Source organism: Rutidosis leptorrhynchoides, unplaced genomic scaffold, assembly GCF_046630445.1.
Source record: "Rutidosis leptorrhynchoides isolate AG116_Rl617_1_P2 unplaced genomic scaffold, CSIRO_AGI_Rlap_v1 contig46, whole genome shotgun sequence".
In the NCBI taxonomy this organism is placed as follows: domain Eukaryota; kingdom Viridiplantae; phylum Streptophyta; class Magnoliopsida; order Asterales; family Asteraceae; genus Rutidosis; species Rutidosis leptorrhynchoides.
The window spans coordinates 5,444-77,532 of NW_027266693.1; the positions used below are offsets into that span (position 1 = coordinate 5,444).

Genomic DNA, 72,089 nt, shown 5'->3' on the forward strand with positions numbered 1-72,089 from the left:
TTAATTTAATCCATAATTCAACGGTTTGAATTCTAATTTTTTTTTATTATTATTAATTCAACCAAATTATACATGTAATGGATGAATATTTGATTGAGAGATACATTTGGTTTCTAAAAACAAACATATGCATTGGATTTTTTTAGAGAATATCTATTGAATTGTTTCTAAATTTTACTCAAAAGTAATTGAACTACTTAAATCTATCCTTTTGATAAGGAGTCACATGTGAACAACCAAAAGATAAATGACTGATTAATTTTTTTCTCAAATCTTATGGAGTCAATTGAGACCCCAGAATCCACTATTAATCATGTTGGACATAATTGCATACATATTTTTTTATTCCAAAAGTCTTGAAATGAAGCCTGGAAATCCATTCACAACTCACGACCATCTACGGCTACAAATCGGAAAGCATTCAACAAGCCTACAACTCTATATTAAATCAGCTCCATTGCTGAAATCCAATTAACGTTGAGCTTCTTTTGGAGGGTTTCATTTGAAAGTTAACGAAATCTACTTGTTCAGGGAAGAAAACATCTCGAGCACTTTGAATGATTGATTGATTTTATCTATGAGATTGTTAATCGTCCCTTAAACTATGGAATCCTATCAATTTAATCCATAATTTAACGGTTTGAATTCTAAATCTTTTCTAGTCTTATTCATTAGACTAGAAATTCCAATTTCTATCAGGTAATGAATCATAACCCACCAATTCAGAAATGAAAGTTCAACTAAATGCTATATTTGAAAGGGGAATTAGTTTTTTGTACAAAACTGGAAACGAATATTGTTTCATATACTTTCTTCATCGATCATCTTTAAACCAATTTTTAATAACATACGAAAGGAAGCCAAGGGAAAATACAGCAGCCCCAAATAATACGGCAACTTGAACCCAAAGAGAGGAATCAAATGCTTCCTGCAGAATTTCGATCCATGACGAATACCATAAAATCGAAAAAGTTGTCCCTAAGATTGCGCCTACGACTACTTGACTTATCGTGTGAAGTTTCTGCGAGACTCGTAACCATGTCTGTAGATTACAAGAAAAAGAATAAATCCCTACTCGACAACAAACATCTATCATAGAAAGAATGCCATTGAATCCTGTGCCATAGCAAAAATTTCAATATTGGACCGATATCGGATTTTTGTTAATCACACAGACTAATTGGTCCCAATATATGAGGTGCATTGAACCTAAACTAGAATTCAGCTTCAAAATATCAAGCATTTTCTAGATGGATCAAATAATCTCAGCGTCAGAGAAGTTCAAACTTGCAAATTTCAAGCATTTTCTTAAACAGACAAGTGAAAAGATGAAAATTTTATGACAATTTTGACACCTTGTTGTAAATAGAAAATTCAAGCATTTTCTAGATGATCTAGTAATCATTACGTCAGAGAAGCTTTCAAACTCGCAAATTTCAAGCATTTTCTAAAAAGGACAAGTAGAGAGATGAAAGCTTTATGACAAATTACCGCCTTGTTGTAAAAGTTTCAAGCATTTTCTAGATGGATCAAGTAATATCCACATCAGAGAAGTTCAAACTTGCAAGTTTTCAAGCATTTTCTTAAACAGGCAAGTAGAATGATGAAAACTTTATGACAAATTACCACCTTTTTGTAAAGATTCGTTAAGAGTATTGTGAAACTTACAAGATATGAAGCAGAAGTCAATGTAAATACACCAAGTGCAAGCGATAACTCATTCGTTCCCAGCCATTCGATAACTAGAAAGAGAAAAAAAGCAAAGAATATTACAACTCCATTCCAAAATACACAAAATGAATGAAAAGGAAGAGAGAATTATTATTACTCGACATGATAAGAAAAGTGAAAATGAAGAAGATTGACATTGCATGAGAAGAAGGCATTCCAGGATCCGATCTAAGATTGGCAAATGGTCTCTCCTGCTTGAAAATCCTTTTCAATGCAACGGAGAGTATGGAATTTACAACAGATCCCATCACTAACCACAAAGCTTCTCCATCATGCCTCCATAGAACCAAACCAGCAAACAAGCCAGATACAATCCATTTACTCTGTAACCAAATGCCAATAGTTAACAGATAATTTAAGATGGGTGATTCATTAGAATGGTCTAGCCGAATGTGTCAATTTTCGATAATCCCCAAATAAAACAAATCCTAGCCCTCCAAACTAGCCGAATCGTTATTCATTAGTTTTTCCATCTATGCTGTATCTGATTAGCTTTATTGAATACATTAATGAAATACAGAGAGTCTAATCATCATCACTTTTGGTATTGTATTTTCTCATCACTTTCTTGGAAGCCAAACACAAATCCCACCACCACACAATACAAAACCAATTTCTATGAATGAACAAACACAAACAAACCAATGATCATATCCTAATACATACTAGCTCTAATTCAAAGTATGAAAAAGGAAATTACGAACCAGGCGATTGATTGTAGACTCGAGCTGAGATACCAAAATCCAAGACGACCCATCAACAAGAGCTTCTTGTTCTTCTTCATCATCAGCTTGTTCACTGCTACTCTTCAAAGCCGAAGTTTTAATCAGCTCGACGCCGGTCAACTCTGTTCTCGTCGGAGCAAACCCAGTAAAAAGATTCGATTTTGATCCGAGAAATCCCAATCTGGGTTTAGTAAAACCCTTAGAATTGCAAGTTGGATTGAATATGATTATGGGTTTAGACCAAGTCGTCGCCACTGTTATCATATTCGTTGAATTGAAATATTGCAGAATTGGCGACGACCGACATAGCTACGTACGTACTTCAAAAGGAGATAAATTCATCCAAAAAATAAAAAAATCTAGGACGATAAAAATTATTTTGTGTATATTAATTTTTTAATTAATTTTAAAAAAATAAATTTGTGGAGTGAGTAAAATTGCTATTTAGGAATCTGATCTTTTTGTTTTTTGGGCTTCAACTTATTGGCCACATTTCTTTTATGTAATTTGCAAAGTTTTTTTGGGCCATAAAGATTTATATATATATATATATTTGTCCTTCACGTTTCACCTGTAACATATTTTCAGTCTCTCACATATTTTGGTGGTCTAACAAACCCTCATGTTTCTCGTTAGCGGTCAAAAATACCCTTCCGCCGTTAAATTAACCTTCGTGACACCTATGTGACGCCAATTCATGCCTAGTCAGCTAACAGACTCATATAATTGTGACACGTGTCAGTGACACATCATAATTTTTGCCAAGTCACAATTTTTTGCAAAGAAAATATAGATTTGCAGAAAATATGGATTTTTATGACGTGTCATGACACGTGTCATAAATATATTCGTCCGTTAATTTACTAGGTGCCACTAAGTGCCACATGTGTAAAATTAACGGCAAATGGATATTTTTATCGCTAACGAAAAACGTGAAGATTTATTAGACTAACGAAGTAAGGTATGGGACTGAAAAAGTGTCGCTATCTGCACTTATGATAATCTACCACAATTTCAAGCTCTAACTTTTCTTCCCTATTTTCATTTTATGATGTTCTTCTCTCTTCCTTTTTTATTTTGAAATTAGTTCTTTTTATAAAAGTTATTATTTTCGTTTTAAAATAGATATAAATTTATATTTATTTTGGGACGAAAGTAATAATTATATCATACCATATCAATTGATATATGATTCTGTAGTTTGCATTGACACGTGAAAAATATCATATATATTACTCCTTCCGTCTTAAAATGGATATAAATTTTTCAATATAAATTATATATAAAAATTTGTATTTATTTTATAACGGAGGTAATATAAGAATATGTTTTATTCAATACAGTAGCTGTGTGGAAAAAGTATCTGATGATTTAGTTTTCTTGATCTTTAGTAATGTTAAATTATTTAATTAAATAAATTTCCATTCGATAGGCAATTAGCATGTTACCCTTCATAATTAGGTTGCCGATCTTTAGCTCTCCTAAGGGATGCCAATCTTGCCATTTATAGCGGCTATTCTAATGTTTATCTTCAAAGCACTAATTGCGATCGATCCAAACTCTTAACAATCCTGACATTTGTCTTTGAACGTAGAGAGATCATTATTCGGGTTACTGTCTTCGAATACAAATAATTGTCGTTTTTGAGTGGAAATTTTATCTCAAAATAATTATTGTTTTAAATTTTCAATATATTTTTTAGTATAAATTATTCATTTTATCATTCAATTAATGAGAGAAAATGATAAATATTGATTGAATTAATTAAAATAAAGATAATATGATAATCTAAAATAAAAAATAAATATCTTGATGATTAATATTGATAGTATTTTAATTATAATTATTCAAAGATAAAAAGAATATTATAACTATTTAAAGACATAAAAAATAGTATTTTAGCTCTTGAATCATTTTTTTTGATTTTATGCCAAAAGCGGCTAATTGACTAACTCAGCGAGTTGAACAAGAGCTAGCGCCCATCGAGTTGCTATCCTCATGACGAATGTACAAAGATAATTACGATCTCTTTGGTATTTTTACCTACTCGGTGATATGGTTTGAATAAAATTCCGAAGTTATAACCATTTAAGAAAAATGTTTTTTTTCTTTTTTTTTTCTTTGTGAAGTTTCACTTCATCATGTCCTGAAAAACCAGCTCTTAGCTATATATAGCTTAGGAAAGGTTTGATTGTCTTGCAATTTTATTTTTTGTTATTTTTTAAATTACTACTATCTAGGTACGTACTACTGCAGTATTATGATTGAATTTATTTCCAAATCGGTACTTAATTAATGAAAAATCAAATTCATTAACTTTCCCTGCTTCTAATACTGTTTTTTGCATACTGCATGCGATGCCTAGTAATCTGAACAGCTATCACTATTTATGTTTTTTTTTTTCCCTTTAATATACTCTACACGTTTTGAAAAATTGAAATTAATTTTGGTTAAAAGTATATACCGATCTACTATTATTCGGTAGATAAAGTTACGGTCCGATTTTTGATTTTTAAAATTGAGGATTTACTATTATATTAATTTGAATCGAAATAATTTTTTTTTTTTTAATGTAGACGGTTTCGATTTCGATTTGTTTTAGACGATTTTGAGTGGATTCTGTTTGTAAGGCGAATACCCATGTGCTTAAGTTTCCCGATTCGCTCCATACAACTTTTTAAAATCAGAATCCAAATAGAATAATAAAAGTTTCAATTTCAATTTAACTTTAGAATCAAAACTGTATTAACTAGTACAGCTAGGTTTTGACCCGATTCGATTCCAATTCCAAATCGTACCGTGGACATATGTATATATGATTTCATGTCGTCCACATATTCGACATTATTTTTTAATGAATAAAGCTGTAAATTATTAAATTCACTCAAATATTCAAATAGTCAAACTGTAAATCAAAGTATGTAAGAATAAAAAATAATAATAAAAATAAAAATTGCTTCCAGTACTGTCTACCTAGTCAAAATGAAATGAAAGGTGATGTGGACAAGATGTAGGACCCACAACAATAGATCTTAGCCTGCCACGTGTAGAGACCGGATGCTTGTTGTGTGGGGACGACCACGATGCGTATATTGTAAACGCGCGTGTCGCGATTGTCCTTTGTGGTGGGTTGTCCATCAAAAGGGTAAAAGCGCTCGTATTGGGACCCACATGGTTGATACATGGCTTTTAAAAATGTGTTTTTAGTAGCTTCGTGGGGCCCAATAGCTCTATGTGATGAGGTGAATTCAATTTTGTAGTCAACTTTTGACGCAAAGCAAAGTTTTTTGATTTAAATGCTCGAGTCGAGTCTATCAGTCCAGAGTTTGGCAAGTTTTTAATGTGATTTGGAGCATGATGTGTTGAAAAATATATGTTTCTATAGACTTTCTTGTCTATTGTTTTCGTCGAAAGAAATGAAGAATGTGAGAAACACGTATAGTTTAATCGAAGTCTCGTCGGAATTCGAAACACACGAATAGCTTAATCGAAGTTTGATTGAAATTTGGAACAAATCTGGCGAAAATTTAAACATATACGATCTGAATTGTATAATTTGTAAGGTTTGCCGGATACGTGATCGGAGTGTGGCCTCCAACAAATGCGAGTGTCTCTACGAAGTCGACACAATTATTTCCGAGCTAGATATCACCCGAGCCCTCAAGAGCGGAGCCCATGCCTAACCAGCAGGGTCATGTCAAAAAAAAAATTCTACGATTAGTATTGAATAATGTTTAAATGACTCTACAATTTATATTATAATTAATTAATGACACTAATATCCTTAAAAATTTACAAATTTTGCATAAATTACTCTATTATTTAACGGATCTCAGCTTCGCCCTTCAAGCCCTTATGATTTACAAAACATGGAGATGTTTGTTATCACCCGAGTCATCATGTACCCGAGCCATTTCTTTATCGTACATATATTTGATAATTTAGTTAGGAAAATTGGAAGTTCATCGGAAGTTCATCTCAATCATGTTTTTAAACTATGCTTTGAAGGATATTAAGAAAAAAAAATGGGAACTTTTTATACCCATAATTTGAATTTTGACGTCATAATAAATGGAAAGAAAATGTATGCTCCTAGTACGTAAAAACAAAACAAGAATGACCAATTAATTTATAAGGCGTCCCCTTTATATGGTAACTAGCGATGTGAAAGAAACCCTATGTTTGCAGGGAACAAGACCAGAAGTAGGTATATAGCTAAGCTATGCCCTTTCCTTCACTTATTTATTAGGAATTTATGACTGTTTTTTGTGTTAGGTTTGTAAAAGGAAAAACCCTAAGAAATAGAAACTCTCAATAGTAAAAACTAGAAGTTTTAATTATTAGGGATCACGAGAAAGAAAAAAAAAATAAAAAATCAAACTTTATGGTGATGGAAGATGCAAAGCAAATTTGTGTCTTCGTGTCGAGCCATGGTAATATCGGTCATGCATAGCCAATATATCGATCTAGACTTAGGGTGCACTTCGTGTCGAAATCTTTAACTATTAATTTATTCATATGTATATATATATATATTTATTCAGTGATGTTTATAAAATATATGTTCATAAAAATGTAAAACAATATTTATATGTAGGAGGAGAGTAATGTAAAACAATATTTATATGTAGGAGGAGAGTAATATTTCATTGAGTATATAATGTCACACCTTATAAAGAAATCGTTTAAGAAAAAAATAGTCACGCATATAAGTTGGATCGCCTTTTCTTCAAAAAAAAAAAAAAAGTTGGAACGCCTCTTTTGACGTGGAGATATAGTATGCGTGTTTCAAATACTTAACGAATATGTATTTAAATGGTGGCCAGATGGGTGACTATAGTATATAAAATGGGTCATTTCCTCATTTACTATTTAGTATTGTACTATTACCAGGTTGGAGTTAACGTTAGTATTGAAAGTTTTTTTGATGTTAGAATTGAAAGTCGAAGGTCCATGATTGTGGAAATTAAATGACCTTGAGTCAACATTTTTTTTTCAAAAATAACATTAAAATAAAAGAAATTGCAGAATGTTGGATGGATATGCTTGGAATAGAGTTTAGAATGAATTATTAATTATATCCAATAGTGTATCATTATATACGACATATTTTTGACATTTGAGTAACTTACATTATATCTTCATATATAATGATAAATTCATATCTTTCATGTGATAAAATGTTGTTAGCATAAATATTTTTCCAACTTAATTTAGAAAACGTATGCGACATTTTGAACTTGGAATGCCTTGTATATATGCGCACAGAAAAATTAATAAGTATAAATTTTCTAGATCCTCAATAAAAAAAAGTATAAATTTTCAAATACGCATCATTAATTTAGGCATGTGCATATATTGATTAATGACATTTATAGAGTTTTAAAAAATTATCCCATCATTAAAAAATATGGGATTTGATCATACACGAACGAAAAATGGTAATTTACTTATTTAATGTAGGTAGTTTTTATTTATGAATTCTTCTATACACATATTATTTGCACATTTTAATTGACTCAACTAATTTGATTGATCGGAATAGTGGTCTAATTGATTCGACATTTTTTTTCGAAAATAAAAGACATCTCAATATTTATATTTAAATTTTATCATTGTAAACTAAAATATCTTTTAATAGTTTTATTAATAGTTTCAATTGGAAAAAAGAAATATGTTTTTTACTGTAACTCTAACATTATATCAACGCTATTTCTCTTATACAAAAATCTTGAATTTGAACCTTGATCTAATAATATAACTACTTTTGAGAAATTTAATCAATAATAGATCCTACTTCATGAATTGAACTACGAGATTCATAACTTTCAAACTAGATGAATTAGCCATAATATATCTCAAACAAAACTCAATACTTTGTACACATAAATAAAGAAAGGCATTCGTTTGGCTCGAGAGGCTGTCTGAAAATATCCAAAATAATATGGCGTTTCTTAATGTTTTTTTGGTGTTTTTATTGTTTGAGTGTGATTATGTATGATTAATATGTGGTTAATTTAATAATATTGTCATAAAAAAAATTAATAATATTTAATCACAATATTTATGTGTCATTATGATAACCGTACGTTAATATCTATTTACATATTTATAATGTTCAATGATAAAATTAACTATGAAATGTTTACATATTTTTTCAGACGAGTAGTAAAAGTTAAGAAATTTTGGAATGGATCGGGAATCATCAAATCCTCACGAAATCAGTCTATGAGAGTAAGTAAGTGTTAAGTATGTAAAAGACTAAACTAATAATATACCCATCGCTTGTCTGCCAATACGACGTCGTTCCTTTTATTTCCTCAGATTCTCAGGACCAGAGAAAAAGCTCTCTGTTTTGTCCACAATAACACAATTAATTTAATTTTTTATAAATTAAATATAAAAAATTAATTGATGAAAGAATAAATGTTCAGTTATTTATTTCGGTTGCTTGACCAAAGTCTGAATTGGAAAAAAAAAAGAAAAAAGAAAAAATTGTTTACGGTTCGTACAGTGACTAAAGTTTCTGGTCCACGTGAAAACACAAATATACAAACTGAGGACTCTGTTTTTTACAGAAAAGTACTGTGTACAGTAACAGTACAGAAACCTTTCAGTTGTTTTTCTGCACGTAAAAACTTTTACGCTTTGTTTTTTTTTTTTCTTTTAAATGTTTGATTTTGGAATAAATAAATTAAAGAATTACTAGTAATTACCAACATATTAAAATCTTTATATATATATATATGAAGGATGAAATAATTTTATTAATAAAAGGGATGGGTCTTACTTTGTCAATTTTCGAATAATCTTGGAAAAAAAACTACCATAATCTCCAAACAAGATAAAATCTTAATTATTATTTTTTCCGTAAAAAATAGATACAAATTTTTCAATATAATTTATATATAAAAATTTATATTTATTTTGAGACAGAGATAGTATATGAATATGTCGTCCACAGTATAACTATAGAGACAAATTATACTCCGTCCCCGAAGGAACATCCTAAGCAAAGAGATATCAGCTAATATATTTACGAGAATAGCCTCAAACGTACAGATAATCGATAGCTTCTGTTCCTTTTGATTGCTTTTAAGGATATCAGTTTCGACACTTCCGGCGAGTTTTAATCAAGATCAGTATAATGATAAAAACAAATTAAGAAGGACGTAATCTAATTATTTACACTTTCTTCTCGTTCATGCATGTATTAGGGCAAATTCAGAATTAGTATAAGGGTAGTTTGACTAGGGCACGCCTGTAAGACAAGAAGAACTAGATCCCAGTTTCCCTGTTAGAACTCCGACGATTAAGTCAATTGATGAAGATCGAAGATGATAAATGAAAGAAGAAACCAATTTTAGAATTAGCTTGTCAATTGAGATTCAAAATCAAATTTGGTTTGCCGATCACAATTCAAACAATCGCGACACGACATCCCGCTTTAAGGAAAATATAAATCTCATTATTATTGCCTATCTAACGGTTCAGATCAATCTTAACAACTTTTCGTTTGAGATTTATTTTTATTCGAAAATTTATGAAAACTACTTGCGTTACGAAATTCAAGTGCAAGATATATTTAAATAGATATTACATCATATCGTAGAATTTTTAGTATGAAAGTTTTGAAAAAAAAAAGAACCTAGGATAAGATTAAATATATATTGTAACTGCTAAAGTAAATAAATAAATATAAAACCTAGATACTTATTCAACACAGTCATTTAGTAAGAAAAAAAACAGTCGTTGAAAAGTTTGAATGGGTAGACAGACGCACGAACGAACGAACGAAATACCTTCTTCCTCGCACACACCTCACGTGAAATTAGAAATTGCCGTCTGGACAATGACGCATACCGCACACATTCGCGCTGCATGAATTAATTAATTAATTTTTATTTTTTTATTTTTTTATTTTTTAGTCTCCTCGAGTATCTCACAGTCGATAGGTGTGAGACTAATATCTCGTTTCGATTGTTAATGCACGAAACAGAAGAAAATTGATTATAAAATTTTTTTCATTCGCAGAGACTGAAAATCGAACCCGACCAATTGATTAAAAAACGGGGACGTTAAAACACGTAAGCCTAATGATTATTTATTTATTTATTTATGAAAGCGTGCATGTATTGAATTGAATATATAGTTTGAATTGCAATAACTTCTATGTGGTGACTTTGGTGAGCAATTTCTACAAATATACAATAATAAAAGATCGAAACCAAACCGAACAATCCTGAACTGAATTGATTGTTGTCGGTTAGTTTCACGATCGACCAAAACGGACATAATCGAACCGATTACAATATTCCCAAACAACTAAAAATCAACGTCTTTCTTTTTTAATAAAGGAGGGGCTGAAAATTTTATTAAATATTACATGGTCGAGCCGAAAATCGAGTCAATTTTCGACAATCTCCTAATAAATCTAATATCAATTATTGAGTCACAATTAACATGTATAGATCGAAGTACTAAGAATTTTGATGAATCCTTTAACATTAGATGATTGGATAAATTCTTATGAATCGAAAAAATCACTCAATTAAAGAACTAAACAAAACTAGAATTGATTATCAATTGGCAAAATCATACCGAACCTGGGATCATTTTAACTACGAACCGATTCGATCCAGACTAAAAAGAATATGTGCCGAGCACACGGCAGGTAGTATGTGGGGCCCAACTGCCAAACCATTGGTATAATTAAATACCGCCAATAAAATCCAAGATTAAAATGGATAATAAACTAAATAAATTAATTATCTCCGTTTTTTTAATCATATTTAATTAACTAAAAACTAAAATTAAATTATTATTTTCAGATAAAATTTGAAAAAAGGGAAAGCGCATGTTTTCGAGGCCATCTATAAAAGGAAAAGAGAGAAAAAAAGGTTGAATTTTTGTATCTCTATTTCACCGGTAATCTTTAGATGAAATTTTTAACGTCCTAAACTCGATAAAATTATAGATATTATCAAAAGATATCTTCTACGATTCGACTATCAAGACAACTTTTTTTTTATAAAGGAAGGACATAATCATTATTAATTAAATGGCCAAACCAAATCGTGTCTACGTTTCGATAATCCTCCTGATAAAATATCTTAACCCTCTAAATTAGATAAAATCGTAAGTATTATCGACACGCATCATTCACAATTGACTATCGAAACAAATTACATCAATATCATAACAAAAACAAGCCACTTAGAATTTAGAACGGATGTTAAGACGTAAAGACAGACTTAATCTTTCAATTGATGTTAAGAATTAGAATGTAGCATCAAAATTTATATTTTCAGACTGATTTAAGTTATGATGATTAATTTTTTCGAGATAAAATAAAAAGATGATAGTAGGCTACAAATTTTTATTTTTTTCTTTATTTATTTTTTAATAAACTAGTGATATGACATGACGGATGAAGAAGTGAACGAATATATGCTTAAATTACCATTTGAGTGACGATGTGTGAGTATTACTATATGCTTATTCCTTTTTCGTGTAACCTGTCTGCTCTAAATTTAAAAATATCAATAGATTTGGATCCAAATGCTAATGATTTTCTCTCAATCGTCCATTTTTATTTTGCAAATGAAAATATATCATCGATAAAATATCATCGTGATACTACGTGTATGACAATAATTCGAATAAATTTAGTCACGAATCTTTAAAGTTTATGAAAATGCTGTTTGTTTGCCCCTTAAAATGAAAAATAAAATATGCATTGCTTTATGCAACATGTATATATATATTTTTAATAAATGTGGTTAATTTTTTTTTTGCAATTTTTAGACGAATTTGTATTGTGAAAATAATGGTCGACTAGACTCTATAGTCATGTGGCTTTTTATTTATTTCTTCTTACGCATGGCTAAATCCCATTTTTTGGATGGAAAAATTTAAACAATAATCCAACAAATATTTAAGTTGATAATTTGAAAACACAAAATACTATAGGAAAAAAATTCCTACAAAATGAAAAAAATAAAATAAATATATAGAGAAGAAAACTCTACATATACTATATTGTTAACTATAATTCGAATAAAATTTATAGTAAATAATCAAATAAGTATTGATAGAAAAAATCCTAATCACAAATAGGTGGAAGAAGTTGTTTTGTCTGAATCTGCATCTGTAGAAAACTTGACAAACATTGAAGATAAAACATTGCATAAAAAAGAAGAAAGAAAGTTTGCAACTCAAAAAATAGAAAATTACAGTAGATAAAACCATTAAAAAGAGAATCCAAGCTTTTGTTGAAGCTCCTCTAAATGAATTGAAGTATTCTTAAAGAGGAAATAATCAAGACTGACTTGATTAATAATGATTCAGGAAAATTTGAGAAAAATTTTGCATTTGTGATTGTCGAGGACGAAAAAATACATCTTGATCTTGTTGTCTCTGCAACAAAGGATGGGGACGTCGCTGCACATCTCAAAGTTCAATCGACCGGAAATGCAATTGATTTCCTATTGGCCGGACTGAAAATTGGCGAACCGTCGGATAAATAACATTCGACTCAGGAAAGTGTGCTGAACAACAACATAATCGATAATTTGGCTACATTTCATTTTACTGAAAATCCTTAAATCGAGCTAGGATTCTTGTTTTGATCATTTTCTGGAATTTTCAGTTTTTAGCTTGAAGATCAATAAATTAGGGTTAAATGTTATTCTCTCGATAGTTGATGAAATTCAGTGATTCAAAAGCCTATTTTATGTTTCTTTGGTGCTCTGAATTTATTGGAATAGTCAATTTAGTCGATTAACTAGTAATAAATAAGTTGCCGGTCGGATCAGTCGTTTTCTGGGTTTAGCTGTAAAAAATTGGGGATTTTGTATGCAAGCAATTTTTCTTGTTCCTTTTGATTCAGACAAGCTACATTATGTATTTGGGAGTTGTTATGAAAGTTTCTGCAAAATTACAACATGAGAAGATGAGAATGATCATTATTTTAGTCCATTTCAGTTTAAAGTTCAACAAGTCCAGTAGTCATTTTATTTTTCAGAAAAGAGAATGAAGAAGTAGATTTGTAGAATCATTTAAACTATTGTTTAGAGTGTTTCTGCAATGGTTTCATTCATCTGTCATGGCTGCATCAACAAGTCAACTATAATGTCAATTTTTGAAGCTTTGGTGGTTTGATATGCAATTTGAAGAAGAAAGGATTTTTTTCACTGCAAAAAATATCGACCATTTTACTTTACCAAATGAGCTAAAACTCTCGAGAAGAAGTGGAAGCCCAAGAAATTCGATTTTGTGACTGTTATGTGACATTTTATTAGAAGTGGTCCCAAAAGTACTTTTGTTTTAGAATTTTCTAGCCATATTTTTTTCATTTTCCAGTTTTGTAATTCACTTTTATAACGTCTAGGGTAGTTTGAGATCACTATATAAGGTCTCTAACTTTTCCTTTTCGATTTACGTTCTTTTATAGTTCTTCATGAACTCTGCAAATTTAACTATTAAAATTCATCATTTTATTTTTTCAGTTTAAATGCTTTTAATTTTTTGGTTGCATTGGTAATAGAAAGTTACCTTTAGTACTAAATTGAATTTAAAATTAGTTTTTTAAGATCCAAACACATTAGATATCTAAACTTAGTCTCGGTTTGATTCAAATAGTTGCATTAATTCGATTATCATTCTATTAAGTTACAAGCTTCCAGTTCTATTGCTTGTTTGTTTATTTTATTTCTTTTGATTTGCAACTTTGTGCTTGTGATTTCTCCTGATTGAGATCACATGTGCTTCAAAAAAACAATCATTCCGGTCTCTCTAACATAGACATACACAAAAAGTCATATTCTCTCAAGAGCAATAGTAATATGCAAACGATACACTCAAATCATTTGTATCAAGGACGAATTTTATTGGTCACGTATAAATTGTAAAGCTTAAATATTTATCGGATCTCTCTCAATCCTAAATTCCGATCAAATTTTTAATCCGCTTACATGCTCTAAACACTACCCCATTTTTTTCGACGAAATAGAAACGAATACTTAAAGCTTCATCTAAAAAGATCATCAATGAAATGACTTGAATGAAAGTACCCTGTCATTGCGCTAGCTATACTGATCTTGATCTTCACTTTAAATCATCATTTAATTATTATTATTATTATTATTATTATTATTATTATTTCAATACTATGTCATTGAACTTTAAAAAATGGTTATTATTGATGAAAATTTATTGATCCTTAGAATATTTCATGTAAAATAAAATCTTAATAATCACACCAATTAATTAAGAGGATTAAAACCCATCATTTTGGACTTTTTAAAGACTTATTTGATCATCATTAGCTAATAACATAACTGAAAGATCGTTTCTACTTCAAAAGAGATCGATCGAGAGAAAAAAAAACTATTCAGAGAATGAGAAACACAAAAAAGATTTCTGGTGGCCTTCCTTTGTTGAAAGAATGATCATGAAAAATCTAATCAGTCACGCCAAGTTTTAAATTAAACAATTTTGTCCCCACAAACATAAAGTCATGCATGTTATTTGATTATGCAACAAAAAGGTGATCTTCTAGTGGATTAATACTAGCAATATTTGGACAGCAAAAAATGATCATCATGATGAACAATTTTTGATACAATTATATGTGTACTTTACTTTTCACCGTCATAACTCATAAGTATTTCCCCCTAATCTCTCATCCAAAAAGTCACCTTTTTACCCTAATTATAGCAATTAGAGGAATGGCAAAGGTTTTAATAAGGGTTTAGGGACCCAACTGAAGCTTTATCAGATTATGGATACTAATCTTTGTCGAAAGTTTTGGATTACAAATGGAATGAGACGTGTTGATTAGAGCACCACAGGCAATGCGAGTTTCTTATATAAAATTTTTTAACGATTCTCTCTCTGCCACATTGACAACAATTAAACGCAGAAAGAAAGAATAAAAAAATCATATACTTCGATACATGAATATTCAATAAAAAATTTGTTATATTCTTTACCATAAAAAAATAAAGATAAATAAATAATTATATGAGAAATAATGTATGAGCCAATCAAATAAGAGAAAGGTGAGTTTTTTATATAAAAAATTCACTTCAAAATAAAAAATTCTTCCAACATATTCCAATACATATAAAAATTTCTTATTGACTTATATATCAAATAAAAATTTACAAAAAACTTAACATCGAAAATGGTCTTAATAAAATTCATGAATGCATGTACCTATAGTTGTACGAGACTACGATTTTTATAATCTATCCTAACTCTATAATTATTAGTAAACTGAAAATGGATGATACTCTCTTCATCATCTACTTTCATTTATAATTTTTCATCGTCTGCTTTCATTTATAAATTTAGATTTTCAAAATTTTTATCCGAATGATATACATTGAGTATGGACCACAGTAATAAAAATTCTAAGAATTTATATATATAAAGAAAAGTAAAATCAAACGAAAATTCTATTAAATTAATTTTATCTTTAACCTTCTCATTTCCCTTAAATCCCTTCTGCCTTTCATTTAAGCATGTTATGATTACTTCCACCATGAAATGGCTATTGGGGTAGTTGAAATTAACTTTCTCTCATCGCTTTAATATTTTTCCAAAAATTATTATTCTACTTTTTTTTTTTAACACAACTCTTTGCTTCCAATAATTCTAACTTTCTATTCATCTCATTTGTCAAACATTTTGCCTTTTTTTATTTCCCTTTTTTCCCTTTTCATCTTCCTTTTTCTCATCCGGGTGTGTAAATCGGGTCCTATCAAGAGTCAGTTTCAATTCAATCAGTAATTTCAGTTCCAAAGAAAGTCATGTGCGACTTCATGAGTAGACCGAAATCAATCAAAATTCATCCTAGCTAGTTATACATTATAGTGTTATGTAGTAGCACATGCGCTAGCGAATATTCAACCTCTACAAAGTTGATCGATTTAAATAAAAAAACCTCTACAAATCAACTCTATAAAAAAAATAAAAAATCAAGAGCCATCTTTAGATTTTTTTAAATGAGTTTTGATAAGAAAAAAGGTTCCGGACTAATTTGTATCTGCTGGAAGTCGATAGACCAGTCATGATTGTCTATCTGAGTCATAGATTGATCGGCTGTCTCCGAACCGCCTCACATAAAATAAAAAATCTATTTTAAGTAGAAATATTTAAAGACAACTGCATCCTATCGTCAAAAACCTATCTATCTATTCACCCTTCCTAGGGCACACACCTCATAGACTTTTAACACACACATAAACCATATTCTCTTTACTGACAAGAGCACATATGTACTGTAATCTGGTCACACGTTTCGATCATCGATCGTGTTCAAGCCTGAAGCCTTGCATATTAGTTTTAGTCCTAGATGCTGAAGTAGTAGCCATATCTCTCTCCGTTCTAGATTCCTCAAGAATTAGATCAAATTTGCGTGTTTTTCGCATTTATTCGTTTTTGGGACGAATTAAGCTTCTTTCCAATGTTCAAAGGAGTGTATAATGAATTTCCATTTTCTCCCTAACCTTTTCATGCAACTTAATTTATTTGGTTTCATGTCCTTGAATGAGGATAAGAGGAGTTTAGATCAGAATTTTTGTGTGCTTCTGCAGGTCCTTCAATTATTCGACTATTATTCAAGTTCTTCACAAAATTTCATGAGTAATTTTCGAATCTACGATTTTCTGCTTGTATTTCCTTTTTAATATTGAAATAAAATCATTTATGAAAAAAGAAAAATGAAAACTTCGACAACATTGTCGAATGATTTAATTATTTAGTGGTGCCGGTGGGTGCCAACGGATCATGATACTTTTTAATTAGGAAATTTATTCTATAATCTTTCAATAAGCTCTCTTATCCATTAGTTGTGACTGGTTCCAAATTAAAAAACAAAGAAAGAAAGAAAGTTGTGACTGGTTCCTTTTCTTTTCTTATTTTTTTCTCTTTGCTGAAAAGATGGAGAAGCATGCATTGTGAATCTAATAATTCTTAAACTATTAATAAATATTGTCACTTAAAAATTTTCCACATATCGTTCTGTCTATTCTTTTAACGAAAATATCAGATTTTGGAGTGCAAATAATAACTTGAAATTTGAAAAGGAAATTATTTGGGAGCGAGAAAAATGTAAACTTGTTAAATCTTCGAGATAATAACACCATGGACCTCTATTAATCTACTCAATTAGCAATGTTCGTTATACGTTTGTAACATGTCATCGGCTTTACGAGCCGTGGGAGAGATATAAACTTATAACGGAGAGATGTATGACGACTGATAATTTATTGACTTGCCACAGATATTGTTTTTGATAGTTTGGATGGTCAATTAGTAGAACATGCATAACTTAAGGGTCCACATTGTTATTATTTTTCACACTTCACAACATTTTTTAGTTTATTTCTTCCCTATCCTAAGTGTCAATCCTCTTATTATAACTGTTATTAGGATCGATAAATGTTTGATAAACTTGAACTTTTCAATCATTTGGCATCAAACATTACGTATATATTAACTTGAACATGAAAAGACTTTAGCTCAAAATAGCTACATATCTCAATCGTAGATTATGACGACTCAGGCATGATTTGGAAAATTAGATAAAATATATATTGATTTTATAAAACGACATTTAAAGTTGGTAAAAACAAATTTTGTTATACGATTATATGTATAATCACCAAATGAGTAATACTATCTATTTCTTTTTATTTTATTTCTTTTTATTTTTTTGAAGTTGAATACTATCTAATTAATGAGCGTAGTGAACTCTATTTGCAATTTTTATTCTTTCTGAGAAGAGAATTCCTTAAATTCTTAGTATATAGGTACACCTTACATTATAATCTAAACAAATCAAAAGCAATTTCCTCAACATTATTTAACTCAAACCAAACTCCTTAATTAATCATATATTATAAAAAATTGCATCCAGTAGAAAGAAAACTATAATATATATTGAAAGCATGCAGCAGAAAAAAACTATACTCAACGGCGAAAGGTGTATTATCTAAACATCATATTCAACAATTAATGTATGAGAAAAAACCCTATTCGAAAGGGACTTTGTAATTACCCCTTTAATTAATTTGCCGTATATAAATGACTTTTTTAGGTTCCACTTATATGGAAAACGAAGAAGAGTACAAATCTCTATATTCTCCAAACCCACTTCATCAAAGACTCAATTAATCAGTTGTTATAATTAATTAAGGTCGATCAAGACAAATTTAGGTTGGTTTTTTTCGATACCTTTTGACCATGTATTAAAACAAAATTTAGTTTCATAAAAATAAGGATTAATGCAAATTAATCTAATTTGATAATTCATAAAATTAAGCATACACCGATAAATCAAATATATTTATCTTTAGTTCTTCAAGTGATGTATGAATCGATATTTTAAAATTATGATCAGATTGCAAAAAACACTTTTTATTTTTGATAAAAAGGGAAGATTCTTATTAATGATACGTTTCAGATAAAAATTATATTCCTCCACATTCTATCAAATTCATTAATATTATCAAACAACATCCTACACATTTATGCTCAACTATTAGACTAAATTATAAATTACATGTGTCAAAATTGAATACATATATCCGACATCACAAGACTGCATAAGTATCAATAGCGGATTATTGACCAAGCACGAATAAAAGTGACATGAACAAAAAAACATAAAATCCGAGAAAATGCTATCTTCCCTTTTCTCCGGCCATGTCTGAATCCCAACAGGAGATACAATAAGCTCAGCAACCCAATAATACATATACTACATGAATATTCAAATATAATTAGCACATAACTATTTTTTTGAAGATAATTAGTACATAACTAGTATGCGTGAAACCGCATATATATAAACCAATTTTTTAAGTAATTAATTTCCGACTCTTTAAGTCAATATATGAGCAGCAAATATATGTTATTAAAATTAATGCAGAAGCTACCACTGTCACCAAATTTGCAAACTAAACTTTCTTAAGATTATTATAAAATTAATTCGTTCACTTGTTCGATAGCATTGTGTTTGCTTGATTAATTAATAATTTAATACTAGAAATGTCTGAAGTTGGCACTTAAACTTCTGTTTTTAGTGCCAAATAGCCCACCCGTCATCATTACTCTTTGCATTATAGCGAGCAATACAGAATTATCAATTGGAAAAGAATTAGGAGTACTTAATTAAATAATTAGGACTGTCCAATAATTATTCAAAACAAAAAACCCACTCAGGAAATTCCCAATTGGAAAAGATGTTTTCTTCTTCTTCTTTTTTGTTTGATTAATTAATTATTTTGTGATAGTGACAATGTCTTTTTATTATTAAATTAATTGACATTTGACTATAAGCTCTGTAATAATTAGAAAAGAACAAATTAAATGAAGTTCATATATACATGTGTGATCGCTTTTTTAGGGGAAGAGATGGTTCAATTATTCAAAGGGTTCGATTGATTTTATGGTTAAAATTATCTATTAGGAAGAAAAAAGACTTTCAAATGAATAACAAAATAAGTTAAATTTATATCTAGAACAAAATTATCATAAAAATTATTGCTATTCAATTTTGATCGAATAAGAAGAAAAGAAGATAGTTGGACTATTTTTAATGCTCTGTTTGCCTTTTTAAGTTTTTGTATTTCTATCTGTATGTATCTGACTATTGCTACTTACGTACAACACTTCCTAATTAAATTATGGACGATCATATTTATAATACCAACTATTTTATCTAATTTAAAAATTAGGATTTCATTTTAAAATTATCCAAAAATTGACGATTCCGCCTTTTTAATTAATAAATCTATGCTCATCCGTTAAAAACAAAAAATTGTTATATGGATAATTGATGTAAATTATTTATCCAATTAAATTGGATACTATTCCTGCACCAACACCCAACATGCAATTGCATTTACACAGAACATTTTGTCACATAAAAGCTATATATAGCTAGCTAAGATTCTTTTATTAAAATGAAAAAATAAATAAAAATTGTCTATTCCTTGTTCTTCCTTCAGCCAGAACAAAACAAAAACAGGTTTGTGAATCCCAATGTGTTTGATTGAACAAGAAACCAAATTTACAGCAAATGGATGTTTTACTGTTTTCAAATTTGCCAAATGTCTATCTAGCCAACTGTTTTTGAACAAAGTGCTTTTAACAAAATTGTGGATAAAAATATTTTCTCCACAACTTATCCAAAAATACTTTGTCCAAAAATTACGCCTCGTCTATCTATACCATATAAGAAAGAACATCATTATACATTCTCAAGCTCTAGATCTGTCAAAGAAGGGGCCCTAAATTGTTGGCCATAAGACGGAAAACAGCCAAAAGCAGCTCACCCTTGTTGAAACGAGAAACTATGTGATTCGTGTGTAGGGGTAGGTACGAAACCGACTAATCGAAATCAAATCTAATCAGTAGGGCTTTTGATGATAGTTAATGTGTTATCGAAAACGTCGCACGCAGTCTACGGTTAGTACGAATTACAAACAGAAGTGCTTCACTGAAAGTAAGCATGATGGCTAGATAGAGACATATGAGCCCATACACAAATAACGCAGAAACACGATACATATGAAATAGAAAATAAAAGGTCTAATAAATGTATTCTCACAAAAAATGCAATCAGACCAACATCATGCTAACTGAAGTTTTAATTGGCCGTCTTGTAGCGGGACATGCTCCGATGCATGATAAAAAAAGCAAGTCATCCCCTTTAGGATCTATGTACATCTTAAAAACAATCAAATTACGCTCCTTATCGGCTTCCAATATGGCTCTGATCGGAATAGAAGTTTTCTAAATAGAACTTTGTTTTAAAAAAATTCGACCTAATCGAATTGACCATCGAAACCAATAGAGCAATTTGATTCGACCGAAACCCTTTCGATCAAGCAATAATCGATTTGATAAAAGTTTCAGTCTATTTTAATCGGATCAAACCGAGAACAGAGTTTAACATTTTTTAGATTGACCCATTATCATAATACATATTCTTTCTTTTATATATGATTCGATTATTATACGATCACTCGTAAAAGTTACATCAATACTCTCAATCATCCTAATAAAAAAGAGGAAGTTGGCACTATCTTTAGACTCCATTTTAGTATATGTGACATTCATAGGTTAATGAAAAGTTTATATAGAGACCCACATGATATAAATTCAATTCAATGGATATTATCCATAATTTTTAGGTAAGATGGTATTTCCTTTATATTTGATTAGCTGGAACTTGCCATATAGTTGGCCATGCAACTAGCAAAGTGGTCGAAATAAATCAAGCTATATATTAAAGCTAAATTTCGATTCATATTAAGAAATGTATAGAGCTAGAGACTAGGAAAAGTATTGTGAAATTATTTTACTGTCTACAAATCTGGCCAATTATTTTTCTTATTTCCCCATCTTGGAAAATATGGACACTCAGTTGGTGTCTTTATTATCCAATTTAATTACATAGTCTATATACATATATTGCTGGCTCCTACAATGAGACAACCTCAAGATGAAAGATAGAGACAATTCAATACTCAAATTAAGATAAGGTGGGTTTATTTTTTTATTTTTTCCTTTTACTCTTTTGATTCTTCGAATAAGCTAACCATGATAATATATAGCCTAATGATTGTGCGTTTCTTCCTTCGAGAGATTGGACGTTCGACTCTTGAGGAGCGAATATTAGAAAATTTATGGATTGATTGTGTTTAGGAATTTCATAAAAAATTATCCTCGAATAATATATAATTATTCACCAAAAGAATTGTTTTGGATAGTATAGGCAAATTCGTATGGGAAATGTCGTGTTATTTATGTGTTTTTTTGATTTTATTTGGGCCTAAATATTATATTTGTTTAAATAATCTGTATACTATGTTACTACGGGCAATTACACAACATGTATTGGGCCAAATCTGGCCTGAACGGAATCGGACCGAATTTCGGTTGATGTATTGGGCCGACCCTTCGATGGCCTACATAATTGTTTCCACAAGACTTCTTTTTTTTCCTCTCTTTCTTTTTAGGTAGTCGGACTATAGTAGCAGACCCAGCGACATTAAAAATTTTAACATTTAAAAAAATAAATCTTTTTTGAATAATAACTTGTATTTATTTCATTAAATAAAGATGAAGCAATAGATGATGACAATAGTTATGGCTAAACCAATACGAGTAGAAACGGTAGAAAAATCGATAATAAGCTGTTGAATTGAGGGCTTTACACCTCATCACAGTTATAGAACGATAACAACAAAACTTTTCTAATTTAAGAATTCGAAATTCATGATGTGAAAATCATATAATAATACGGTCAAAGCTGAAACTAATAATGGTATAATAATACGATATGATGACAATGTTACAGTTGTCATTGATTTTTTTTTTTAATAAAAGAGAAATTTTAAAACAACTTGAACGTTTGGTGTAATCGCAAGTGAATTGAAAAAATTAAATTAAAACAACTTTTATAAATATTTTTGGACAAAAAAGGAAGGAACGTGAACAAAAAGAAACGAACTAATACTAAAGATTGGGACGAATGCATCCATGGTTAAAATCCCAAAAAAACAGTAAGATGTTCGAATGCAGTTTGCGTAATGATTTTTGGACAAAACTATCATTTTACAACATTTATTCATTTTGTCCATAAAGATCAGGTCGCATCTAGTTTTTAGCATCATAATTTCTTTGATCCTTATCCAATATTAACCTTATTCAGATCAAATGTGAAATCAGAACCCGCTATTACCGATAACCTAATTTTGCCTTAGAACTTAATTAGATGCTTTCTAGATTTGTCATCTGATCAAAACAGACTGGAAAGTGGAAACATGTTGTAAAACCAAAATTAATAATATAACTTATGTTTTGGTTTTAAAACATGCGTACTTTAACATGTTGTACCTTAATATATATATATATATATATCATTTACTAATTTTTGACCTTTTTAAATTAAAGAGTTTTTTTATAGAGTGCAATATTATACTCTGTAAATATTTAATAATATTTTCATTATCCTTAAACAACTACAAGTACAATTTTGTGTTTTAATTTTTGTCAATTAACTCAAGTCAAATATTATCCAAATATTTTTACTCACCTACTAAATAATATAATAAAAATTAATTTTAGTAATGCAGTAATTTGTGCAATTTGGATGCTTAATATATAAAATTTTATTATACTTTCCTCTGGAAGTCAATTAAATTTATTCATTTTCCAAATAATAATAATAATAATAATAATAATAATAATAATAATAATAATAATAATAATAATAATAATAATAATAATACATTACCAGTACAAATAAAATATAGTTATTACTGTAATTTAATTTCTTTATTTTCCTGTATAACAATGAAAATATAAATAAATGACATTAATATTTGAAAATATTTAAATAAATTCAATTTACATATAATTATATTTGATTGTAAAAAATCGAGAAGTACACATTAAAGTTGAACCTGCGAACAATTGAATTATATTTTAAAATTTCTTTTAAATCTTTTTGTTATCTATATTCATATGTTAAATCGGAAATAAAATAATTTAATGGTAAAATTATTAAAATAATTAATTAGAAACTCAATTAATATATAATTAAAAACAAGATATATGTATGTGTGTAATTATCAGGATAAAATATGTACAGTACTTAGTAAGATAAAATAATATATTTATTAATTAGAAAGTTTGACTATATTAATTAGAGATGGGTGAAATTAAATAACTTTTACATTAAGACTTATAATGATCTATGTTAGTAGGTTACCATTTAATATTTAAAGATGTCATATTGCACTTTATAGAAAAATTCTAAATTAAATAGTAAAAAATTTGCAGCTTGTTATAGTAAGATGCTCTACAACCAATCATCCGTAAAAAAGAAACATGTAGTAATTTTAAATATTTGTAATATTTATGATTAATGACGAGTTTGACTGTCAGTTTTTTTTTTTATTTTTTTCATTAAAGGTTTACTAATCCATTTTAAGATATAAAATAATAAAATTAAAAATATATTATTTTATATCAAAATTATTATTAAATATTTAAGTGAATTGCAAACCAAACACGTCATTAACCATAAAAATAAAAATAATAATTATTATATGTCATTTTATTATTAGATGTTGGTTTTAAAATCCTATTATAGATAGAAGGAGGCAACTTTTTTTCGATTAAATAGCATATACATACCCTTGGCATAATAGTTATTCAAAAATAAAATAAAAATAATAATAATAAGACAAAACCTTGCATGATTGATTCACGCCGTTTTCAATCTTTTGAGAATTAAGAGGAAAGTAATGGGTTCGATTTCTTGTTTATTCATTTCTTCATCCACCATCTTCCCATAGCACTCAAACAAATCATCCATAGGGATATCTCCTCCGAAGTGGTGGCGGAGCATTGCTTCTTGAATGGCCCTCACAGCCATGGCGACGGCAGTTCCGTAGCGGTCGCGATCCTTGTCCGATTCGTTCTCAATTTGAAACGTGTCAAAAAGGTCAATTTCGAATGAAGCTTCTCTCCTCACTTGTTCTTCAATTTCATTTTAGATGGTGCATAAAAATGCACTTCGTAGGAATCAAGCTTCTCTTTCTCAATTATCCCCTAGCAAAAAAATATTAATTAACATATACATGTGATTATTAACCAATTAAAGACGTATATATTCCTTACAAGTTTAGTTTGATTCCTTTTTTAAAAATTAATTTTCTAACTCCATTTTAAATTTATAAATTATGAAGTCTATCCATTTAAAGATTGAGCCAACATTTTTTTTCTTCAGATCAATCTCAATAAATTTTTATTTGAAAAAGTTTTATGTTTTAGAATTAAAGGCTGTCTCTACCAACAAGATCAAACGGACAGTTTTGACATAACAAATAGTTGTTGGTCGACCTATATATAATTTTTTTTTCGACGTATATATATATATATATATATACCATAAAAAAAGAAAAAAATAGCTTGGTCATAAGACACGAACATGTACTGATCGATAATGTCTGGCCAACCTTTATAACCAGAAGGCATTTTAAAATGTTGGGAATTGATCACATAACAGGTGATCGATGATCAATTGTACAGATAAATCTAACCTATATAATAAAAAATAATAAAGCTGACTGTCAATATGATTAGCCGATTTCTTATTCAAAAAGTCAAATTTACTCTTAACTTATGTTTAAAAACCAAAATTTATGCTAACTTCGTTTAAAATGTATAATAATGACCACAAATCTAAATTCACTAATTATTTTAATTACCTGTGAAGCGAAATTGGCGAGAGACCGAGAGAGTAGTTCCCAGAAGAAGGAGTTGCCTCTATCAACATGATCTTCACCGATCCTTCCTAACAAGATCAACACCATTTGTCCCCCAGGAACCAGCTCCTTGGACCGCGATGATAGAAACAACGAGAAATCTTCTTGAAATTGCTTGTAATATGTTTTTGACACCTCAAGAGGACTTGATTTTGATATGTACATATTTCCTTGGTTTATCGATTTCCCTTCCTCGTTGTAGATTCCAGGAGGTACCTATATATTTCACAAAGTCAGATAATTTTTTCCCCAAAATATTATACATATTGTTCCCTTTGAACCCTAACTTGGAGGACTAGGTTTTCATCTAAGAGTTATTGGCAACGGACACAAATTTTCACGGCAACTTTACTACCCGGCAACTTTATTAAATAAATTTATATCAGTTACCTGCCATTTATAAAAAAAAAAAAAAAAAAATAGAAAAATTTAGAATTATACCTTAGAGAGCCAGTGCAAACTGTAAGAAGAGTAGATGAAGTGCAAGCAATTATTGGGAAAAGTCTTCCATAAAATGAACCAGGGAATGCTGCGACGAAAATCGAAGGATGATGTCGACAACTTTCCATCGTCTCTTCTCTTCCTTTGTAAAAATCTGTATAGAAATCCGGCAAGGCCTTAAACACAGAGTTGAAGTCATTCGTTGGAAGATCGTTTAGGAACACCCGAAATTCTTCTAGGACTGATGATGAGGCTTCAAGAATATCTTTTTCCTGATAGGAAATTTCTTCGACAGCCTTGACGATATCTTGAATGATTGATAGTGTGTTAGGACCGGAAGAGCAACCTAAATCAGCTATGCCGAAACTGGTTATAGTTGGTTTCATCGAGAGATAGAGCTCTTTTACGGTTTCTATAGTTATGTGCTTCACCATATCAGATGCCTTCTTCTGTATTTTTTCACAGTAAATTAAAAATATTCATTAATCACATGATATTGAACAATTTTTTTTGCAATCAAGTAAAAATAAAATTTTTATATAACTCAAAAGATCGATTCAGTTTCGAACGGAATGAGAAAATTGACAGCCAGAGGAGAAGAAGAAGACGACCTGGAGATGAGAGTTTTTAGCATAGCTAGTGTTACCAACTCCTCCCGTCATGTGAAAGAGTTTTTCTACATCCATTGCTAGCTTGATATTTCTTTGACACACTTTAGGTTAAGTTTTTCGCTACACTTTATAGGCTCATTTTAATAATTATTCTCTCTATCTCAAAATATTTTAAATTTTTATAATTATTCATATAAATATATATCGAGTAAAAAATCTAAAAAATATTATGTTATATTTTAAGACGGATGTGATATAATTTTATATTCTTCTCAATTTTATTTTAACAGTCAAAAACCATTTTTAAAATATTTTAAAATAATTATCCATTTCATAAAACAAAACTTAATAGCAATGATTTGCCGTTTATGGTAATATACGGTCAAAAATTGGAAATGCTTTTTTTTTGCGAAGGTTAATTAATTATAAGTCTTGATTCCAAGAAGAAGTTCAAGTATTTATTAAAGAGTATTAAATTAAGGCATGACCATATTCAACATATGGTTGACTTAATCGATCTCATCTGAAATCATATTCGAGATATATATTACGTGATTTTAATCAAGCATTCTCTCAGTCTTTTATTTCCAGTTCCTAATATTGAAGAAGAAGTAAAAATTATTATTGATTTTGGACTAAAAAACGGTCCTATTTATTCGGAAACAGTTATCGTATTTATAAATTTCTTAAAGATGCTTAACTTATATGATTCTCCGAAGTATCCGGATATCAAAGAATCCCAAACAAATGAACATCATTATGCATTGTAATAGTCAATTCGTTCCCTGTTTTCTGATTTTCTTCTTAAACTTGCTTTGTATTTGAGGTTTCCTCAAACATTTTATTAAAAAAAAAAAAAACACGGATACGAGAGGTGGTTAGTGGACTATTCGCCCCTCTGTAAGAGCTGTAAATTGTTTCACGCTTTTAAAAACATTTTTAAGTAAGTTATTAACTACAAATTAATCTTTAATTTTCGAAATTTTAATTAATACTTCGATATCTCAAATTTCATCATAATAACAAAAATAAAAATACTTTTTAAAAAAAAATAAAAAATTATCGACCTCCGCTATGGGCCCCTAAATTAGTGGATGAGATCATGAGCACAAAGCGTGGTGGTCGGAAGGTAGGACTCACTTTAGGCCCATAATTGATTCAAAGACTAAATCGCATATTTATGATAGTTTGACTTTTAATTATTAGTATTATGCAAACAATTAAAATCGATGAACTGCGTACGTGTTAACTAGATACAGTACATGTATAATTAAAAAAAAGAAAAAGAAAAAACTAGATACATGTATTTTAGTCAAACATTATTTTTTGACGGAGAGTTTTCATAATTTTTTTCCTTATGGGATAAAATACGACATAAAAAGGGTTTAGAGTTTATGGTTTAGTCTACATAGACAAAATCGATTTTGAAAGTTATCGATTTCATTAGTCCGATATAATTAGATTCGAGTCGATATTTTGTTCATTTTCTATACATTAAACACGATCCACTTATATTGATCAGGACTAAGAGCTTGCTCAAGTCGACTAAAAACTCTACTATAGTACTCCACTATGCAAGTTGTAGGAAAAAAATTTAGAACCTTTTTTTTTTTGTATAAATAATGTGAACATAAAAATTCGTCTGTGGATTCATATAACTAATGATTTTCCACTACGATATCTTTCTTCTGTTCAATTTCCACTCATCACTTGCTAGTGTTGGGAACTAGAGAAAGTACCAATCTGATTAGAATGCCATAAAGGACTATGATTAAATTTTTCCATGTTTAGAAAACTGAATAATTATACACACAGATATATATATATATATATATTATAAACAAAAATAAATCAGGTAAGAATATATATTAATTTTTTTCGGTCTAATTTGACAATATGCGTCGGAGACTATCAATCGATCTCTCCCAAATCTTTGAAGCTGCTCCTAACGGTGTAAGTAGATCATTTCCCTATATTTTTCTTTTATATAAGATTGATCTCATTCCTTCTTAAGGAGTGCAAATTGTTCACCTATGACCTATCTAACAACATATGAATAGAAAAAGAAGACAATGATTGATTGGAATGGGAACCAATGAGGGACCATGTTCTTACTTTTTTTAAGGCTTTATTATTTTTCTTTTCGTAGGCCAACAATAATGTTTGATTTAACTTTGTTGCATATCTAAGCATCATCGTCGTGCCCTACCCATGACAAGCAAAGAGGTACTTTCCCAGATTTCTTGCAATCATGTCTTGTGAAAAGCCATCGACAAATTGACGATCAAAGCCCGATGAGGCCCATCATTGTTCAAATTGGACCTTAAGATGCCTTATTTATCATTCGTAGGTTCATACGATTCTATATGAAAGTTGAGTTTTAACGCCATAATGAGTCGGGATGAATCTGTGTAGGAGTAAGTTCTGGAGTATAGAATTTCTATTTTTATATTAATACAGTGAAATTTGCGCCGACTAAAAAGAAAAAATATAGTATATACACCGCCTGCTCCATTTTTATCGCTTCATGCGTCCCTTAGGATCAGCATCGCCTATGAATTATGCAGATCTTGATTGCAATTAGTATTGGGGACAGTTAATTTTATTAAAATATGAAATTGTCAGTAATTTCTTTTTTTTGGAATAGTATCTTAATTTTTTATATAATCTGATCGATTAATTATGCAGATCTTCAACATGTTGACCGATCGTCATATACTCCATCGAGTGAACTTCAAATATCTCGTAATGAAATTTATTTTGATTAATTTCAAGTATTTTTTTATGAGATTCATGTATATTTGAGATTTTTTTTTCAATCTTATCCTTACATTTAATTCAATAAATATTTTATTTTAAATAAATATTTATGACTTTTAAATAATAAATAATGAACAGACATATAATTTTTTCTATCATTAATTATTTTCTTAAAATTCGTAACTCTCATTACGAAATATTTAAAATGGACCGAGGAGAATACTTCTTTGATCGAGTTAAATATATCCGACTTTGGACAATACCTCTAGCCTTTAGGTTTAAAAGAACCGTGATGACGGGAAAGAGCGTCATTCACATTTACAAAACTCGACCACCTTAATCAAAATAATTAATTAATAAAAAGAAAATATTAGATATACTATTTAATTAATGTGAATTATGCAGATCTTGGTTGCAATTTTTTTTTTAATATTAAGTTGGTTGCAATTAGTATTGGGGACAGTGAGGATCAAATGTTAATTTTATTAAAAATATGCAATTGTCAGTAATTTTTTTTGGGAATAGTATCTTCTTCTTGTTATTATTTTGTGTATAATCAGATCGATTAATTATGCAGATCTTCAAGATGTTCACCAATGCCCACATTCTTCTTTGGTCGAGTTAAATATATCCGACTTCGAACGAAAACTTTAACTTTTAGGTTTAGAGGAACGGTGATGACGGAAAAGATCGTGATTCACATCTACAAATTCGACCATTTTAATCAAAATAATTAACTAATAAATGGAAAATATTCGACTGTTTCTTAAATAATTAACTAATAAATGGAAAATATTCGATTGTTTAAAATTTTCCAATTAAATTTTTTTATTTATAGTCATTTTTTTAGGAAATAATAATAAAAAAATAAAAATTTGTCTCATATATCAAATTTTGATTGACAGAGCATGGTGTTGCTGATCATTAAAGGAACAGCCAAGTATTGTCTTAAATAAAATTAACCTTTATTTAAAATGTATATATATATATATATATATATATTTGGAGAACAAATGGTAGGAAAAAAGAGACGTCTACAACCATAGATACGATACAAATATCTACAGCTGGTTTACAAAACAGAAAATAAAAATCAAATAACAAAGAAATAGAACGTATGTTCTTTTTTTTTTGGATAAAGAGTTTAAGAAAAGTACAGAAAGAGAACAATCTTCGCAAACAATGAAAAGTACAAGTAATAGCGTAAGATAACAATGAGAAATGAAGTGAAATGAATAAAAACCTAACCATTACAATGGTAAATGAATACCAAAATCGTTTGGGAGTAAGAAGCAAGCCATGCGTCCAACAGCATTTTTTTCAGAAAAACCACCTCCGAGAGAGAAAAAAAACGCAGCAGCAGAATCAATTTATCAATAGAACGTATGTTCTACTACTTATTAATTAGATAAATCACTATGGTAGTATGTTTAATCCTTTCTAACATAGATTTGCTGCTCATATGCTTAGCATATTTAGAAAACAAATGATCAATTATATGATCTCCAAAATGTCTGGCAAGCATAGGTTCTGTAATAGCTCTTCTTTCACTTGCAAAATAATTTCCAATTCTATTCTCATCGAAAACAAGGTTTCCATCTCTAGGATCCGAATGATTTATTTCAAAGGCTTTTAGGGTTTCAATAATAAAAGATGCTTCTTTTTCAATAATTTCCTTTACTTCTTCCTCGCGAGGAGTATACAAAGGAAGATTGGACAAATCGATGTCATCTTCCTTCACAGTTCCCTACGAAAGAAAAAAAAGGGGACAAAACTGTATTAATAGAAATATCAATTCGAGGATAAATTTATATCATCCAAAATTAAATGATACTCTTTCTATCTCAAAATAAATACAAATTTTTCAATACAAATTACATGTAAAAGTTTATATTTATTTTAAGACGGAGATAATATTAACTTATCTGTGAGAATAGTTTGACCGGCACTATGTTTCGGCAAGGCTGACAATAACCGAGTCGCAATTCAAAATTCTGATATTTTCTAATCAATTTTGATTAATATACGTTTGTAAAAAATAATCATGCTAGACTATCTATGCCTATACTCCATTTCAATCACGAATCGTATCACCCTTTTTCTAAAATAATAATAAAAAAATAAATTTGGTGCGCTAAGATTTCCCGCTTTGAAGAGTATGGGAAAAGATGTCGTAGTAGACAATCTTCTTCTTACAATTACAAAAATACTATTTTCATGACTCGAACTCATGAATTTCAAACCACAAAAAAACAACTTTAACTAATTGCGCAACAGCTCGCCATCTTTTTCTAAAATAATAATAGTAACAATAATTATAAAACTAAAATTTCTCATTACCTCGTCAACCAATTCAAAGAGGCTTTTTGATTGCATCTCCTAAACATAGCAATAATCACTTCTAATGAGATTTACTACACTTCGTCCGACTAATGTAATGAACATTCGACCTTGTGGGACTATCTCCTCAGAACGTAAACTTAAAAACAATGAGAAATCTTTCTGAAATTGATTTAAATAAGCTTCTGGCACTTTCGGATCACTAGTTTTCACCACGTATATGTTCCCTTTATTCTCAAGACTTGGTGGAACCTGGGAAAATAATAAATCCGCATAATTATCATACTATACACATTTAATAATTATTTTAATTAGCAAATTTTTTTCTTTATTTATTTTTAAATTGACATCCAGTGCTTTAATTAATTTCAAAAATTTAAGTAGAGAAATGTCCATGTCAGCAAACACATAGGAGTTTGTTTGCAAATTCGGGCCGGATATCACGATTCTGGATATCACGATTCTTAATTGTTGAATAGGCAAGATCAATTACCATCCTTCAATAAAAACTCAATTTTTTTGCCACATCAAAAACTAAATCACATGGCTACAATTCTAACTAATTATGCCAACTCATTCTAGCTAGCTGGCCATACTTGAACTTGCATTCTTAACTATTTATGAAACCTCTCGACTATGATCACTTAATTAATTATCATGCATTGGAAAGTGTAAATCTGAGATCTAGGTATCTGGTCAGGTTCAATCGGACAGGTTGCAAATATAGTCTTATATATAGTGTTACAGATATAAGATTTAACATGAGCAGCATATTAATATCATCATAATCCTTAACTTAAAAAAAAATCATAATCTGAAAAGCTAACCATGGTTGTGAAAAATATTCTTCACATGAAGGGTGGTGATGGAGCAAATAGCTACGCCAGTAATTCTATTTTTCAGGTATACTTCATTAATATCAATTCTTGAATATCATGTTTTGTTTAACTTCACTACTAATTAATATAAATTTTTAAAACATTTCAGGAAACAGCCATAATGAAGACAAAACCAATCCTAGAAGAGACTATCAGAAGCATGTTCATTAATACTAGTCCAATGCCGATATGTTTTCGAATGGCGGATTTGGGTTGTTCATCAGGACCTAACGCTCTATTGGTGATCTCTCATATCATGGACACTATTTATCAGATTTGTGAAGAAGAAAACGTTACTCATGATAGAACCCCAGAGTTACAAGTATTCCTTAACGATCTTATAGGAAATGACTTCAATTCACTTTTCAATTTCATTCCTAATTTCTATAAAAAGATCGAAAACGCGAAAGGAGAATGGTCGAGTCGTTGTTTCATATCCGCTGTGCCTGGTTCGTTCTACGGAAGGCTATTCCCAAGCAAAAGTTTACATTTCTTTTATTCTGCATTCTCCACTCACTGGCTCTCTAAGGTAAATTAGTTTTGGATCATCTATTTTTTAATATCAGTCCGTCCCAAAACATTTGTCGACTCTGACATATGAAATGCAAAGAAAATTAACATATATTTCGGCACGGAGTATACACAAGCAAGTGATAAACATGTACATGGCAATTTGATTTCGATTTTAATTATTTATGGATAATAGACAGACTAATTGACATTCTTTTGAAAATTCTTAATTAGGTTCCAGATTGTTATCTGAACAATCTGATGAACAAGGGAAACCTGTACATGGCAAGGACAAGTCCTCGTCATGTATTCGAAGCTTATTTAAAGCAATTTGAAACAGATTTCTTTAATCTTTTAAGATCACGTTCCACGGAGATTGTTTGTGGTGGGCGAATGATGTTTATGATGATTGGGAGGAACACCTTAGATCCTCGAACTAGCGATTGCTGCTATCCTTACGAGTTACTTACAAAATGCCTTTTTGAATTAATTCCAGAGGTATGTAGTTTTCAATATCTGCTATGTTCTCCGTCAAAACATTGCTATATATCTTGTCTTGCCGGTTTTGTCCCCTTAAAAAAACCATAGTATTAAATATTTATCAGGAAAAAAAAAAAAAAACCTATTTTAGCTTATTTAGAGAAGAAATTAAACGACTCAAATATTTTTTAAAAATAAAATCCAATATATCAGTAAAAATTGTTGATATTGTTGCAGGGGCTTGTTCAAGAGGCTGATATTGATTCATTTGATTTACCATATTACACACCTCATAAAGAAGAAGTGAAGAAAATTGTTGAAATGGAAGGATCTTTCTCCATTGACAAGCTAGAAACTATTGAAATCAACCTGGATCCTAGAGATGACGTCAGCAACAAAGATTTTGTTTTCGACGAGCTTGAAGTTGGAAAAAATGTCTCAAATTGTATTAGAGCCGTTACGGAAGCCATGTTTGTTAGTCATTTCGGAGATGCTATAATTGAAGATTTGTTCGCTAGATATGCAAAGTATGTAGGGCAAAACTGGCTTAAAGAAAAAGTGACGACTACTAACATAATCATCTCCTTCACAAAAAAGTAGTAGTCATGAAGATTTTTTGAGCAACCTAGTTAACATAGTAATTTTTCAATTGTAATTGAGGAGATCCTCCTTCGGTAGTATGTTTTTGAACGGCGCTTTTCCTCTCATGTACGGTTCTCTCAAATGGTTTCATTCGACGGTTCAGGGATAGCTGACATTAGCGAACCCGGCCACCTATTTCATTATTTAATAAAAAAATTATCCTTTAAAAAACCAGAAGAAGATGGGATTTTGTAAATTCCTTTGAAATAACAGCTGTTAAATATAAAGACATGATCCAATTGGTGAACATCCCCTCCTTCATTCGTGAGGTGAGGGTTCAAGTCATACAGTCTGCACAATTATAATGTAATAAAAAAAAATTAAGTTTAAGGATCCAAATGTGAGAAAGATAATTAATGAATAAATTATTTTCTTGATCGAATCAAGATTCTGAGGTCTAATCTGATTATCTGACAGATGAATATTGTTAGGGCATCAAAAGTTTAAGTTATGTCGATTATATTAAATTGAGTTTTAATAATTTAAACATCTGAGAAAGTTAAATGAATAAATTATTTCTTGATGGAATCAAGATTCTGAGGTCTAATCTTTTTTTTTTTTTTTATATAGATTAAACAATAAGAAAAGAAAGTTTGAGGGTATACCTCGTTGCAATGGGCAAGTTAAAAGACTAAAAACTACAATGGTTTGCTAGAAACAGAGATTTTCCTAGAGGTGAATTTCAGATACAATGAAGCTAATGGAGCATTCCCTATTGTGCATTTCCAGAGATGGAGTGAAGTCCTGCATTAATATCCAGCCAAAGAGAGGTATGTTGAATCGGCGAAAGTTTTCTGGGCAGCACAGGCCATGTTTTGCCATATTCTGTTTTCAGCAAGTCTAAAAGTGTCCTCAATTGTACACGAAAAACCATACCGGGGAATGGAAGCCTGTATTAATGCCATACAGCACCAAAATATAAATCGAGAAAGGAGCATCCAGATACCAGATAGAGGCCTGTGAAGAAAAAAACGTGGCAGCTTATTTCAGTGATCTTCCAAGCAGTAAAGAATTTGCGTCCAACCTATGTTATCAGTTTGCAGCCGATTTCTAATCAGATGAACTAGGTCCAGAAGCCAATCAATAGCCTACATTATCAGTATTGGCTGCAACACTGGGAGATTGTAGATGTGAGCCAGGATAGAACTTTGATTCTTATGCTTTCTGTTTCAACATCATAGTTTTTAACGCTGCTCCAATTTCAGGATGATGCTTTCTGCCAACCTTCAGCCTACGTTCAACCAATCTTCATCCAATCCTTCACAAACTTTGTCTCAATCTTTATCTCCAGTTGTTCGAATATAAGAGAGAAAACCATATAGAGTCAGCACCAAATTGCTCTCCAGTTATAAATCTTCAGATATTCATGACAGAGAAGAGAGCTATAGGGAGGCAGCACTTAATCTGAGGTCTAATCTGATTATCTGACAGATGAATATTGTTAGGGGCACCAAAAGTTTTAGTTATGTCGATTATGTTAAATGGAGTTTTTATAATTAAACATTTGAGAAAGTTAAGTGAATAAATTATTTCATGATCGAATCAAGATTCTGAGGTCTAATATGATTATCTGACAGATGAATATTGTTAGGGCATCAAAAGTTTAAGTTCTGTCTATTATATTAAATCGAGTTTTAATAATTTAAACATCTTCTGTGTACATGTGCAATAAAAGTTTATGGTCTACCGTGAACTTTTTAAATCTACATAATTTATCTATCAATATGTATTAATGTTGATATGATTTTTTTTTACTCATTCTACGTACACAAAAGTTATAGTTGAAAAAGATTAGATTATACTTTTTTTTATATATAACTCATACAAATCCACCTACCAAAATTCGTTCTCTCAGAAATTGAACCCATGTTCTTTTAAAAGAGGAAACGCTTTAATAATTGAGCCAAAAATTATATTTGAAAGAGATTAGATTATACTTATTATAACTTGTATATTGTTCTTTTTAATTAACCTAGATAATAGGCTGAGAATATTATTGATTTTGATTTCACATTTTTGGCAAATTATATATAAAAATTGATGGAAAAGAAAAAATTGCATGCTTTACCATAAACACAGGATAATATTTAAGATTTACTGTAAAGATGGGTAAAATTGTGTAATAGATCAAACAATACGGATATACTCGCAATCAAAATGTACATAATTTCGTCCCTGCTTCTATCCAAGTCAAGCCTTTCGATATACTCGCAATCATATTGTACCCCTGAATAGTCATCCATCAATTCATTCTTTTTATTCTTTTGATAAAAAGTTAAATTTATTAAGAAAAATTAAATTGAATGAAATTCTATAAACAAACTATCTCCAAACTATTGGATGAAATTCGAATCGAGAACCGTACATAAGAGGGAGAGGTACTGAAGCAAGCAAACCACGGTTTGAGGAAAAACCCCAGTTACATTCATTCTTTGGATTGGACTTAAATCCGTTAGTAACATATCTCTAATACCACTCTTTTTTTTTTTTTTGAAATTTCTCTAGTATCAATTAAATAATATTATCAGGCACTGAAATTCTGAAAAGAGGAAATCTGATTTAGACAAGATCTATATTTACTCTTATTATTAATGTGTGGTCAGGGCCAATCGGAGAGTTTACAAATATATAATAATCTGCTCACAAGGCCAGAAACTATGTACTATATATAATATTACAGATATAAGGAGCAGCATATTAATCTCATAATATTTAATTTGGAAAAAATTCATAATCTGAAAAGCTAGCTAACCATGGTTGTGAAAAATGTTCTTCACATGAAGGCTGGTGATGGAGTAAATAGCTACGCAAACAATTCTCTTCTTCAGGTATACTACACGGCTACACTATTCTTGCTATAGAAATGGCTGATGTTATTGAATATCATATATATATATATATAGTGATTTACATTTTTAATTTTTTTTCAGGAGACAGCCATATTGAAGGCAAAATCAATCCTAAAGGAGACTATCAGAAGCATGTTCATTAAGAATAGTCCAACTTATTTGCCGACATCTTTTCGAATAGTGGATTTGGGTTGTTCGTCAGGACCTAACGCTCTATTGCCGATCTCTTATATCATAGACACCATTTATCAGATTTGTGAAGAAGAAAACGTTACTCCTGATAGAATCTCCGAGTTTCAAGTATTCCTGAACGATTTTCTAGGAAATGACTTCAACTCACTTTTCAATTTCATTCCTAATTTCTATAAAAAGCTTGAGAATGCGAAACGAGAATCGTTCAGTCGCTGTTTCATATCCGTCGTGCCTGATTAGTGTTGGAATAGATCATCTCCAGGAGCTTGAGGTCATAAAAGCACAAATGACAGCTGCAAAGAAAGAAAAGAAGCTTACAAATAACTTCCTGCAGAAGCAAACAAACTTGAAGAAGAAAAAAGTCACAGAAGAGGAGCTAGTTTTGAGCAATTCGATCATGGAAGCATTCCTTAAGATGCTAATGGAGTTCTCGAAGCAGGTAGAGAGATTATTGGATAGTATTCTTATGAAGTTTGAAGCAGTAGTTGCACCACTAAGAAGGAAATTTAAGAAAGAGCCTGAAACTATTAATTTAGAGGAGGTGTTCAATGCTTTAGAAATTCATGAAATTAGGTATGGAATTAAGGATGAGAAGGAGAAGATAGTTGTTGCATTTAGAGGAGAAATGTTCAAACATCAACAGATTCCACCATTAATGATCCCATAAATGATTTTCAGGCAAGTTTGGAAGCTAGTGCAGGCAATTCCTAAGCTGCAAATCAAATTCAGATGCAGTCAATCCATTCTCAGAGTATTGCAGGACAAAACATGTACCAACAATTGTCTCAGACTCGTTATATGACTCAAAATAAGCCATTTCATACTCAGAATCAGGCTTATCAAGCCTCACCATATATGCAAAGGCCACAAACTCACAATTATCAGCAAGGCATGCCTCAGAATCAATCCTACCAGCAAAGATATCAACCTTGGAGGTCTAGAAACAATGGTGGAAGAGGATTCAACAACCAAGGGCTAAGAAACTCAAACTAGAAAAGTTTTTCTGAGTGCAAGTATTGCAAGAAGAGTAATCATACTGAGGCTGGCTGTTTCTGGCATGAGGCTGCAATATGAAAATATTGTAGAAAGAAGGGACATGTGGATATCATGTGCTATAATAAATGGTGTGATGAACAACAGAATCCAATGAGTAAAAATTATGGAAGGAACCCTCCTGTGCATCCTCTACTGAGGCAGAACAATAACAGCTACCAGCATTCAACTCAGAATGCAAACTTCATTCCATTGGGATCTTCACAAGGTCAGTCTGCAGCACAACATCAATATCAGGCAAACTATGTCTTTGGACCTGTGAATCCACAAGCAACTCAGTGACAAGCACCAGGAAATCTACTGGCCTATCATGCTACACAACCTGCAATAGGCTACTCTTAGATGCATCAGATTGCTTACCATCAACAGAATCAAATCAATCCTGGAGCTGTATCAAGTGCTGCATCAATACAGTCCAACAATTCAAATATTGTGAGTCCAACAGTTCAAAATGTTAACAGTTCACAAGCTGGACAGAGCTCTACAAACTCAGGAGGAGTAGAGGAAAGTACGTTTGTTTTTGAGGTATGCTCTGTAGCTAAGAATAATGAAAAAGATAATATGTGGATAGTGGATAGTGGATGTTCTAATCATATGACTAGAAATACTGATGTGTTTATTGAGAAATCTAGTGGAGGTATAGATGCTGTAGTTAGGTTTGAAAATGGAGAATCTGTGACTGTTGAGGGGAAAAGAGTAGTAGAATTAGAAACTAAGGCTGGAAAATTTGTATTGAAGGATATTTATTTCATTCCTGAACTAGATCAGAATTTGATTAGAATCGGACAACTCTTAGAAAAGAAGTTTCTAGTGTATTTTGAGGATGAAGAGTGTTTGATTTTCAATGCAGAAAAGATGTTAGTTCATAAGATTTCACAGGTAAATAGAATGTTTAAATTGAGAATGGAAGATGTTGAGGGAGCATTTTACACTGCAACCTTGACAAAAATAACTCAACTGTAGCACAAGAGGTTTGGACACTCAAATCTGGACAACATCATAGCAATGCAGAATAAAAAAGTGGTGAAGGGACTGCCAAAGCTATGCACAAAATTGAAGCAAGTTTGTGAACAATGTGCAAAGAGTAAGAGCCACAGATCAAATTTTCCCTCAAGCAATTGGCAGAGCTAAAGAAGCTGGAAGTGGTACACACAGATGTCTGTGGACCTATTGAAGTTCCCTCAGTTACTGGAAACAGGTACTATGTGGAATTCATTGATGATTTCACAAGGTACTCATGGATTTATTTTATGAACACTAAATATCAAGTATTTGGATTATTCAAGAAGTGGAGAGTTCAAGCTGAGTCAGAAGCAGGCTGCAGAATCAGATGTTTAAGAAGTGACAGAGGAGATGAATATATCTCAAAGAAAATGAGAGAATACTGTGAGAAAGAAGGCATTTTTCATCAGATAACAGTTCCATACTGTCCTGAACAGAATAGAATTTCAGAAAGAAGAAAAATAACAATTGTTGAAATGGCTAAGTCAATGATGTTTGCAATGAAGGTGCCAAGAAAATTCTAGACTGAAGCATGCTATGCAGCAGTCTATATTCAGAACAGATTACAAATCAGAGCTCTCAAGGACAAGACTCCATTTGAAGTTTTGTTTGGCTACAAGCCAACTGTTCATCATCTGAGAGTGTTTGGTTGTATTGCATATGCTCACATTCGAGAGCAGAGAAGAAAGAAGATGTCAAAAAAGGCCGTTAAAGGAGTAATGATGGGATATAATTCAGAAGAATTCAAAGGCTACAGGATTTTTGATCCTATTATAAGAAAAATGATCATATCCATAAGTATTAGATTTGATGAATTAAGTGAGTTGAAATGGGAGGAACTAATTGTGAGAGAGTCAGGAAAAACACTGAGTGAACTATCAATGCAACCTTTTGTTTTTGAGACTCTGAGTGATAGCTCATCAACTGATGAGGGATCACCAATATCTCCTAATGAGTTTGTTCATTTTGATGCAGGTAGTTCAAACAATACTAGTCCAGTCTCAAAAGGAGACAGTGATGATCAAACACCATCACATGAGCCATTGAGCTCAGGAGGAGAAACAAGTAATGACACAGGAGAAGGTTTCATGAATTTTGAAAGTGGTGATGAAGAACAGATGGAGAATGAAGAAAATGAAATTGTTCCAGATCAAATGCCACCTAGCGGTATGAGGAGTCTACAGTCAGTTTATAACAGAGCTCAATCAGCTCCAACATCAGACTTGGTGGAGTTTTTAGGAAGTGTAGAAGAGGTTATGGCAGCTAGTATAAAGCCAAGGACTTACAAACAAGCTGAGAAGTCACCAGAGTGGATTCAGGCAATGAAAGAAGAATGGAAGGCAATCACAGATAATGAAATTTGGATCCTGATAGACAAGCTAGAAGATGTAAAGGTAATTGACACTAAGTGGGTTTTTAGAGTTAAACTAAATACAGATGGCACTGTCAACGGGCACAAAGCAAGATTGGTGGTAAGAGGATACAAGCATGAGTATGGCATTGATTATGAAAAAATATTTGCACCAATGGCTAGGCTTGATACAGTGAAGATGTTGTTAGCATTGGCTGTAAACAATGACTGGAGAGTTCATCAAATGGATGTCAAGTCTGCATTTCTGAATGGATACTTAAAAGAAGATGTTTATGTTCAGCAACCTAAAGGATTCATAGTTTCTGGTGAAGAAAGAAAAGTGTACAAGCTAGTAAAAAAAGCTCTATATCGGCTAAAACAAGCTCTTAGAGCTTGGTATGTCAGGATCAACTCATATCTGTTGCAGAATAGGTTTTTGAAGAGTGAAAGTGAACCAACACTGTACATTAGAAATCAAGGAGGAGCAAAGATTATTCTGTCATTATATGTGGACGATCTGTTAATTATTGGAACTAATGCAGAGGTGGTAGATAGTTTCAAAGGAATGATGAAGGTAAAATTTCAGATGACAGACCTGAGAGAAATGAAGTATTTCCTTGGATTAGAGATTGAACAAGAAAAAGCTGGAATTTTCATTCACCAGAGAAAGTATGCTACATATATGCTGAAAAAGTATAGAATGGAAGACTGCAATGGGATTTCTACACCAATAGAGAATCAACTTAAGCTGGAACCAACAAAGAACGGAGAGGAGTTTGATTCATCACTCTACAGAAGTATGATTGGATCACTGATGTATCTCTGTGCATCAAGACCTGATATTCCCTATTCAGTTAACATGATGGCAAGGTTTAATGCCAATCCCTCCAAAACTCATGCAGAGAATACTCAGGTATATAAAATACAGTCTTAATCTTGGCATATGGTTTAAAGAAGGTGGAAATGGAGAACTGCTTGTCTTCAATGATGCTAACTATGCCATGGGAGAGAATTGTAGAAGCAGGAGTGGATACTGTTGTAGTTTTGACAGTGGAATCTTCAACTGGAGCTCAAGAAATCAAACTGTTGTTGCACAGTCTACAACAGAGGCATAATTCATTGCAGTCAACCATGCAGCAAGACATGCAGTTTGGCTGAAGAAAGTTCTGTCAGATATTGGAGAATTGAAGGAAAGCTGTGTTAAAATCTTCTGTGACTCAAGCTATGGGCCCCGCTACCGACCGCCTCGTCCGATTGGAAACAGTCCCGACTATTCGTTTGTTAACTTAACTTTATTCGATTATCCATTATTTAGTACATAACATCAAGTTGATCACAAATATAATTATACAAATTATGTCTTTGCGGAAAATATAATACATATTATTTAAAATAACACGATACTTATAAAATAGTGAGAAAGAGTCCTAATGCCATGGAGCCCACCTTATTCGATATCGCACATATGATGAATGCCGCTAACTTCTCTTTCAAAATTTACCAACTCAACCTGAAGAGAAAGAACATAGATTTTTCGGAAAGGGTAAGCTATAATGCTTAGTGAGGTTTTATTGAAAACATTTCATTGAAACATTGTTAAGGATAAACGTTTGAATTCATAAACATCTTAAATCATTTGTCATCAGAAGTTGTCATAAAACATCTTTAGAAATCGTCGAATCCCATTAGTGAAAACATCGGGATGACTGACAATAGGAGCGACCTACTGTAGTATCCTAATCTACCGTCAGCCCGTCAGTAAAGGGCGCAAATAAAACTCCAGCTAGATATACTAGGGAAGCCGTATCATGTGATCAAACTAAAGCAAGGGGTCACAAGGACCTAGTACTCATCATGGATTGGGTCGCCACAAAGTCGACCAAATCCCATCATCAATAAAACATTTGTTCATTGGGTTCGTATTTATATAATATGTATAATAAAGCAAAAATATGCTTTTCATTCATCGTTAAGCAAAATCTTGCTTTTAAATCGTTAAGAAGCAAAGAAAACTTTGCTTTTAGGGTCTTTGAAGGTTCTCTCCAATTTTCAAAAGTATAATACGTAGTACATTTAAATAAATCATAAACATTGATATAATTAGAAATCACGGCATAGTAATATATATTTCATAAAGCATCCACATATTTTTCATAGAGAAAAATGAAAGTAACACTCACCTTTAATAGCTCCTCGATTCGTTCCGTCCAATTAACGTTGCAAATTATCGACCTATCGAAATATCGACTATTAATATTATACGTACTTACGCTTATTGGAAAAATTACACGAACTAAATTCTACGCGTCACACTCATCGCAATAATTCTAATTTAAATTTAAAATATTTATCTATTTCATTCTATATTAATATTTACTTTAGAACCATTTCATAAATTTTAATCTTTAATCAATTTTTATTAATTCAATTAATCAACTAAATTATTTTTCTACTTGAAAAATATTTTGGAAAAAAATCACATAATATTTTCAATCCCTTAAATAATCTATTATCATTTTTCCATATTTTTCTAAATTGATTTACTACCTTAATTAATTTTTAAAACAATTAATTATATTTAATCATTTCTTCTAATCTTAAATTATTCAAAAATCGAAATAAAATTAATATGTTCAATTTTTTAATCCAATTTTTATATAATATGTTTAGAACAATATTTTTAACCTACTGTAAAAATTTGGTAGGTTCCGAACAAGTAAAACTGTAATTATTAGGTTCGAAATATATATTAAATTCTGATTGGTTTAAAATAGGTTCGGATGATTGAAAAGACATGACTTCTCTTTAGCTATTCGAAGGATAGAAGGTATTTTGATAATTATTTAAAGATGTGGAGGGTATTTTACTATTTTGACCGATTCACCTAGGTTCGGACTACTAGAAAGACTATATTACCCTTGGCTATTCCGGAATATAAAAGGTATCTTTTGTAATTACTTTAAATACTTGAGGGAAAAAAGGTCATTGACACATAAAATCCTCATATCATCTTCTTCCTCTTCATTTTTATAGATCGTTTTCTCTCTATCTCTCTCTCACTCTCTCGGTGACGACGTCGACCGCCGGAATCGGCGACGTCAAACTCCACAATTCACTAAGCAAACGAAAGTTCTCGACGTGGGGATGACAATTTCGAGGTTCGTTTTTTCCAATTCGTAATGGTTTCCTATTAATTTTAATTTTTGGGTTCTAAAAAATCATCTTCTCGTTTTCATCTTTTAATATATTGTTCCTGGGTTAATTCTAAGTGTTTTACTCTTTTATAGCTCTTTGATTAGATGGAAGCCTTGGCCGGAAACGCGACTTGAAGTTCCGATCAAAATTTTAAAATCGTTATTTGGTTCTCATATTTTAATATGTTGTTTTGAGCTTCCTTACAATCGTTTCTATGTGATTTGCAGGTAAATCAGACGAGTTTAGAAGGGCTTACCGACGAGTTGAAGTTTCAGTCTGTCATGACCCAAACCCACGTCATGACCGGCGTCGTAATCCACTCAACCTCGGGATTGCGACCAGCCTTAAAATACAAACCACATCCAAATATAACTAACAACAAGGTTCAATAATTACAAATTGACTTCCGACTTAAAAAAAAATCGACATTATAACATCAAGCCCATAGCCATCGCACAAGCCAAAAATCGCAAGTCATACTACTAAGTTCTACAAACACGGAGGTACACTAGATACAAAAGTTTACATGGATAATTTTCAAGTCTAGACGACTAATGTACATGGGAGATATACCAAAAGGAAGATCGAGAGCTTCTGAGACAAGTCCTCAAATCAATGAGACTAAGACACTGAGCCTAGTCCTGCAATATCTGAAAAAAAAAAATTTGGGTGAGTGGGAGCCACTCAGTAAGTACCGAATATATTATACTAAGCAATATAACCATAATCTAATAAATTATAATCCCAAGTAACCTCCAAAACAGTTATAAAAACCATTTTGAACCAAATATATGAAATCACAAATCGATTTATCAAATAATATTGAATACTCCCAAGATATCAATTTCACAAAATGTAGTTCGTCAAAATACGATCCCATAATAAGTTAATTAAATCATAATATAAATTCGATTTCAAATCCCAATAAAATCACAATCGCTTATCATAGGTTAATCTTCATGGCACGTGCTCCCTAGAACATGTCTAGGTACGAGTAACTACACGCCACCATGTCTTTTGGCTTAGGTGCGCAACCTTTAGCCTCATCGTGGGCCCGTCATCGTTACGAATCGGTCACTCTATCCTCAATGATAGCAAGTGACAGGACCCAAAATTAGATAGTCCTATACTCGGTATACGGCCGTATCCTACACATATGCCAATCCAATCAAGTCTCGAATTTCTCAAAGTAATCATTTTTAAGTCAAATCACAGTTCAAAAATTAATGTGAACTCAAATCAAGTTTCCAACATATCTCGATATTATACATATAGAATATCACAAATTATGGTGAATCAAATCAGATTTCTAAATACATTTCGACAATAACATAGAGAAATAACGCATTTCCTCAAATAACAATTTAAAATCAAGTTTTCCAAATCAGATCATATAATATAGTATTACCATTAAGGAGATACTTAAGACAACGGTTTATTAGAAAACCGTTATATTACGCAATATCTTATATACGGTACTTACCTCCCCAAAATGCACTAAAACTGGGACCACTCAAGTCTGGTCATCCGTTCGATCCTCGTCACCTATAATATTAGTATTATAATAACAATTCCGATAATTAATATCGACTCGTAATTCTATATGAAATGCCATGAATGCATGAAATGCGTCTTAATGTCAATTTTAATACATGCAAATCAATATATCAAGAATGCCATAATTAAATTTCAAATTGCTAGAACACATTTTTAAAACAATAGCAATAGCAATAACAATTCAATTAAATTTTTTTTAACATAACCTAAATTTTAAATCATCAAGATGCATACGTATTGATTACTCATAGCTAGATCAACTTAGTATCTATAAAATCTCTACATGAAATTTTTAAACTAAATTAATCAAACAATTAAACATTCTCAAGATTGACTTCTCGATCAAATTAGTCGAGACCATCTTTTTCTTTACAGTTTATCTCTTTTTCAAACTTTATTATTTCTTCTTCAAGTTTTCTCTGCTATACCTGCTTTCTTCTTTTCTTCAACAGTATAATACATTACTTTCATGGTCTCAAGTTCTCTCAAACAATCTATCCCAACAATTATAAGACCTAAGTTAAAAAAAACTTAAGGAATGTTTATCCGAAATAAAAGTTACTCAGAACCACTGCACATTAATTTGTCGGTTAAGTGATAAAAAGTGTTTATATCTCGTCATCCTCATTTTTGCTCTTCAATGTGATAGGAAGTCCACTCTCAAGTCTAGGAAAGTGTGAATTGGTTAGAGAATTCCTAGGAATGCAATCCTTATGCTTTATGGTTGATAGAATAATTAATCATGCGTAAATTAATTATATTAAAACATACATACATACGTAAAATGTATATGTATATATATACAAGTATATTACATTCATAAATCGATTAATTAGGTATTTAGAACATATATTAACCCACACCAGATCCTCAAAAAAGAAAAAAAGAAAAAAAACCACACCCTCTCATGTCTATTTTCATCCAAGAACTTGATACAGCACAGAATGCATTCAAATACTAAATTCCAAGAAATTGGAAACATATCGAGCCATATATCGACATCATGATCACCTGTAATTTGTGTGATAGTTGCAAATGCTGGCCCCAAATTGAATATATAGTAAACATTAAATCAACGTGCCAGCAAATGGGTGGAACCTGAATTTCTTATTTTTCTTTAAAATCCAAATTTCAACTAGTAAATAGAGTATATACAGAGGTCTTTGAATAATTATATTCACGATCAGCACAAAATGAAGTCAACTAATTATCAAGTGAATGATGACGAGCTACTTGAAGCTCATACTCATATATGGAAACATACATTCAACTCCATTACGTCCATGTCACACAAATGTGTCATTGAGCTAGGCATTTCTGCATCGATTGATTGAAAACAATGCAGGAAAGCATGAAAGATTGAATATGATTATGCAATTGTGTCCGTGGAGGACGCTCCTGAAATTTCTAAAAGCCGTGAAGACGGAAACACAATTCACTTTTCACCGGTCGGAGTTCCGATTTGCGAATGTCATGGCATAGCTGGAAATGATCGTGAAGATGGAAACACAATTCACTATTTTCATTGCTCAGTTTTCTCTTTCTTCTGAATAATTAGGGTTAGCTTATCTTTCGCTATTCTTGATGGAATTTGATTATTCAAAATGACCATTTAGGGTCGACTTGATGCTCTGAGTCTGATTATGAAGTCAATTTTAGCAATTATCTAGTAATGAATAAAATGTTTGCTCGATGTGTTTAAGTTTTGAGTTTTGCTGTCAGAATTGGGGATTTTGTATGCTGGCCATATTTCTTGTTCCTTTCGATCTGGTCAAGCTATATTATGCATTTGGAAGTTGTTATGGAGGTTTATGTGAGTTTGCAACATGAGAAGATGAAAATGGGTGATGTTTTATCTTATCTCAGTTTAAGTTCAAACAAGTTCAATAGTCCTTTTAATTTCCAGTTAAGAAAAAAAAGTGAAGTTGTAGAATCATTTAGTGTAGTATTTAGAAACTTTCTGCAATAGTTTTTCTCATCTGTTATGGCTGCAACAAAAGGTCAAATCCAAAGTCAACAACTGAAGCATATTGCAAGCTTTTGATCTGATTTGAAGAAGAAGAAGAAAAATGTTATTGTAGCTTATCTACTAGTTACCTTTCATATGCTAAAGTAAAAATTCAGAGAAGAAAGAAGCAGTGGAGAGCAAGAAATGGTCGAGTAGCAGTATTATATGTCATTTTATTAGAAGTGGTCCCAAAAATACTTTTATTCTAAAAATTCCTAGCTGTATTTTCTTCATTTTCCAGCATTATAATTCACTTTTATGACGTCTAGGTTAGTTAGAGATCACTATATAAGGTCTCTAACTTTCTTTTTCCGATAATGAGCTTTATTTTGAAATCAAAATCAAATATGAAATTTTTCATTAAAGTTCATCATCTATTTTCTCAATTTTTTCAAATAACCTTTACTGCTGCATTGATTTTGAGAGATATCTTAGTATTAAATCGAAAGTAAATTAATTTTTTAGGATCTAAACACAATAGGTACCAACATTAAGCCTTCAAATTCAATCAAATCTAGCATAAATTCGATTATCATCCTTTTAGTCATAGATTATTGGTTTTATAGCTTTGTTTGTTTCTTATTTCTCTATTTTAGTCAATCTGTGCTTGTAATCTTTCTTGATTAAGGTTATAGGTGCATACAACAAGTCTTAATTAGTCAAACAACTACTCATTCTGTGCATTAATAGTTGATACAAATACTATTTGTATTCAAATGTCAAATGTGAAAAAATTATGGCAGGTGCGTCAATTATTAATGAACGAAGTTGTTATTATCGTGTCAATTATTAATAGACGTAGAGAATAACATTGTATATGGATTAAACAAGAAAACGTCTTTTGCCCTAACATCTTTGTCAATGCAAGAAGAATTGCATATCATGAGGTGGATAAAAGTCACAATCGACCATTAATTACAAACTGTCTAGCTAGGTCAGACTGACGTTGACTAATACTAGTACATAAATATATAACGAGATTATTGGTGTAATAAACAAAATCGTCAGGAATGTTTATTCGAAGTATTTTCTCGGTCTCAAATCAGATGCAATTTTTTTAAATTTCATATATATTAAGAAAATAAAGATGAAAATAGTAATTTGACCAATATAATTATAATAAATTTTAGCATATGAGTGATGTATATAATGCAAAAATCTGTTGAAAAAATTGGTTCAACTAATTTTGACAGAATTTTATGTGAGATCCGCTCTCTATTTTGTCCAAAAAAATTATTCAAATGCGTTGTACATACGTTGTAGATGAATGTGGTATAATTACTGATAAAATTTGATTATATAATAAATTAAAAATTATATGTTGAAATAAATTGTTTTAACGTATATATAAAATATAATATATGCATAAATTATAATGGTAGATAAAATGGGAAAAACATGTCTTTATTATCTTAAATTTGTCAAATTTGTATATATATTTTGGAACGAAAAAATATATACTTATATTAGTATCTAATTAGTCAGTATAAGTAACTCAAAACAAATAATTATAAACCATAATAATTGATGGAAGAACCTTGTGTTCTCAGGCTGGAAAACACAAGATTTAAACACACACACAGTAGATAACAACAACTCACAGTAGCACAAGACCAAAATGCAGAAAACTCGAGAAACTAAGAACAAAATACACTAAATAGAGATTGTGATCATATCCTTCATTGCTTCAATTTGATTACTAATTCCTAAAGGCTTAATATCGGTATCTAGATTGTTTGGAATCTAAATAAACTAATTTGGATGATGGATTCTAAGGTTTCTCTCAACCAACATAACCGAGCTTTTGAAACTAATAAAAAGATGAAAAATGGATACTGAAATTGAAAATTTCCATTCTGAGTTGAAAGAGACGATTACATTGAGCTTATATAGGCATTCAAATGCTTTACCCTATCTGACATGTAATATAGAAAATATATTACAAGCTAGAATTACAAAAACCAAAAAATGCAGAAAACCAAAAAAACAAAAGTAGAAATGGTTTTTTTTCTTTTAGCACGATCTCTTCTTTTTCGAATCTTCTGTGATCTCAGTTTGCTTTTCACTCCAAGGTAATTCTCAACGCGTTTACTTGCTGGTAAAACTATAACTGAGGCAGAAATTACAGCACAGAGTCTTCTTCTCCAAATCGACAAAGACGCCATTTTTGATTGACTTTTTGCTTGACTTTCGTTCTAAGCTTGATCATGTTCATTCCAGCTTCAAACCTTCTTCTAAATACTTACTTTGATTAAAAAACGACTTTTAAAATAACTTAAATCAAATTCGACTGAAACAAGGCAAATCCACATACTGCAACTTCAAACAAACTCTAGAATTCCAAATTTAGCATTTAGAAACCTTTAATGATCCTTTCTTAATGAGTTTGAATCAAATTCCAGCTGTAACAACTTTTAATGAAAAATCCCAATTTCAGTTCATAGTTTCCAATTCGAGCACACATTGTGAACTTCAGGTCATGACAAACTAATTACAACTCGCAAACTATTTCATAATGGTCAAGTGAAACTACCCACATTGCCAATTTAAACTAATCTTATTCAAATTAATGAACTGGAAATTTAAAGCATGAACAATAACTAAGAACCCTAGCAAAGAGGGGTTTTTGAAGGAACGATTCTTACATCAATTGAAAGGTATGTCATTGATCACGACGATGTCCAGAGTCTGTTGAATGGGGTCTCGACCTTCGCAAATTTGATTTCCGATCGGCAAGTCATCTTCTTTATTTTCTTCAGACGGACCCTTGACGTTTGCAGCAGTTACATTAAGGTCTTTAAATTTTTGTCGATGTTCACCGATATCCTTTTTGCGGAAACCATGTTTTTCTTCACTGTTTGATTCCTTAATACATTGTTTTGATCATTCCATCTTCAAAATCTTCATAAACATTTTTAGGATTGACTTCTCGATCAAATTGATCGAGACCATCTTTTTCTCTGCAGCTTTCTTTCTTTTCAAACTTTATTACTTATTCTTCAAGCTTTCTCTGCTATACCTGTTTTCTTCTTTTCTTCAAAAGTATAATACATTGTTTTTATGGTTCTCTGAGACAACCTATCCTAATAAGACCTAAGTTAAAAAAAACTTGAGGAATGTTTATCCGAAGTAAAAGTTACTCAGAACCAATACACATTAATTTGTCGGTTAAGTGATAAAGGTGTTTATATCTCGTCATCCTCATTTTTGCTCTTCAATGTGATAGGAAGTCCACTCTCAAGTCTAGGAAAGTGTGAATTGGTTAGAGAATTCCTAGGAATGCAATCCTTATGCTTTACGGTTGATAGAATAATTAATCATGCGTAAATTAATTATATTAAAACATACATACATACGTAAAATGTATATGTATATATATACAAGTATATTACATTCATAAATCGATTAATTAGGTATTTACAACATATATTAACCCACACCAGATCCTCAAAAAAAAAAAAAAAAAAAAAAAAAACAAACCTCACCCTCTCATGTCTATTTTCATCCAAGAACTTGATACAGCACAAAATGCATTCAAATACTAAATTCCAAGAAATTGGAAACATATCGAGCCATATATCGACATCATGATCACCTGTAATTTGTATGATAGTTGCAAATGCTGGCCCCAAATTGAATGTATAGTAATCATTAAATCAACGTGCCAGCAAATGAGTGGAACCTGAATTTCTTATTTTTCTTTAAAATCCAAATTTCAACTAGTAAATAGAGTATATATAGAGGTCTTTGAATAATTATATTCACGATCAGCACAAAATGAAGTCAACTAATTATCAAGTGAATGATGACGAGCTACTTGAAGCTCATACTCACATATGGAAACATACATTCAACTTCATTACCTCCATGTCACTCAAATGTGCCATTGAGTTAGGCATTCCAGATATCATCTACAAACATGGCCAGCCAATGACACTTCCCAAACTACTTTCCATACTTCCAATCAATCCCAAAAAGTCCGATTCTGTTTATCGTCTCATGCGTAATTTAGTTCATTCTGGCTTCTTCACTCAACAACAGGTTCCTAATTTAACGGGTGATAGTACTCGAGAAGACGGTTATGTCCTCACAAGCGCTTCTTATCTACTACTCAAGGACAATCCCTTTCATGTTAGTCCATTTTCACTTATGATACTTGACACAAATTTGATGGCACCATGGCAAAGTAAGAGCACTTGGCTACAAAATGATGATCCGACGCCTTATTACACGGCACATTCAAAGAGTTTATGGGAGCTTGCTGGGGATGAGCCTAGGGTTAACAAAGTATTTAATGATGCCATGGCTAGCGATAGTCATTTTGTCGGGGCTATGATGATTAAGAAGTCTAGAAGTGTGTTTGAGGGATTGAAGTCACTTGTGGATGTCGGAGGAGGCACCGGAACTTTGGCAAATGTCATAGCTCAAGAATTTCCTAACATAGAATGCATTGTGCTTGATCTTCCTCACGTTCTTGTTGATTCGAAAGATTTCAATAACTTGAAATATGTTTCAGGTGACATGTTCAATGAAATTCCTAGTGCAAATGCGGTATTATTGAAGGTACGGGTTATTTTTTTTAATTTTTTTTATAAAAGTTGAAATTTTATTAATGAAATTTATATACTCGAATTTGTAAGTGTTAACTATCTCCTGATGAAAGTTTTAGCATAAAGATTATTAAAAACTGTAGGTAGGTGATGGGGAAGATAAGGGCTATTTATTAACATTAATTTATATGTTTCTTATTCTCAATTAAATACTGTTAATTTTGCACAATAATAATAATACGCTAATGTTCATTACAATATGCATGTAATCAAGTGGATACTGCACGATTGGAACGATGAAGAATGTGTCAGAATACTAAAAAGATGCAAAGAAGCTGTTTCAAGTTATCATGGCAATGGCGGAAAGGTGATTGTCATAGACATGGTGATGGGAAATAAAAATGGCCTTGAAGCGATTGCGGGGTCGTCACATGATGATCAAGTTCAACTATTATTCGACATGGTGATGATGACTCTAACGAAGGGTAAAGAGAGAAATGAGAAAGAATGGTCCAGCCTGTTTTCATGTGCAGGGTTCAGCCATTATAAGATATACCCAATTTTGGGTGCGAGATCTGTGATTGAGGTTTACCCATGATTAATTAATTTATTAGCTAAAGATTTCGTGATGTTAGTTAATCATGCTCTTTATGATAAATAATGTTACTTTTTATTAAATCAATCCACATTGTACTCCTTGTTGCTTGCTGGTTTATATAATTTTTAAGTGGAAATTCTGTGTTTTTTTACTTATTAGGTATTACTCGGTCTGTCTATTTAATGGTAAATTTACACATTGAAGAATAGAATATCTAATTAAATAGATCATGTAAGTTTCTTATAATAATCTATATTAAAAAATATTTAAATATATATGTAAAATATTCGATACGGAAAGAAATAAAAAATTACAATATTAGTAGAATATAATTAGGAACGGATTGTTCTTAACATCCTCAGTTCCTGACGCGGTTTCTAAAGTCAGGACCTTTCTAGAGGAATGAGATGTGATCGTTTTTTTGTCACCGATAGTTTTTTTCAATTGGAGCATTGGGAGAAAATGGATCAAGTCATTTTGTTCGGCGGGTTGTATTTTTTGAATTTTTTTTGAAAATTTTCGTGTTTTTCATTTTTCACGGAAAATTTGTTTGGCAGTGAGTTTTCATTTTTAAATTTTCAGAAAATTTTCAAGAAATTTTCAAAAATTTGAGAGAATCAAATTTTTAATTTTCAAAGTACTCAAGGGATTGAAATGAAAGAAATGGAAATGTCAGTGGTCAAAGTGTAGTAATAACAAAAAAATGTCCCGAGCTCTCTCTCCTCCGGTCTATCTTGGTTCCGACGCTGGCGCCTGCCATTCCTCCCCTCACGACGACCGCCAGAGCTATCTCTCCTCCGAAAGGCGAGCAAAACCATGCCGCCCCCACTCGACACCGTTCCAATGGTCCGAGTTGACCAGATCCCGACGCCCTCAACACCGATTCATATCACGACGCCGCTGCCCTTCTCGACGCCTATCCAGTTCCCGACGCCATTGACGCCTTCAGATCAACACGCCTTCAGATCGATTATAATTAATTGTGGATTCGATTGAATTGAAATCAAAATTAAGGATTTGGGTTGATTAAAATTAGGGATTTTGATTAGGAGAACGAAATGAAAATTGTATACGGAACAAAATTTTTGATTTTTTTTTTTTAAAATATGAATAGTAAAATTGAAAAATTCTAAAGAAAAAAATGAGAATTGAAAACTCTCCACAACTAAACATGCCCTTAAAGTTGGTAAAATAATTAGGGGGATTTTAGTAATTTTCAAATTCACAAGATCAAAGTTTAGTTTGGAAATTTAGAAACTTTCTAAATGAGGGGCGAAGGCACATTGATTTTCAATTGAATACCCAAATTTGATTCAATGATTTTGGATTACATAAAGAAAGATAAGGAAATTTTAAGAATTGTGTTCCTGGAGAGTCGATTCCATGACTTTCAGGATAAGAGCACATTCGGATAACTACTAGGCCAACATGTCCCGATTAAATCAATAAAAACTGAATATATATATATATATATATTTACACATATGGACCATAAAAACAAAACACTAGTTGGTTTTGTGGCTTGACCCGCCCACACCCATACACTTCCTTTCTCCGTAACAATTAAAAGATATTCACTCAATATACTAATTGATCGATCATCACCAAATCTCTCTATAAAAATTAAAAAATCCTATTTATTCAACATAATATATGACAATCAATCAATATTATAATCACAAATAAAAACCCAACTCATCATCGTTTATAAGATAAATTATTTATGAAGTGCTTTATCAAATTTAAAATAATTTCTCCTTAAAAAATTAATTTTTTTTATAAGTATTTTATTTAAAGTGAAAAAATTATTTATCGATTATGTTTGAAAATAATATATTCTAAAATATTTCTAAAAAAAATTTCATGTATCATTTTCAACACTTTCATTATATTGTTTTTTGTTTTTTTCTAATGACAATAAAATTTTTAACAATCCAAATAATAGAGTTTGAAATTTTATTATTTTCACACTTTCCATACAACTTCTTTAACGTATTTATAATAACGATTTGAATTTTTTTTATAATTAATAACGATTTTATAGTTGAAGGAGGTATGTACTCCATATGATATAGAAGAAGCCAATTAATAACGATTTTATAGTTAAAGGAGGAATTGACTATTCCTGAAATTGGTCCTCTTCCTTCGATTGATTTGAATTTGTCTCCCGTTGTTATATCCCGATTATTAATTCATTAGACATAAAACTTTAATTTATTATACGTGTATCATATAATAAGACACGTGATTAGAATTAAAATGATGTTATGACATGTTATAATTTATATTAAAAGTTAAATAGATATAGGGATTAAATTATAATTTATTAAACCTAAAAATATATGTAATGAATGATAAAAATATGAGGATGTTTTTAGATTTAAAAAAACTAAAACTTCTATAAACTTCCACCGTTCGGTGGATGCTATATACTCTAAAAATAAATTATTAATTAAAATTAAAAAAAAAAAAAAAGATAGAGGATTTTGAAAAAGAAAAGAAGAAGATGGTGTGAGGGAGTAAGGAGCAAATTCAAGGGATAGTATCTATAATTATTTCCAGAGCTGAGTTTCATTTTTTTTAGGGATAGTATCTATAATTATTTTTGGAGCTGAGTTTCATTTTTTTTTTTTAATTATTGGTTAAGCTTCTAACCATGCCATATTTAATTAAGAAGCATATAGATTTGTAATAGTTCAATTGATTTTTTTTGCCTTGAAATTTTGAATGGAGTAGAAGAAATCTACTTTCAGATGTAGTAGTATGATTAATAATTTTTATGTCCCTATAATTTATGGGGTATTAAGATGTGAAAGTTGTTTTGAATTTAATGAACCATGATGCTATACTAGGATTACGGGAAAAAGGATATAGACCTATATAAATTATTCATCATTTTAAGGATTGGAAATTAATAGTCCTTCATATCATTTGATTACGTGATCATGATCGGGCTTTATGGTTAAGCTTTGTATTGCAGAAAAGGTAAATATCCGATACATTATATATTAATATAAACGGTCTTCTAATGACTCGTAGGTCCATGGATGGTATTTATAAGTAGATATATTCATATATATATATATTTACGGAACTGTGTTTCGAACTGGTTTGATGGATTTAATTATTAGTTGTTTGATTTATTGGGAAGTATTTCGAGTTTGATTTGATAATTGGTCGTTGAATTGATATTCCGATAATTTGTTAATAAATTTATTTTAAAGTTATTTTGTTAATGATTTTCATAAAAATCAACATCGAAATGATTAAGAAATAATTCATGGAAATAAATTCAAATTTATTGGTGTAAATGATTTTCTTATAAACTTTAGAAAATCGATTTCCATTATGGTTCAATTTTGAGATGATCTATCGAACGGAAGCAGGAATACTTCCTATTGACACACGTGTAGGTTACGGTCGTAGACCGAGATTATAAAGGAACTATCTAGTTTTGGGTTCCTGTCATTTCTAGAGTGACATTGGTGACGAGGACGGGCCCATGGTAAGGCTAATGTTGGCTTTGTGCTAACCAAAACCAAAAGACGTGGAGATGGGTCGTTACCGTTTTCGTAGCGATGATGGGCCCGTCGTGAGGCCGATGGTTACGCACCTAAGCCAAAAGACGCGGTGACGTATCGTTACTTGTACCTAGACAGGATCTAGGTACTACGTACCAACCCACCAACTGGGTTAATTTTCGGAGCTTCACTAGATTAATAAACCATTTCGATTTTACTCAATCCTGATTTGATAAAAACCACTTTAGTTGGTTTGAATTTTAAATTGATAAATCTTTGTCTTAAAGATGATTTTGGTTTGTGAATTATAATTGTAATAAGATTTGATCAAGAATATAAATATTTTCACTCCGTGTTCTGAGTAAATAAAGTTTTTAAAATCTCTTGATTGGTTTGAAACTTCTGTGGACGTATTGATTATTAGGCTATCTTTATATTACTATATTTTATATTTGGTACTTACTGAGTGCATAATCACTCATTCAAAAATATATATTTTTCTTCAGATGATTTTACAGTCTAGGCATGGACTTTTGTAGAAGCGTGGATCGAGGTGCGTGAAGACTTTCAAACTTCTTTCATTGCTATATAATCTTTTTCATTCTTTCTGAATTAGATGTTACTCCATGTTGGTAAAGCATAAATTATAAAAATTGTAATGACTTTCTACGTTAATTAATTAAGTATTTAATAATTAAATATTTTTGTAATCGTAGATAGTAAATAGGCTAGTCTTGATCTCGCTTGAGGAGATTGAGACGCCGGTCACGACGATGGTGGTTTTCGGATCATGACACCCGTGATCTAAGAGTCGGATGTGAATCGACATAATAATCAATTAGGTTGCACTGCCCCTCCCCCTCTAACTCCAAACATTAAAGAAGAAGTAAAAGTTATAATTGATTTTGGTCTCAAGAATGGTTTATTTTGAAGCGTGTAATTTACTCGGAAATAATTGACAAAACAAAGGTTTTTCTCCAAAATATTTGAAGTTGTTTATCTTTTCTCTTGTTCTTTTGTGCAGTTTCTTTCTCTTTAGAGTCTTGTTCTCTTTTTCTAAAAAAATTTACTACTTAAAAAAAAAAAGAAAAAAAGAAAAACAAATTTCTTTCTGGACCCTAGGCAAAGTTGTCAAGAAGGCAATTCCTGGTATGGAACGATGGGCTGCCGTAAGAATGTAAAACGTGAGATCGTAAACAGAACAGAAAGTTCCTACCTTAATATTAAAAAAATTAATCTATGTATAGAACATCAAAAAAAATTCTAATTAATTCCTAAAAGAATCACAAATACTTAATACCGAGACTCAAATCAAATGATAATAAGTTAAATAGTAGTCGATCATGATCATAAAGTTCAAAACATACTTAATTAAATATGATTCAACATAATAATTCAATGAGGTCATCATGGTTAAAGAATTTAATCAATTTAGTCCTTATAGTTAAAAAAAATGATGACAGTCTAAAACTACGTCGTTTTAGTATAAAATCCAAAAATAGAGATTAAGAAACGTAGTTCTGGAACGCAGTTCCTACGTGCAAGAACGGAGTTCCCACCGTTTCTATATAACTTGTTCCTACAGCCCGTTCCGGAGCATTTTCACCTTCAAGAACGTACGTTCCCCGTTTCTACATGCAAGAGAGTACTTTCATACGTTCAGGAATTGCTTTCCTAACAATTATGTAGATGAGTACCTTTTTCGGCTAAACGTCGAGCCTCGCTTATTGTTTGCATTTATATTTTGAACACTCAAAAATAAATTTCTAGCTTCGCTACTAGTCAAAATCATCTCCTTTAATGATTGGACGAATATTTAAAAATATACACATATCCATTAATGATATGCATACCCAAATGATGACATGTTTGTTGAATTAGATCATCTCGAGAAACTTGAGATCATTGAGGCAAAAATGGCTGCTGCAAAGAAAGAAAAGAAGAAAGCTAAAGTTGACAGTAGCTTCCAACTGAAGCAACCAAGCTTGAAGAAGAAGAAGAAAGCCACAAAGAAGAAAATGATTTCGAGCAATTCGATCGAGAAGGCGTTCCTAAGGTTAGCAATGAAGTTTTGAAGAAGAAAGAATCAAAACAGTGCATTGGAAGGATGAACAGGGAAGAAGAAAAGAAACTCTGCAGAAAAGACGAAACTGCATATCGTCAAAACTTCGAGGACCTTGGTGTACCTGCTGTAAACTATGGGGTCTGACTGGAGAAAACAAAGACGGCGTTCTACCGTCCGGAGGCGAATTTGCGAAGGTCAGGTGACCTCAGAACAGACTCAGGGAAGTGTTAGGAACAACGACATACCCTCTAATTTCTTTGCAAATCAGCCATTCGAAAAGCCCCAAATTTGGTTAGGGTTCTATCTTACTGTTCATGTTCGAATTTCAATTTTTGCAATAATGAATATGATTAGTTAAATTGGTGTTATGGATAGTTTCGTTTAGTTGTTATGGAGTAGTTTGCAAGCTTAATTTGGTTTGACATGGTATGGAATCCACAATGTATGATCAAGTTGCATATTGAAGAACTGGAATTGGGTATTTTCATTATGGGTCATTGTAGTCGAATTCGTTGATTCAGAATCGTTAAGGATGAGTCATTGAAGGTGTCTGAATGCTTAAACTGAAGTTCTAAAGCATTGATGAAGATGGCATTAGTGGGTCTGTACTTTGTTTTTTCTTGTTCGTCAAGTTTGTGATGAAATTCAAATTAGAAACTTGTTTTTAGCAAAGTTTAAGTTTCAGTTGAATTGTTAGTAGTCTGGTGAAGGAGTTTAGATGCTGCAACAGTCTTGATCAAGCTCGAAATGAAAGTCAAGCAAAAAGTCAACAAAAATGGTGTCTTTGTCGAGTTAAAAAAGACGAAGTTTAGATTGCAATTTTTGACTGTTTTACAGTGTTACCTACTCGAAAAATGCATTATGGATTACTCTAAGATGAAAATACAAGCTGAAATCAAGAGAAGAGGAGATCGTGCAAAAAGTAAACCATTTCTAGTTTTTATTTTACCGGTTTTGGTTTCTGGTTTTCCTTAAAAATCCAACTTGTAATTGTATTTTAATTTCCATATCAGCTAGGTTAAACTTTGGATTGCCTATATAAAGGTTTATTGTAATTGTTTTCAACAAAAAAAAAATGATTGTATGAAGTAAATTTTAAAATCGCCATTGTCATCTTTTTCTCAGTTTAAAAGCTTGATTGCATCGGTTGAGAGAACCCTAAAAATCCGATCACCCAAATTAGTTTTTAAACCTCAAACACATTAGATACCTACACTTAGCCTTTAGATTAAGTTAGAATCAAATCGATATGGAGGATATGATCATGCTTTCTGTTTAGTGTATCAATGTTATTGGCTTTTCATTTTTTTGCATTTTCTGTGTTTGATTGCTGTCATTGTAGCTATTTTCGATAAGTTCTTGCCGGAATCTATCTCTTCATCACTCGAGAAGGTTTTGGTTTATCCAACAGTTGCATCAAGAGCTTTGGATTTTTGATCTTGGACATGTCAAGCATGGATCTACCGCCAGTCAGTTTCTCACGTATTGATTCTGGTTTTATCTAATTCTAAGGAGAAGATTTTGATGTATGGTTTGTGTTAGCTACTGATGTACTGGAGAGAGTTTGCTATCTAGAGATAGTGAAAGATGGGATTAGAGAGTTCCCGTTTGGGGTTAGTATGGAGCAGTTAGGTGAGGATGATAGGAGGAATTAGAAATTTACAGATAGACAAGGATAAGAAAACTCAAGTTTGGTTGAGAAGTGCAGTAGAGATGTTTGTGTTGAAAAAGATCATAGGTTGAATTAGTGCCAAGGAAATATGGGATATATTGAAGTTTTGAGTATGAGGGAAGTATCTGATAAGAAAAATTAGAGAAAAGAAGATCGAAAAGATGTATGGAGAATTTAAGATGAAAGATGAGGAGTCTGTTAGTGAGCTAGATCTAGATTTATGGAAATTATGCAGAGGATGAAGACTTACAATGTGACTGTTACTAAGGAGAGGCAGATAGAGAAGCTGTTTGACAACATTCTTATGAGAATTGAAGTAACAGTTGCACCTTTGAATAGAGAATTTGAAAAGCAGCCTGAATCTATTAGCTTAGAGGAAGTGTTCAATGCCTTAGAGATTCATGAAAATAGATATGGGGTAAAAGATAAAGAAGAAGTGATAGCTAAATTTAGAGGAGAAAGATTTAGGCACCAACAGATTCCACCAATCATGATTCCAAAGAATGAGTTTCAGGCAAGTCTAAAAGCTGATGTTGGAAATTTTCAAGCTGTCAGTCAAGTTCAAATGCAGCCAGTCCATTCTCGGAGTGTTGCAGGGTAAATCATGTATCAACAATTGCCTCAGACTCAATATATACCTCATAATCAATCATTCTATGCTTAGAATCAAGCCTATCAAGCTTCACCATACATGCAAAGGTCACAGACTCACAACTATTAGCAAAGTTTGCCTCATAATCAATCTTATCAGTAGGGATATCAACTTTGGAGGTGTAGAAACAAATGGTGGAAAAGGATATAACAATCAAGGGCCTAGGAACTCAAACTGGAGAAGCTTTCCTGAGTGCAAGTACTGTAAAATGAACAATCATCCTGAAGCTGATTGTTTCTGACATGAAAATGCTATCTACAATTACTATGGAAAGAAAGATCACGTGGACATAATGTGCTATAAGCAAGTGGTGTGATGATGAATAATAGAATCCAATAAGCATAAGCTATGGAAGAAACCCTCCTGTACATCCACTGCTGAGGCTAAACAACAATAATTATCAGCATCCAACTCAGAATGCCAATTTCACTCCCACTGGGATCATCACAGGGTCAATCTGCAGCTCATCATCAATATCAGACAAATTATGCTTTTGGACCTGTAATTCCATAAGCAACACATTGGCAAGCACCAATTAATCATATGGCCTATCTTGTTGCACAACCTGCAATAGGCTATTCCTCAAATGCCACATATTGCCTATCATCAGCAAAATCAAATCAATCCTGAAGCTGCATCAAGTTCTGTATTAACACAGTCCAACACTTCAAATGCCATAAGTCCAAAAAATTCAGGAAGCTAGTAGTTCACAAACTGGATAGAGTTTTATGAATGCAAGAGGAGTTGAAGAGAGTGATTTGTTGTTGAGGTATGTTTTGTAGCTAGAAATAAGGAGAAAGACAATGTGTGAATAATTGATAGTAGCTGTTCTAATCATATGACTAAGAATGCTGATGTCTTTATTGAGAAATCTAGTGGAAAAATAGATGTTATAGTTAAGTTTGGAAATGAAAAGTCTGTGTCTATTGAAGGAAAGGGAGTAGTAGAATTAGAAACTAAGTCTGTAAAATCTATGTTAGAAATGTCTATTTCATTCCTGAGTTAGATCATAATTTGATTAGCATAGAACAACTCTTAGAGAAGAAGTATGTTGTATATTTTGAGGATGGTGGAGTGTCTGGTATTCAATAGTTCATAAGATTCTACAAATGAATAGAATATTTAAATTGAGGATGGAGGATATTGAAGGAACTTTCTATGCTAGAACAATAGCTGAAACAACTCAGTTATGGCACAAAAGGCTGGGACATGCAAGTTTAGACAGAATGATGACAATGCAGAAGAAAGAAGTGGTGAAGGGAATCCCAAAGTTGTGTGCTAGAATGAAGTATGTGTGTTAGCCATGTGAAAAAGGGAAGAGCCACAGATCAAGGTTTCCTTCAAGCGACTGGAGAACAACAGAAAAGTTACAGGTTATTCACACAGATGTCTGTGGACCTATTGAAGTTCCTTCAATTGCTGGAAACAGGTACTATGTGGAATTCATTGATGATTTCACAAGATATTTCTAGATATACTTCATGAAGACAAAAGATCAAGTATTTGGACTTTTTAAGAAGTAGAGAATTCAAGCTGAGTCTAAGGCAGACTACAGGATTAGATGTTTGAGAAGTGACAGAGGTGGTGAGTACATTTCAAAGGAGATGAGGGAATACTGTGAAAGAGAAGGCATTTTTCAGCAAATGACAGTTCCATACTGTCTAGAACGGAATAGCGTTTCAGAAAGAAGAAACAAAACTATTGTTGAAATGGCCAAATCAATGATGTTTGCCATGAAAGTTCCAAGAAAATTCTAGATTGAAGCTTGTTATGCAGCTGTCTATGTCCAAAATAGGTTGCAGATCAAGGCTCTCAAGGACAAAACATAATTTGAAGCTTTTTTTGGTTATAAGTCAATTGTCCATCATCTGAGAGTGTTGGTTGCATTGCATATGCCCACATTCCAGAACAAAAAAGGAAGAAGATGTTAGAAAAGGCTATCAAAGGGGTAATGATGGGTTATAACTCAGGAGAATTCAAAGGCTACAAAATATTTGATCCTATTATGTAGAAAATGATCATATCCACAAGTATTAGATTTGATGAGTTAAGTGAGTGGAAATGGGAGGAACCTATTGTGAGAGAATAAGGAAAAATATTAAGTGAGATACCTATACAACCATTTATTTCTAAGATTTTGAGTGATAACTCATCAGATGATGAGGGATCACCAATTTCTCTTAATGAGTTTGTTTATTTTGATGCAGGTAACTCAAATAATGCCATTCCAGTCTCAGGAGGAGACAATAATGATCAAATGCCATCATTGAAGCCATTGAACTCATGAAGAGAAACAAGAAATTGACGTTGAAGGAGATTCCACAGACTCTGGAGCTAATTCTGAAATAGAAATGGAGAATGAAGATGCAAATGAATTAGTTCCAGAAGGTATGCCACCTAAAGCTATGAAAAGATTGCAGTCAGTCTATGATAGAGCTCAACCAGCACCAACACCAGACTTGATGGAGTTTTTAAGAAGTGTAGAAGAAGTTATGACAGCCAGCATGGAGTCTAGAATCTACAAACAAGCTGAGAAGTCACCAGAGTAGATTCAGGCAATGAAAGAAGAATGACAAGCAATCACAGACAATGAAACCTTGATCTTGATAGACAAGCCAAAAGATGTGAAGGTAATTGACAGTAAATAGATATTTAGAGTTAAACTGAATGCAGATGAAACTGTTAACATACACAAAGCAAGACTATTGGTGAGAGGATACAAGTAGAGTATGGTATTGATTATGAGAGGACATTTGCACCAGTAGCTAGGCTTGATACAGTGAGGATGTTGTTGGCATTGACTGCAAATAATGGCTGGAAGATCCATCAGATGATGTCAAGTATGCATTCTTGAATGGATACTTGGAGGAAGATGCCTATGTCCAGCAACCTGAAGGATTCATTATTCCTGGTGAAGAAAAGAAGATGTACAAACTTGTGAAAGCTGTGTATGGGCTAAAACAAGCTTCCAAGGCTTGGCTCTTCAGAATTAACTCATATCTCCAGCAAAATGGCTTTTTTAAGAGTGAAAGTGAGCCAACACTTTATATCAGGAATCAAAGAGGAGCAAAGATTATTTTATCACTCTATGTGGATGACTTGTTGATCATTGGAACTAATACAGAAGTAGTGGAAGGATTCAAAAGAATGATGAAAGTTGAGTTTCAAATGATAGACCTGGGGAGATGAAATACTTCCTTGGACTGGAGATTGAGCAAGGAGAAGCTGGAATTTTTATTCACCAGAGAAAATATGCTGCAGATATGTTGAAGAAATACAAAATGGAGGACTGTAGTATGTCGAGGAGTTTAGATGCTGCAGCAATCTTGATCAAGCTCGAAATGGAAATCAAGCAAAAAGTCAACAAATACGGTGTCTTTGTCGAGTTGAAGAAGACGAAGTTTAGATTGCAATTTTTTGACAGTTTTACGGTGTTACCTACTCGAAAACGCGTTGTGGATTACTCTAAGGGGAAAATACAAGCTGAAATCAAGAGAAGAAGAGAGCGTGCAAAAAGTAAACCATTTCCAGTTTTCATTTTACTGATTCTAGTTTCTGATTTTCCTTAAAATCGAGCTTGTAATTGCATTTTAATTATCATGTCAGCTAGATTAAACTTTGGATTGCCTATATACAGGTTTATTGTAATCGTTTCAGCCAAAAAAATGATGCTATGAAGTAAATTTTAAAATCGCCATTGTCATCTTTTTCTCAATTTAAAAGCTTGGTTGCATTGGTTTAGAGAACCCTAAAAATCCGATCACGAAAATTAGTTTTTAAGTTTCAAACACATTAGATACCTATGCTTAGCCTTTAGATTAAGTTAGAATCAAATCGATATGGGAATATAATCATATTTTCTGTTTAGTGTATCAGTGTTATGGTTTTTTATTTTTCTGCATTTTTTATGTTTGATTGCTGTTATTGTGGCTGTTTTCGATCAGTTCTTGCCGAAATCTATCTCTTCATCACTCGAGAAGATTTCGATTTATCCAACAATGTTAAGAAATTTTTACCGAAAAATGACTCGTAGTTTAGCCTTCAAAGAAAAAAAAACCTTCAGAATTCTCGCCGCACAAATAGTTAATTAAGGATTAATGTGTATTCGAAAGTAAAACTATCCCAGGGCAAATAATGCTAAACCATAATAATAAGAACAAGTTGACTTAAAAAATAATAATTAGAAAAAAGAAAACCTTAAGGAAAGTTTATTTATTCGAGGTAAAACTTAAAAGTAACTCAGAGCCCCCTCGATTTTGATGGTACATTGCCTTTTATCACAATCATAAGGCACGTTGTCTTTATATTATTTTATTACAATTATATGTTTTAACACTTTTCACTATATTATTTGACAACATAAAAATAGAACCAAACAAGTAATTACTAAAGAATTATTCCCATATTAATCGTCTCATTTTAATTTTAAAAATAGATAAGAATTACTCCCTCCATTTCATATTAATTCTTTCATTATTAATCCTTTAATGAAAGGATTAATATGAAATGGAGGGTATATATATATAAATAAACATAGCTAACAGTTAAGCTAGCTTAATCATATATGATATTGTCCCCTTTTAGTCATGGAAACCGTCACATTGACAAACTCATGAACACTTCGTCGATGATTTGTTCGCCGAAATGACTAACGAGCAACGGCTCAGCCACAGCTCTTATGTACTTAGCTACGCCGTATCCGTCACCCAGCTTACGCACCTCTGATGGGTTTAATATAATTAAACCTAATTTGTCAGTATTATAAGGATTCCAATTAAATTTTGAAACTTCCAGGCGATCGATATTGAAGGATCCTTCTTTGGTGACTTCCAATCTAACTTCATCAGGCGATGGTGTGTATTGAGGGATGTTGAACGAATCTAGTTTGTCTTCCTCTATGATGCCCTGTGAACATCAAATTAAATTGACTTGTCCCAAGTACTCATATAACGATGCCTCTAGTCAATTACTCTCTTCGTCCATTAATAATTAACATATATAAATATTTTTTTGATTTAAGGTATATTCGATTTTCAATGAATTAATATATATTGTATAAAAAAAAAAATCAATGAACAAAAAAAATATTTGTATCAACTATTCATATTCATATACGAAAAAAATAATATAGTATACATGTTAGAACAAAATTCGTGGGATGATCGCTGGAGCCTTTTCTGGTGAACGGAATCTTTACAAAACAGATATTAATTGGAGGATTTAATTTAAACTAATACCGAGTCGTGATTGTCGACTTTCCTTAGAGAATAATCGCCCCACTTCCGTTCCGGGTTTTTGCGAGTTTCTCACCAGGATAAAACGGTATTTATGAGGACAGCAATAAACGGAAATTGATGAAACTCCCTTTAGGAAAACTAATGCAGTAAACGTTTGTGAGCAAAATGGTTTTATGGAGAGTTTCTGATAATCAGAAGACAAGAAGGAGAAGAAGACGTTGTTTTATTATTCTTGAAACTCATCCCCTATTTATAGATTTCAAGAAATTTAATTGAAAAGGTATGTCTTTTGGTAGAAAAGACACGTGTCCCTCTATTTGAATGATATCTCTTAATTATTCCAATATATTACCAAAATATCCAACAATACAAATTAAACAGCGTAACATCTTTTGCCCCAACATCTTTGTCAACGCAAGAAGAAATGCAAATCATGAGGTGGATAAAAGTCACATTCAACCGTTAATTACAAACTGTCTAGCTAGGTCAGACTGACGTTGACTATTCAATACTGGTACATATATGAAAGAACGTGATTATTGTGTAAGAAAGACATATCCAGTTAACGTCAATTAGTCCGTAATTTCAAGAACAAATTATGATGTATTTAGAAGTCCTCGTTCAAATGAATATTTTACAGAGAGCCAACAAGGAATTCCATTAATAACATGCCGTTTTGATTCTTTGGAACGAGATCTCATATACATATAATCAATATTACCTCATCGACCATCTCATTAAGTGCCAAAGCCATAAGCTCCCATATATAGCAGCACTCTTTGTCAGCTGGGTTTGAGCTCCTTTTTCCTAGTAATGTTAGAACCATACGGCCGCCAACGACTAATTCCTCCATCCGACACTCCAAGAATGTCGTGAAATCTCTCTGGAATTGTTCATAATAAGCTTTAAGCACATTTGGTGGGCTTGTACAAGCCATTTAGATATTTCCTTTATTGTTCTCCACTCCTTCAGGAACCTAATTTGTGAAAAAAAAAATGTGAAATCTAGTTTAATTCTACCAATAAGAATTAGTACTAACTTTCTCTGGGAAAATTTGCTGATAATAATAGTCAATATGCTGCTACCTCCATTTTGAACGTTTTACTTATTTAAAAGTTAATATATTTAATGATAAATCTAGGGAGTAGTTATTAGTAGTTTGAATATGATGAATTACCTGAGACAGCCACATAAGACTATAAGAGGAATATACAAAGTTCAGGCTGTCCGTAGGAAAAAGCCTAGAGTAGAATGAACCAGGAACTCCGGTAAAAAAACATTTTCCGGCTCCAGGTTGTATTCGGGTTTTCAGTGTTTCTAAGAAATTTGGCAGGGCCCTGAAAATGGCATTAAAATCATTTCCTGGAAGATCATTCAGGAAAACCTGATATTCTGGAGATTTCTTTTTTAGGTTCCGACAAATCCTGTCTACAACTTCGATTAGCTCGGATGCCACCAAGAATGTGTTAGGTCCTGAAGAACAACCCAAATCTGCTATCGCCAATTTCGAAGGAGAAGTGCTAGAGTAGAGATTTGTCAAGGCTTCCTCCATGATTGGCTTTGTCATTACTATTACATTTTTCTATCCAAGGTTGAAACAATTAATATTAATTAGATATATAGGGTAAAATAAAATAAAATGTCAATAAATATTTAATGAAACTTCAATAATCAGTTGTTAACAAGCTACAAATATATACTCCATATGGTTAACAATAAGTGTCGCATATTAATAAAATTTATTTGATCCATTTTAAAATTATCGTTCTATGAAATAATGCATATTTTCTCGAGTTTTTCCGACCATGTCCTCTCGTTTAATTTACTCTATTAACATAAGATACTATGTAGCATAGTAAATCATGTAATTAGTAATGAGATATAAGTTATTCTTTTAGTCAAGCAATCATTTCCTTAATATTTATAAATTTTATTATATGACACATTTTTTTATATATTCTTAATATTTTTTTATATATAATATATATTCATAAATTCTTAATGTTCGCTCCCTATTAGTCGAACCATCAATCTTTCGAAAGAGAAAGTATCGAATCATTAAGTCACTATTTCGGTTGGTTTATAACGTGACAATTAAAATAGACGAGAGAGTATATATATATATATTTATATATATATGTATGGACTAGCTACTTACCTGAATCAAGGAATTGTTTGTATAACTATTGTCTCCCTTTCAGCCATTCATGTGTAAAACTCGAGCTACATCCATTTTTCTCGATCGCTAAAAATGTTTGTCGATTGTTTAGTGTTTAATTTGTTGTATGAACTGATCGTGAGACACAATATCCCTCTATTTATACAATACATAACTGACCGGTCGTAATTACAGCTTGAAAATATCACATATTTTGGCTAGCCAATCAATACCACTCATTCTCAATATCAACTACTGTACTCTTGTTTTTATTTGAAAGCACCAATTAATGCCCACAAGCAAAATCAAAATCCAACAAACAGAACCATATATTCTATTCACATGAATGCGAAAGAAAACTATAGTACTAGGTTTAGAGAAATAATTGAAGGAAATAGAAAAAACCCTGTAGTGAATATTAAAACAATGATTAGTTGACCAATGACTTATGTGTCGTAATTAATTACAAGATTAATTATTAGGTTATAAATTTTCTTTATGTTAGTGATGCGAATTAAATAGAACAATATTGAAAGTGGATAAAAAAAATTTATTACGTCATATGCGCTTGTCTGAAGTAGACAGAAAGGAGTATATGATATTTGAGAAGTCAAAGGTTTCTTTTTACAAATACAATTGGAACCTTAATAATTGCCTCGTCATTTTCAATAATTAAGTGTATATAAAGGTCGCATAAGTTAGGGCTTAACTCATATTGCTCGTATTCTTGTAGTGAAAACTTAAAATGGAATGAAAAAATATATATATTCGTCCCTCATTTTTTATTTATAATATTTTTTCAATTTTTTTTTTTTAATTTAATAAATTTTTACGTTTTCTGCTAGCGACAAAAAATACCCCTCAATTGTTAACTTTGTATATGTGGCACCTAGTGGCATCTAATAAGCTAACAGATCAATATATTTGTGACACGTGTCATGATACATCATCAAAAATCCATTCTTTATAAAAAAATTGTGACGTAGCAAAAAAAATGTGACGTGTCACTAACACGTATCGCAATTATATGAGTCCGTTAGATGACTAGACATGAATTGACACCACATAGATGTCATGTAGGTGAAGTTAACGGCGAAAGGGTATTTTTATCGCTAGCGAAAAACGTGAGAGTTTGTTAGACTAACGAAAAAACGTAAAAAGGACAATATATACGTTTTCTCAAAAAAGAATCGCTAGTGATCGTTAATTTCTTACCAGGATAGATAAATTAGAAATATTTTGTGTTTCGTTTTTTTAGGAGGGATTATATTCAGGTAATGCACATGAGCGGAAACCTCAATACGCATCTCCTAATTAATTAGTGGCCAAAACAAAAATGTTCTCGAATACGTCAAGTGATTTTTTCGATAAAAATCACGTCTAAATGGATTTGTATACACGTCAATATGGGTTTGTATAGCTTTCTACTAACAAATTATTTAGAGCATTTATCTACGAACTACGATTATTTGATAGTTATATATTTTTCTTGTTGGTTGTTCTTCTTGTTCTATATTCATCATCAGAAGAGGGAAAAAAATCAAAAAGAAAAAAAAAATATCAATCTTTAAAGAAAAAAAATAGACGTGATACCACATATAGAGTGCAAAGATAATTAGTGAGCATTTTGCTATACTCACTAATAAGATTTGAATAAATAGAAGTTTAATACAAGTCCGTATTTGTTTGTATATATTTATATTCATCGATTTTCGAAATTCATAAATATAAAGATATATTATTATATTTTATAGAAAAATTATGAATCCTAATTTAGAAGAAAATTATAAAATTATGTGTCATAAAATTTAAGTATGAGCGTTGAAAGTAAAAATCAAACAAACAAATTTTTAATTATAAATTTTATAGATTTTCTATCTTTTTTACGTGGCAATTTTTAACTGATGAGAGTATCATTTTATTTTTCATATAATATGTATTCGTTTGGTATTTTGAGTAAGCTCTGTTTCACTATAAATATTATAAAAAAAATTTATTAAAAATAACAAAAATTATATTTTTTTTAAGAATATTTAGAACAATACGGAACATAATCTAAAAACAAATAAACATAGATATTGTTTACATGATCAGAAAAGTTGCAATCAAAGAGGTATTAATACAACCGGACGATATATATATATATATATATATAAAGTTGCAATCAAAGAGGTATTAGTACAACCGGACGATATATGAGCTCTCTTATAAGGTCAACGTACATTCATTAAATCTAAAGCATAAAGAAAATATATGAAGAAATCGTTACGATATTTTTCTGAGGTTCGATCTCTTCATATTACCAGGCTCATATTAATGCAAATAGAAGAATTTTAATGGGAAATTTCCTTTCATTTCCTTTTATCGTTTTGAACATGTCATTTAGTTTGACATTTCTTTTTTATCACTTCAAACATGTCATTTTTTTTTCTTTTTGTCATTTTAAACATGTTCCTTCTTTTTTTTTTTTTTTTCAACATTTACAAATTCATGGTCAACACCACACACACATGTCATGAAATGTCTTCAAATTCTTAGAAAAACAAATAATATGTTTCTAAAATGAATGTATGGTACATGCGGACCAAAAATTTGTATGGAAAATTTGCATGCATGATCCAAAAATTCGTTCCACAAACTATGGAATGCAACGAAGCAAACAATGATAAGACGGCTACATTTATATAAATATATATATAAAAAAAAAATATTATTTTTAAAAAATTAGTCGTTTTAGATTTCTAATAAAATTTAATATAAATTATTTAATGTATATCTTATTAAATAAAAAGAGAAAAAAAATTCACATACTGAATAAATTAATTAAAATATAAATAATATTGTAATATAAAAATTATATATATCATAATTATTAATATTAATATACGTAAAACTATAAAATAATATTTAAAGACAGAGACAGTATATATATAATTTAGAATCAGATTAAATGCTATAAAACGAACAGAAAAGGCCAACGTCAATAGCTTATAGGAATTGCCAAATATTAAAATATATGGCTTTGCAGGCTCCAATAATTAATCTAATGATGAAACAAAAAGAAAACAGTATATTAATATTTTTCGATGAAATCTATTAAGACTAAATTTCACAAGTGATCACAAAGAGTTCTAAAAAAAATCTACCTATGAATCAAGAACCCTAAATTATTTTCCCTCTCAACCTTACATAGAATATTTTCTCTTGCGGAAATCGATAATAATTATATAGCAGATGGCTCGGTTTCTTTACATAAACCTTACTGATTATTATTAATCGTATATGAGGAAGCTTTAATTATTAGTTTTCATTTAGTTAATTTATTTATTTCCATATGGTGCTCAAGACAGTTTTAAAGGTTGATGTTTCAAGCCAAAGCAGCAAGAATAAGCTCCTCAAAGCTGTATCTACCATTGAAGGTAACCCTAGCTATTTATTCCGTGCATCTTCCTAGAATATATATAGAATGATTTTCTTATGCGTTGTAGAAAAACTCTGTTATGATCTTTGTTGTTATGGTCCTTCGATTAATCAAATCTTGTTCAACAGTCCCTTGTTAATTTTAATATATCGAATTTTAGAGTGCAGTTAGTTTCTAAGTGTTTAGAATTAGTTGTGGAAGCTTTATGTCTGATTTATTTAGGATTCAGTTCAGGTTTCAGGTTCTCTTAGAGCTGGATAGGCTACGAATTCTCTTTTGAGCCCGGAAAATAGGTCAACCAAAGTAATCAAACACGATTCCTATTTCTAAACCCCAAACTTGATTTTGTTATAACAAACACTTATATTCATTGTTCTTACAATCGATAATATATATTTTCTCCGTCTGTTAATATATTTTTTTAAATTTTTTTATATAAATTCAAATTTTAAAAGGAGATGAATTTAGTCAATATTAATGAATATATACATCTCTTCTTGAATGTATCTAAAAAAATTTAAAAAGCATAAAAT

At 31.2% G+C, this 72,089-nt stretch overlaps 7 protein-coding genes and 1 pseudogene across 7 annotated transcripts in view; 4 read left to right on the forward strand and 4 right to left on the reverse strand.

Annotated features, from left to right (window-relative positions):
• Nucleotides 1-814: 814 nt before the first annotated feature.
• Nucleotides 815-2,720, reverse strand: LOC139883833 (lipid phosphate phosphatase epsilon 2, chloroplastic-like). The gene is made up of 4 exons (XM_071867954.1): nucleotides 2,436-2,720; nucleotides 1,829-2,054; nucleotides 1,669-1,742; nucleotides 815-1,042 (listed from the first exon to the last, which is right to left on the reverse strand). The coding sequence occupies exons 1-4, from the start codon at nucleotides 2,718-2,720 to the stop codon at nucleotides 815-817; spliced, it is 813 nt and encodes a 270-aa protein (XP_071724055.1).
• Nucleotides 2,721-24,750: 22,030 nt separating this feature from the next.
• LOC139883835 (probable methyltransferase TCM_000336) lies at nucleotides 24,751-26,940 on the reverse strand. The gene is given in 6 exon segments (XM_071867955.1): nucleotides 24,751-25,037; nucleotides 25,040-25,097; nucleotides 25,757-26,029; nucleotides 26,255-26,307; nucleotides 26,310-26,703; nucleotides 26,866-26,940. Coding segments are annotated over 6 exon segments (1,140 nt in total).
• A 4,078-nt stretch (nucleotides 26,941-31,018) lies between these two features.
• LOC139883836 (salicylate/benzoate carboxyl methyltransferase-like) lies at nucleotides 31,019-32,461 on the reverse strand. Its single transcript, XM_071867956.1, has 3 exons — nucleotides 32,372-32,461; nucleotides 32,044-32,217; nucleotides 31,019-31,372 (listed from the first exon to the last, which is right to left on the reverse strand). The coding sequence occupies exons 1-3, from the start codon at nucleotides 32,459-32,461 to the stop codon at nucleotides 31,019-31,021; spliced, it is 618 nt and encodes a 205-aa protein (XP_071724057.1).
• A 356-nt stretch (nucleotides 32,462-32,817) lies between these two features.
• Nucleotides 32,818-35,130, forward strand: LOC139883837 (probable methyltransferase TCM_000331). The gene is made up of 5 exons (XM_071867957.1): nucleotides 32,818-32,868; nucleotides 32,953-33,372; nucleotides 33,588-33,851; nucleotides 34,071-34,360; nucleotides 35,046-35,130. Exons 1-5 carry the CDS (start codon nucleotides 32,818-32,820, stop codon nucleotides 35,128-35,130), a joined length of 1,110 nt encoding a protein of 369 aa, XP_071724058.1.
• A 2,098-nt stretch (nucleotides 35,131-37,228) lies between these two features.
• LOC139883838 (probable caffeine synthase MTL2) lies at nucleotides 37,229-37,756 on the forward strand. Its single transcript, XM_071867959.1, has 2 exons — nucleotides 37,229-37,303; nucleotides 37,406-37,756. Exons 1-2 carry the CDS (start codon nucleotides 37,229-37,231, stop codon nucleotides 37,754-37,756), a joined length of 426 nt encoding a protein of 141 aa, XP_071724060.1.
• Nucleotides 37,757-51,459: 13,703 nt separating this feature from the next.
• LOC139883839 (trans-resveratrol di-O-methyltransferase-like) lies at nucleotides 51,460-52,830 on the forward strand. Its single transcript, XM_071867960.1, has 2 exons — nucleotides 51,460-52,245; nucleotides 52,507-52,830. Exons 1-2 carry the CDS (start codon nucleotides 51,460-51,462, stop codon nucleotides 52,828-52,830), a joined length of 1,110 nt encoding a protein of 369 aa, XP_071724061.1.
• Nucleotides 52,831-65,336: 12,506 nt separating this feature from the next.
• Nucleotides 65,337-68,210, reverse strand: LOC139883840 (S-adenosyl-L-methionine:benzoic acid/salicylic acid carboxyl methyltransferase 2-like; annotated as a pseudogene).
• Nucleotides 68,211-71,469: 3,259 nt separating this feature from the next.
• The window catches only part of LOC139883841 (heavy metal-associated isoprenylated plant protein 2-like), a 1,225-nt gene continuing 605 nt past the window's right edge, over nucleotides 71,470-72,089 (forward strand). Inside the window, exon 1 of the mRNA XM_071867961.1 lies at nucleotides 71,470-71,554. Within this exon, the coding sequence (XP_071724062.1) occupies nucleotides 71,470-71,554 (85 nt within the window). The remainder of the gene's footprint in view (nucleotides 71,555-72,089) is intronic.

Excerpts from the sequence above, each read along its gene's own strand:
- LOC139883836 (XM_071867956.1), bottom strand. The coding sequence starts at position 32,461 with ATGGTAATTGATCTTGCCTATTCAACAATTAAGAATCGTGATATCCAG. Across the intron at positions 32,218-32,371 it reads TTGCAAACAAACTCCTATGT|GTTCCACCAAGTCTTGAGAA; the intron begins GTTTGCTGACAT and ends TTATTTTCCCAG. Across the intron at positions 31,373-32,043 it reads TTACATTAGTCGGACGAAGT|GGAACTGTGAAGGAAGATGA; the intron begins GTAGTAAATCTC and ends TTTCTTTCGTAG.
- LOC139883839 (XM_071867960.1), top strand. The coding sequence starts at position 51,460 with ATGAAGTCAACTAATTATCAAGTGAATGATGACGAGCTACTTGAAGCT. Across the intron at positions 52,246-52,506 it reads CAAATGCGGTATTATTGAAG|TGGATACTGCACGATTGGAA; the intron begins GTACGGGTTATT and ends CATGTAATCAAG.
- LOC139883838 (XM_071867959.1), top strand. The coding sequence starts at position 37,229 with ATGGTTGTGAAAAATGTTCTTCACATGAAGGCTGGTGATGGAGTAAAT. Across the intron at positions 37,304-37,405 it reads CAAACAATTCTCTTCTTCAG|GAGACAGCCATATTGAAGGC; the intron begins GTATACTACACG and ends ATTTTTTTTCAG.
- LOC139883837 (XM_071867957.1), top strand. The coding sequence starts at position 32,818 with ATGAAGGGTGGTGATGGAGCAAATAGCTACGCCAGTAATTCTATTTTT. Across the intron at positions 33,373-33,587 it reads CCACTCACTGGCTCTCTAAG|GTTCCAGATTGTTATCTGAA; the intron begins GTAAATTAGTTT and ends ATTCTTAATTAG. Across the intron at positions 34,361-35,045 it reads TTGTTCGCTAGATATGCAAA|ATTAAACAATAAGAAAAGAA; the intron begins GTATGTAGGGCA and ends TTTTTTATATAG.
- LOC139883833 (XM_071867954.1), bottom strand. The coding sequence starts at position 2,720 with ATGATAACAGTGGCGACGACTTGGTCTAAACCCATAATCATATTCAAT. Across the intron at positions 2,055-2,435 it reads AGTCTACAATCAATCGCCTG|AGTAAATGGATTGTATCTGG; the intron begins GTTCGTAATTTC and ends ATTTGGTTACAG. Across the intron at positions 1,043-1,668 it reads TGACTTCTGCTTCATATCTT|ACATGGTTACGAGTCTCGCA; the intron begins GTAAGTTTCACA and ends TGTAATCTACAG.